This window comes from Lagopus leucura, unplaced genomic scaffold, assembly GCF_019238085.1.
Source record: "Lagopus leucura isolate 7727_CA_CO unplaced genomic scaffold, USGS_WTPT01 Super-Scaffold_100001, whole genome shotgun sequence".
Taxonomy (NCBI): Eukaryota; Metazoa; Chordata; class Aves; order Galliformes; family Phasianidae; genus Lagopus; species Lagopus leucura.
The window spans coordinates 56979088-57041137 of record NW_024962262.1 but is presented as its reverse complement, the minus strand read 5'-3'; the positions used below and the strand labels follow the sequence as shown (position 1 = coordinate 57041137).

At 38.7% G+C, this 62050-nt stretch overlaps 1 protein-coding gene across 1 annotated transcript; it reads right to left on the bottom strand.

Annotated features, from left to right (window-relative positions):
• Positions 1–1745: 1745 nt before the first annotated feature.
• Positions 1746–36232, bottom strand: EGFL6 (EGF like domain multiple 6). Its single transcript, XM_042866797.1, has 11 exons — positions 36022–36232; positions 33804–33896; positions 30786–30905; positions 26933–27052; positions 23959–24093; positions 22116–22238; positions 14717–15046; positions 7468–7548; positions 5438–5524; positions 3519–3784; positions 1746–2329 (listed from the first exon to the last, which is right to left on the bottom strand). The coding sequence occupies exons 1-11, from the start codon at positions 36230–36232 to the stop codon at positions 2234–2236; spliced, it is 1662 nt and encodes a 553-aa protein (XP_042722731.1). The 3' UTR covers positions 1746–2233.
• Between the last annotated feature and the right edge of the window lie 25818 nt (positions 36233–62050).

Below are 62050 nucleotides of genomic sequence, written 5' to 3'. Positions count from 1 at the left end.
GAAGGAGAAGGAGAAGGAGAAGGAGAAGGAGAAGGAGAAGGAGAAGGCGAGGTGAGGGAAGACGAGGCGAAGAGAAGCGAAGCGAAGTGAAGCAAAGAGAAGCAAAGCGAAGAGAGAAGCAAAGCGAAGAGGGAAGGGAAGGGAGGGGAAGGGAAGAGCTAAAAAAAATTGTATCATTTATTAAAATTCAATAAATGCCAGAATCCTGGCTAAGATGTGAAAAGAGTATTTCTTTACCAAGTCTTCCTATTAATAGCTGCTGTCTCTTCTCCATACCAACGGCAGAATCACAGAATCACCAAACGACAGGGATTAGAGGGAACCTGGGAAGCTCCTCTAGTCCAATCCCCTGCCTGAGCAAGAACTCCTAGATTAGGTCACACGGGAACACATGCAGGCAGGTTTTGAACAATGTCTCCAGAGAAGGAGACCCCACAACCTCTCTGGGCAACCTGTTCCAGTGCTCCATCACCCTTACCATAAACAAGTTCTTCTGCATGTTAGTACGAAGCTTCCTATGTACAAGGTTTAGGCCGTTACTCCTTGTGCTCTTGCTACACACCATCGAGAAGAGCCTGGCCTCACCCATTTGCCTCCCACCTTCCTTTAGATAGCTATAAATGTTTACCACATCCCCTCTCAGTGTCCTTTTCCCCAGGCTGAACGGAGCGCGGTTACTCAGCCTTTCCTCACATGGGAGGCCCCCAGTCATCCTTGTGGTCGTCCTCTGCTGGACTCTCCTCCGTCCCTGTCTTTTAACTTCACTTAATTGAGGTGCCCACAACTGGGCACAGCAGTGTAAATGTGGCCTCACCAGTGCAGAGCAGAGGGGGAGGATCACCTCCCTCGATGTGCTGGCCAAGCTCTTTTGATGCCAACATGCAGTTGGGCGATTCCACATGGGCCATTTTAACTTTCTGTCAGTTTCCAAGAAAATTGTTACAGAGACTGGTATTTTCAGGGACTGCCACTTGCTTGCATCCTGTGCAAGAAGGTGGTGTTAGTGCCTAATTCACCTAGGCAGCTAGACACAGAATTTGATTTTAATAAAACAGACCTTCAATCTTCTCAGTTTCAGGCACCCCGGTCTGCTTGAGATGCGGATGTCACACATTCTCCAAGGAGATCACAAAGGAGAAAATGGTCTTTTGCCCACGCTTCAATCATTCAGCTTTTCAGTACACGTGGAACCTGGATTCCAGAGCCTCCTTACACACATGTACCTGCAGAGGCATGTGTGGCAGAGAGTGGCAAGATATCAGCTTCTACTTTGTGCGAGAAGAGCCTGCTTCCTTCTCCGTTCCTGGGGAGGCGGGCAGCCTCTATCCATTTTGCTGAAGTCTGAAGAACATGAAGGGACTGGCAAAAAAGATTTATATTTCCCCATTGTGTAATGTAAGAATGAGCCTTACTGTGAGGCTACTAAACCGTCCTGTCTACTGGAAAACGAAAATGGTTGTTTCAAGGCTCTGCGCAGTAAAGAAGCGCTGTAACCCAGCAGGAACTTGTCTGCTTCTGAAGGTCAGTACAGAGCGTGAAAATTTCTTTACTTTTTTCATTACCAGTTGGTAATATCATCTCTATGTGATGCATATTAAATGCCTATGAAAAAAAAAAGTGGATCATTCCTAAACAGTGATTTGTGTGACTTAAAGACACTGATGACAAAGAGGATATTTTGCATATTGTATTAGCAATTAAAATATTCCTCAAAGATGTGACTCCACTTAAAATTTAGCTCCATGAAGACAGGAAAAAAACCTCCTCATTCTTCTAATTGTTTTTTTAATAAATTTACTATCTACATATTAAGTAAGAAGTTAAAATCACATCACCAGAAGCAGTAGCATCCTCTTCAACACTGCTTTGTGTTCTTGTGAAGTAGAAATGCAACAGACAACTTAAGAACAGCCTTGAAAAGGGCTTTAAGGAATGAAAGCATACAGAATTTGTAAAAAAGCTAGACACATATTTTAATGCCTCAGAAGCCCTAACCTTGAGTGTTAAAATATAGTAGTGCTGTATTCAAAGCACGTATTAGATCTAATTCATAAAAAAGTGTGCTCTGCATCTTGCACCTGTCAGTTGCCGTTTGCACTGCTGCACTAAGTTCAAGGTACAGGTTTTAAATTTATGTTTTCCTTTTTTTTATAATGAAAAGATTAAAAATACACTACTAGCAAGGCAAGAGTTGAAAATAGGGCTAAATCCAGAATACTCAAAATATCCATTCTCAGGTGTCTTCTGGGCATAGACCAGGAACTAATACAACATTGTCCACTCCAATTTCTCCAGTTTTGCCCTTTCCACGTTCTGATTCAAAGGTGATCTGTCACAAGAAAAGAGATGCATGAACAGTGAAAATGTAGTTTATCCAACCATTTAGTGACTCTTAAATAGTTTTAATGCTATATCTGAGGAATGTTTAATTGTAATTCATGAAAGACTTAATGACACAAATCCCTGCAGCTTTTAGAATGTTTATAGATTATTTAACTGGACTGATAATCCTCTGTACAGATTTACAATACCAAATGGATTCATTTAATAAGATTGCTTATTTTCACCGTACAAAGAAAATGCAAATGGAGTGAAATCCCATTATAATAATGTGGCATTATTACTTTATGAGACGTTAGTGCCCTCTTTTTCTTGGAGACATTACAATTGTTCATTTTCCACCTATTTGGACCCTTAGTATTAGGTTATATAGCCGGTAAATACATCTCTTTCAATCTGTATATATAGTAGGCTATCCATTATAATTGCAGTCACACACATAGTAAATTCATTTTTATCAGTAGAGTGTCTGGGGTTTTATTTTATAGACTGACTCTTATTTATGTAAGACTTCCTCCATGTCTTTCTGTCAGTGCAAAAAACTTCAAAAAGGACTTCAATTTCCTTTATGCTTCCAGTACTCCATTGTAAACATAACCCTTTGTCCTGCATTGAAAATATGCAGTCATATAAATGAAAATCAGGCTCTAGAATTTCAAGAAACTTGCTGAAGTCTTTTTTGAGGCAGTTTCCAGAGAAGTATCAGGGCACAGCGTTCTCTGCTGGCAAACATACCCTGTACCTACGGTGACTGCCCAACCTTGATTATAAATGAGGTCTCTTTTTGCACTAATAATCTGTGTGAGTATGGCTTGAGAGCATCATTTTCTATGAAACAGAGATGATTTTCATTTTTCCAAGCATACACTTATGCCTTCTGTTGCATGAAATAATAAACAGAGATTCTGGTAGTTTGTGATAATTAGAGATCTGACAAAGTTTTTACAAAATGATGGGATTATTTGGCATCAGTGTCCTAGCAAACTGGAGTAATTCAGTTATGAAATTACAATCATACAACTTCTCAGCCTTCTAAAATCTATACTCCTCCATTTCCAAACAGCCTTTCAGTTGCAAGCATACGATGCCTGTAAAAGAGCTGGTGGAACACTGGAGGATTAGGAAAAAACCTCTTGTGTTGGCTGTAGCAGTTAGGTTACACACTGCATTTGACTTACACTGTTAGTTGTTTCAGTACCCTGCCATATTTCCACTTTTCCAGTTCGCCACCTTTCATCTTTTCCCTTGTCCTGCTCCCAGACAGGAGCAGTTCTTTGGTTGGCCATGAACACTCGAAGTTTTCCCACTCTTTCGCCAGCGAGCCGATAACTGAAAATCAAGCAGTAGCTGCTCATTGGTTTGAGGTCGGTCAGGAGAAGTTTTAAGCGGCCCATATCCTTCTTGTGACCCACAAAGGCTGGAACAGCCATGTAGTATCCATCACCTTGTAACAACAAATGGAAAATGAAACTTGAATGGACTTGTACTACTTGTTAGTAAATTGAAAGCAATTTTGCTAGGAAAATAAGGAGAAGCTCTGTTACTTGAACAATTTAAAATCAGACTGGAGAAAAGCAGCAGGAAGTCTAATTTTCAAGGAATAAGCTTTCACTATTGGAAGTCAGATCCCTTTAGAAAGGAAATGAGTTCATATTTCACTGGCAATCACAGTCATTCTTCCTTGCGTTGCAATTTTCTGTATATTTCAAAAGCAAAATCATCTCAAATGCAATAGCCTGAAACATGGTGCTGTGCCTCTCTGGTCAGACCATTTCCAACATTTGATCTAGCTCAATACGCTCTGCAATCTCCTCTGCAGTGATGACAGAGGATAGCAGTGATGATAAAGGAACCAGCAGTTTATTCCTTAAATCCTGGAGGAACAACAAAATGAGAGTTGACACACAAAGGTATGAAGGAATAGAAGAAGTGAGTCCATAAATAGACATAATTAGCAGACCTTTGGTTGTGAACATGAAGTAAGGACATGGAAAGGGCTTCCTGAAAGCTGCAGGAAAGAGAAAGGTACTGGGAAAGGAAATACAAGGAGCAGGAGAGGAAGGATTAGCAAAGAAAGACTGAGATGGAAAGACTCTGAAAGAAGAGAGAGAGAATGTGCATGTCGGGACTGGAACAAGTGCTCTACATTATCCACTGGGTCTACTGGAACATTTTCTGCAATGTTTCCTCACAAAGGAAGATCATAGAATCACAGAATGGTTTGGCTTGGAAGAGACCATTGGAGATCCTTTAGTTCCAACCTCCATACCATGGGAAAGACACCTTTTACTACATCAGCTGTGGATGGGGCATCCACACCTTCTCTGGGCAGCCTGTGCCAGTGCCTCACCAACTCATCATGAAAAATGTCTTCCTTAGATCCAATCTAAACATTTCAGTTTAAATTCACTGTGCCTTGTCCTATCACTATACTCCCTGATAAGAAGGCCTCCTCATCTTTTTTGAAGTCCCCCTTCCAAGTCCTGAAAGGCTGCCATGAAATCTCCCCACAGCCTTCTCCAGGCTGAACAACTTGTTACAGTTTCCATTTGGACACTGAAGTGCTGTCTGCAACTCTTCAGACACAGGCATACAGCCAATTCTTCGTCCATCTAACAGCCCATCTATCAAACTTACATCCCTCCAATTGACTGGTAGGAATGTTGTCAGGGACTGTGTCAAAGGCCAAGCAGGAGTAGATGACATCACCACTCCATTGTAGAAGGCCAGGCACAGTTATCACAGTGCTATGTCTAAACCCTGTGAGCGACAACATTCCTGCACCCATCTAAATGGTAGATGTGCTTAAATATCCTACCAGCCTTGGAGAGACACAATATGTAACTAATAAGGTTTCAATTGTTTTGCAACTTGTAATTCTTAACAGTTACATTCAAATCCTTCTGCTCACCTTTCGATTCATTTGTACTCAAATATACTGCTAACTAGCACTTGCCACTGGAAAAGCAACTTCCACTCTCAGCCTTCTCTGCTGCCTTAATTCATTCTTGATCCTATTTTCTTCTTCACTTTCCCCTTTTTTTGGAGAGGATAAGACATCACAGCTGAGCGAGGGGATAGGTATTGAAATAAATACCTCTGTCTCGATCAGCAGGATTCCAGTCAAAGTCATCATTAGTATCTTGTTTCCAGTCGCAGACTCCTCGACTGAAACTGCAGTCAACTAGGAAACAAATTGGCAATAGAAACACACAGATAAGAGAAGCGTTGCATCTTAAGTACTGATACAAACAATTTGCTCTTTATTCACCTACTTGTAAGTGTATAGATCGTGCTAAAACTATCCACAATTTCAATTCCGACAGCGTTGACCTGGATTAATTTCCAAAAGAAGCAAAACATCCCAATTTATTTAGCAATTCTTTCCTTAGCTCACAGCAAAACCTATTGTGTCTTTTTACTGCCAGTCTCCCATGTGCGCATGATTTTATATGCTATGACTTCTGCCTCCTGCGTGCCTGCTGGTTTCCAGGTGCAGTTTGAGATGTTGGTTTTTAATTTGAACATCATAAATTGTTTGGGGACTGCAAATGTTCAAGCTCTGCTCTTCTCCACATGTGCAACTACACTGCTGTAGCTGCATCAGCTCAGATGCTCAAGCTTTCCTTCTTGCCATTAAAAAAAAGAAGCTGACTTTCCATGAGAGGAATCTGTTGCCTCACACTGAATACTCATACTATATGGAGCTGGGAGCAACCCAAATATGTTGACTTTTAGAGCACACTGCAAAAAAAAGCGTCATCCAGAGCATAGCACAGCCTTCATGGCTGTGTAATGAAAATGTAAATACAATTATGCATAAACAAAAAAAAGAAGAACCGAGCAATGTTAGCATGACAGATCAGATTAATATGTCAGCCATCTGAATTTCCTTAGAAAGAATAATTCCTTTTGGTTCTTCGTGTGGATTTTATCATGAGACAGAGAAGTGTGGTATACAGCATTGAAAGAGCATTTTTATATAAACCCAAGTCTTGTTTCCAAACCTACTGCTCTCTGAATTGGAGAAGAAAAAACATCATTTCACATGGAATGTCAGCCATCATATTTGCATTTTTGTTAAAGTCTAGGAAGCACTTCCCCATTGCTTTCAATTGAAACCAACCTTGTCCTAAAATGAATCTCAGATACAGTGAATCCCAACGTTTCATGCCCTGCTCACTTAGCTGTTAACTCCACAGAAGAACGCTGCTGTCCTGTAAGTGCATTAGCTCACCGTTTCCCCTCTAGGATTCTGCTTTTTTCTTTGGCTCTCATGATTCCCCAAAGCCATTTTTGAGCTTCTTGCTATCTTTGCCCATCTCATAAAGGCCGCACAACTTAAAATCAAGTTGCATCACAGAGAAACTTGTTTCCCACCAGCAGAGAGGGTGAAAGTGCCCCCTGATCTGCTCACACACTCTGCTTTGACCTGAGATACGCTGCGGTTTGTCACAGTTACCAGAAGGCAGTGTAGTTTTCTGTGTGGAAATGTATGAAGTGGTTTCATAGGTCATGGCCAAAGTTTAACTTGTATGCATAAATTGACCAGTTTTGAGCCTTGTATGCTGACAACTGATTTTGCAACAATTTTAATGTTAGAAAAGAAAGAATCATCTTACTTTGATATCCACAGAATTTACTGATGAACTGGGAGCTATCATGAATTTATAGACAGGTTGTTAAAGGATAAATATTTATTCAGTTATTTTCAAGGGAAACTGAAATTAGGACAAGACCCAATAAAAATGGCTGAAGGGCACTGGGATATGGTTGCATGCTATACAACATTTCTCTAAAATGGTTTAATTTTATAGATGACCAATATGAGCTCATTTTTTCCTGAAAAAAATATGTGAAATTCACTTGCAAATTACATTTCCATGTGGGGAAAGAGCTAACATATGTTAGCTCACATATGTTTTGAAAAGAACACAAAAAAGAACACAAAACACAAAACGAAGGTTCTCACATTCGAACTGGCGAAATGATTTGGCCATATGCCATCTCACCAAACTTCTGTTGTATGTTAAAGACCTTTAACTGCTTCAGCTAAGGCTGATACAGGTTCTCAATAAAACACACAATATGAGATAAAATAAATATTACAGAATAAAAAGAATCTACCTTCATGTTCTTGTCTTGTCATCGCAACTTTTCTTTGTGCCAGGAGAGGGCCAAAGGCAGCTGCTTCTTTACCCTGGGAAACTGGTGAAAACAACTTGTCAAGGGCCAAATCATAACAAGAACAGAAAGCAGAACTTTATTTCTCTATACCAATTACAATCATTCATTTAAGTAATTCAATGTATGTGTTTTTCAAATTTCCATCAAATTTACTTTCCTAACCCTGGCTAGAGACTAATTCTGAATAGTAGAACTTCATTCAAATTGTGAATTCCCTCAGCACTGTGCCTTCTAAGATGTAGGCAATTCAGCTGCAACGTTCACAAAATCAAAGAACTTTGCATGTGCTCTTTCTTCACCACGACGATCTGTTCTCTTGCTTACAAAATTTCAGCTACCAGTTGAAGTACTTCAACTGCAAGAGATGATGAAGGCAATGATGTGAACACTTGGCAGCAAACAGGAAACTCAAAACATGGATAATGTGTGAGGTTTTGTAAAAGCCATAAATCTGGGGAATTAGAGGCCCATAAACTGCTGTAATGAGAGCTCCAGGAGATTATTTTTCTGAAGTTGTACTTTTTTCTAAGGCATATGCAGGCCTCATCAGCTCATGCAGGCACACGCAGACTTCATCAGCTCATCTTCCTGTTGGGAAGGAAAGGCACGGCAATCGCTCTGCTCTTCCTCACCCTCCTTGCCACAGCTGGCAAGCACAGCCTGACAATTCAATCATCAGGCTTGGCAGAAACTCTGCAGAAAGCTCTTTTGTAAAAAATAGTTGACTTGTCCTGTGCCAAACCGGAAGAGTCAGTGAATCAGCAATAAATGTCAGGTGCATTCTCTACAGTATTGGCCTAAAGAAGTATTGGCTTATGCAAAAAGTGCTATTTTTTAGCAACAGCGTGAGAGAGAAAGGCAAAATGTCTTAGGTCTGACAAACTCTTATTTTCCATGGACTGTCAGCCGGCGGACTAAGTACTTTTGAAGTTCTGTGGTTAAGCTTCTTTTGTATTACTCTAAGTGACAACTAGTGAAGTGCACACTAGAAAAACCAGTGGTCTCAAATTCTTTGTGTGGTGTCTGTGTAATTAACTAATCACAAACAAGGTGATGGCCAGAGATGCTTTCACTGGCAGAGGGATCTATCCTTTGCAAATGCATATGCAGATACCTTCAATATATACATATATATCTATGAAAAAGGAAGAGCTAAAATGCCCCATTTTAGAGGAGAGAGGGAGGATCCTTTGGATTACTGCTTACAAAAAGCGCTTACAAAAGCCCAGCATAAGGAAGTTCACTTTTCAGACACACCACGTGGACAGCAGCACCAAGAAAAGCTCAGGTTTCCTCAGCAGTGCCAGGTGATAGGAGCTACGGAAATCAAAATTACATTTCCCTACTCAGTGCCGTATTAGTCATGCCTTAGGAAGTTGCAGATGCCAAGTATTTTAAAAGTCATGAACTTCATATGTATGCTTCTTGTTTTCTTTCTCAGAGTTCAGAATCCAGTTTGTTCCACGAGTTCCACTTACCTACAGATTCTCATCAAAATACTTCAACATGCTTGAATTTGTAAGTACATGATCAATATTATGAACATGTTTACAACCCACTGCAAACCAGTCTCCTCGTACCATAAAGAATATGCCATTTCTTAACTTTTCTTCTCCCTCAAAACTGTCAAAAAATTGTTCTTTATGTACACCAGACAAAACATGCAGCAATGAAGAGACCCTGGAGGCTGCTCCAAAGGGGCCAGCTGAGCCAAGAAAGGAGACTCCTGCGATCTTACAAGCTTTCTGATGAACTGCCAGGAGCTTGTTCCCTCTTGTTGCCCTTGCAGCTTATTCCTCCTCACCCAGAACACTACTTACATCACCTAGATAATATTCTTACTTAAGGCAAAGACTAATATATCTTTCTCCAAATTAATCTATGTCTACATGTGTACTTTTAGGAACAGGCACATAGGGTTTAGTCGTTACATTTAATATCATGCCATAAACTTGGCCTCGTATTTTGTGAAAGAGGCTCAGGCTACGAAAACCCTTGCCAAAATGAAGAAAGCTATTAAAATGTGAAAAGTTCTGGAAAGTGTGGAGAAATTTAATAGAAGATAGCAGCTGCCAGGAAGATTTGTTTACAGAGTTACTGAATTATACTTGAGGGATACACATGCAGGTGTAACTATGCTGCAAATGCTTCCAGTGAATTACCATCATATACATAAAAAGGTCAAATTTTGTATCCAAATCTATTTTTTGCTTTCAGTGTCAGACATTACAGCCAGGTTCTCCACTTACTGGAAGATATCACTAGTGAATCATGAGAAACTCTATGCTTCAGCTTACAGAAAGGCTTCCAAGAGCCCTTATTTCTTGGAAGGTGCCTATGTTTGACAGAACCATCACTCCATCACTGGACATAACCAGAATCCAGAGTCTGTCCCCTCCTAAGTATTAGGCAGGAGTCAGGCTTGTTCTTTTCATCTGTTCTCCTATCCAGTGGTGCTTGCAGAAATACAGGCCTTCCTCAAAAGTCTTAATATCTTGATCCCTGAGAATACAGTCTCCAACAAAAGCTCACATAAGGCCCACTTCTGGTACATCAGAGTTCACCCCTTATTTCTGCAGTATTGGCATCTACAAACCTACGTATCTGCAGCACTAGCTGTTATATTATCTGCAGTTATATATAAAATTCTTTGCTTCAGGGTACTACACATTCTTAAGGGCTGGTGCCATCAGTGTAGTCTTATGAGGTAAGATGTGCTTACCTTATAGGCAGAAATTAGTGACAAAGAGAACTAATACCCTAGTCTTCCGAGGTACCTACGTAACCAAACACAACCAATTCACCAGTTCACCAACTTGGACTACACGGCTTCTTGTTTGGAGCTGGCTTGCACTCAGATCGGTTGGAGTGAGCACAGGTCCACCTGCAAAGTATCATTTATATAGATTCTCAAGTCAGTCTACAAGTTAAATAAGGGATAAAGAGATCACAAACGCAACAGGAAGTCTGCAGGAGCACATCTGAAAAAGATACAATACTAAAAGACTCAAAGTTTAAAAAAAAAACAAAAAACCCACAAACCCAATGAGTAGAATAGATCTGTGGAGTATCATTTTATGGGCATGCCTCAGAAGAAGAACACCATTGGTAAGTGAATCGTGTGGTAAAGGACCTTACTAAAAACCCTGATAGATTTTCCTTTATGTGCACTTGATTTCATCTTTCTGCTTTGCCAGCTACTGCATTTAAAATTACATAAACTGCATTTTAAACTCCTGGAAATAGCATTTTGTTTGAAAAAATACTGTTTGGTTTATAGCTTGAAAGTTATTTTCTAGTTGTCTGCAGTAATCAAGTGCTATCCTTAAAGCTTTAATTTCTTTTTGCATTCCTGTTAGTGGGTCTGTATTTCTTATAAATCACCAGCAGCAACAGAATGAGCTCTTCCTGAGACAACAGTATTGGAGGAACAGATAAATAGCAGAATACAGGCACCCACACATGTTAAGGAGTTAACTGTGGGGACTGTGGTGTATTTTTGTTTCTTGTTATGACTGTTCAGATTTTCCAATCCCTGGAAAATGCCTATGCTTGTTTTTGCCTAAGTAGTCTAATTATTCTACATACAGAAATAGCATTAGATCTGGGAGAAGCAACTCACTGTCAGTAATTCTCACACATACAATCCCAAAGTGTCTAAAACTGCAGCATGTAGGAACTCTCAGAAAAAACGTTTTTGCTGTCAATCTGACACTGCTCTCTGATGGGCAGAGCTCAATGAAAACTGTGAACAAACAAACAAAAACTCTAAAAAACAACTCCAAAACCACTTCCACTCCCAAAACTAGAGTGAGCACTGTAAAAGAAATCTATCAGTACATAAGAGATAGTAAAATGTAGAGTGGTTTCCTGTACACACCGTAGATCACTGCCAGACTGAAAGGAACATGCAACATTTCTGCTACCCATCCTCCTCTGAAAGAATTACATCTGCCAGATGCCCGACATCTTTGGAGCCTTTTATCTATAGCTTTGGACTGAGCTGCAGCCTGAGCATTATTTGCTCACACAATGGTCTAATTATCAGAAAAGAATGATATTAAAAGCAAACAACTTGATTAACGGAGAGTTCTCTTGTTCAGAATTAAGAGTCAAGAATGCATAAGGAAAGCAGCCCACTTATATCACTGCTGAAGCCAAAACCTTACCATTGTTGGTGCTGTCAAAAGAAGGAGCTTGGTAGTTAACACAGCTGGCTAGATTACATGTTTGGGCTTTACAAATATTAATGTACTAATTTTCATGTGACTTTTAGTGACTCCAGTAGTTGTTTTGTTCACACATCATGGTGTGCATATCCAGAATGATACCTGGGTCTTGACATTTCAATGCCTATTGCACTTCATATCATTGTATAAAAGCAGTTCCTACTGAGTCAATAGCTGTAGTTGAGGGTGTTTATCATTTCTGGAAATCAGACCTTAGGATCCCATATCACACAGAAAATAAGGAAAGGAACAAACACAACTCAGAAGCTGAAATGACAATTTTTTCCCCCCTTCCCTGCAGTTCCTGCCTCTTTTTCTGCGCAACTGCAACTGCTCTGATCAATAACACACAGCTATGTATATTGAACCACCCCTTGCACTGCAACAGATACTTCCTTCACACTGAACAAGGCAAAGACCTCATGGAAAACACTCATTAAAATCCATTAAAGAATGTATCACAAAGTATAAGAAGAAGAAAAAGTAAGTTTTCACAACTAACAATAATTTTGACATTTCTTCAATGTTAGGGCTTTATTTTTGCTATCTTTAACTACTACATTTAAAAAAAAAACAAACTGTGATGAGTAGTTTTCATAAACAACCTATTTTACGTGGCCTCTTTTAATAATTTAGATCTTCACATATTAATTCTTTTTTCCCTTCAGCAGTTTTCTGCAGCTGCCCATATGTTTCATGAATCCACATGTTAGTACAGTAATGAGGATCAAGAGGCTCAAGGAAATTTAAAAGGGAAGGAAACAGTTAATAAGCACAGCCCAACTTGAAAGAAAAATGCAAATGGAACAACACGTTAAGTCATGCGCATGGTTGGGATCAAAACAGAAAGTCATAAGTAAAACAAAGTTCATACACTTAATGAAACTACTTCTAGGACACAGTATGTCCCTGTACAAAGAAGCACATCGATCTCCTTCCAGAGCTCCCTGGCAGAATAACATCTCACCGGCATGTTCAGCAAACAAATCCCTTATATCTCTAATGTCAAATTCCAGCCAAATATGACTAGAACAAAAGAATAGAGGAACAAAATCAGATAAATCACAATGGCCAGTATTTTCAAGCAATAACAGTAAAGCCACCACTGTCAATTGTAACGAATATTTCATAGAAAAAACTGTTTCAAATATCCTGGCTTGGTTGAAAAAAACCTCAAGAAGGAACCCCACCAAACACCATGACAGAATTCTCTTGTGCATTATTTTGATTTCGATTTTGCTGTGGACAAAGGATTTTCCTGATGTGCCTTTAGTGACATTGACAACTTGCAACTGAATCCATTCCATATAGTGTGGCAGTGAGTATTCCAAAAATACTTAGAAAAAAATATCCAACCATACTCAGGTTTTCAATATCTGGCAATATTTCCTGGACTTTCCAAGCATGTTACATCTGAGTTACTTTCCTCCGCCCACCAATCCATCTATCACAGAAAGGCAGAAAGAGATCCGAGAGCTGACTTTATGATATTTTCATCAGGCTGCATTGCCTCAGGAAATGAAATAACCTGCAGTCCTTTATGGTACCAAGTTCTGAATAAAAGTATCAGTAACTTATAACAATGTTACTTATTCATATTTAGTTAATTTAGTTAAGACCTGGGCTTTATTGCTTCTTGTGAGACAATGGAGGTAAATCATCTAATTCTTTTGTCTGAGACTCTCACATGTATTCGGCAGTACCAGTATGGATGAGCCAGGTTCAAGGGTAGCTTGCCATCCAGTGAAAACGTCAGCCCCAACTTGACTTCATCTTCTGCCCCTGCTACCTTTTTCAGGGAAATTACTTAAGAGATCCTTAGAAGCTGGACAGAAAGCTGCATAAGCTTATCAAGAGTGGAAGGCTGGGTAAAGAGGTAGGGCGTATCTGGTGTGGCTGGCCAGAGCAAGAGTGGAGCCCCGGGTATAGGATCATCAGATTTGGAGTCATGGAACCATCAGCCAGAAACCTTTCACAAAACATGGAGTTGAGTACAGCCTGGCGATTAGGATGCAGGTCTAATCACACTGGATAGCAATATTTTTGGTACTACATTGAAATGCTATGTTGAAAGAACAGAAAAAATCATAGAATTATATAGGCTGACCTGCTGATCAGGAGATTATCTGAGGCCCATCTATCAAATTATGAGTATCTCCAAGGATTCATATTTCACCTGTATTCCTGCACCAAATTTTGGCCGGCTTTGTGGTAATAAAGTATTTTCCTTCTATCATAAAGAGAATATTTTACAAGATATCAATTAAAAGGAAACATATGAAATCCAACTGAGAAAATTAGTCAATCTTCCTGATAAATGACTAGTGTCAGATATTAAGAGAGATACTTGAGATGCATGCTCAAATACCATCAAATGTTTTAAGAGTGAGAGAGTCCATTCAGATAAACTCTCACATCTAAACAAAAGAGAGAAAAACCCTCTGTGATTCACAACATTATCTTTTTGGTGGAATGACACAAAAAAACAATGGCATCTATTGTATGCTTTATATTATTTGAAACACAAAGGCACCAAAGTGTATGTTTTCCGTATGAATAATACACACTATTTGAGTGATGAATATGTCTATCACAAATCAAAGATAGTTCTTGTCTTAACCATAATGAAACAGCAAAATATCCTGTTTTGTTGGAGCTTCTGCGAAGAAAATGGGAAAAAGCTATATGTAAGCTGGTGTAGCTCCTTTCCAACCTTGTGATTCTGTGATTCCAACAGCTGGAAGAGTGCCTCCCAGGATAACACACTCTTTTCTGTCAACATTGACTGCAGATAGTTTCCTCTAAAAGGGAGAATCACTAGCTCTAATCCCACAGAAGGTCTATTAGCTTGATTTTCAGTTTCTACAAGTAAATTAGGATAGAGCAGCTATAATGTCTGGTGACTATTTTGTTCATATATATACTTAAATTAAAACTAGCATAAAAATTGAGAAACTTACAGAAGACATCTCCTCTAAGGCTTTGCTCATGGTCAATCTGATTCTCATAATCTTCCTTCTCCTCCTCATCTGTCTCATCAACTTCCTCTTCTATGGTGACTTCAGTTCTTTTCTCTCCCACAGTGTAACTCCCACCAAGATCAAAACCGCCTTCATAGTCCAGTGACTGCAAGTGGGTTTTAGAAGCTGGCGTCATGGCTGCTTCTGGGATCACATTTTTGATTGCTTTATGCTTTGCCACGCTGTTTTTATGTGCAAGAAGTTTCTTTATTGTGTCCTTAGCTGTTCCAGGGATTCTTGGAATTTCCTTCACTGATTTTTCAGGGATAGCTAGAAACCAGAAGAAAGTAGTAAATATTCACCTAATGAATCATTCAGCAAACACGTTTATAAATGGCACCACATTGTCCTTGATAATACCCAGACACTCATACAGCTAAATTCTCTACCATGACATTTAAGTTCACCTCTGCACTGTACTTTGTATGCATTTACCTCTGTTGTACAGACAGCTCTCTGATTCAAAATCATAGAAGCACCAAATGGTGTGGGTTGATAAAGAGCTTTAAAGACCATTTAGTTCCAGCTCCCATGATCCATTAGGCTGGGTTGCTCATAGCCCCATCCAACCTGGCCTTGAGCACCACCAGGGATGGGGCACAGCAGCTTCCCTGGGCAGCTGCACTAGCACCTCACCGCTCTCATAGTAAAGAATTTACGATGAGTTACAGTGAAAACACAAAAGTGAGCCTCTCTTACAACATCACTTGGCCTCTTGTGTAACACAGGCTACACAGCTCCTTATAGTCTATATTTATATACAAGAGCTTGGAGGAAAAAAATAACTCCTCGTTTGGTGGACTACTAAAAATTGTCCACAGACATGATTCCCTAAAACAAATGTCAGCCTACTAGCAGTGAGAATTTTTTTTAGAGATCTTCTGTGAAGTCCTCAGCCCTTTCACTACAGGCTGAAAAACACTGAAATAAAGCATATTTTGAGGGGAGATATATCAAAATGATACATCATATTTCATTTAGTTCTAAAGGATAAAGCACTAAAACTTCAGAGAGGCATCCAAGAATTCCAAATTACTATCTTGAAACTGCAAGTTGGGCTAGAACGTAGATATACAATTTCATAAGATTTTTACTATTTTATGATTCCTCTTGACTGACAAATACTAAAAGAATATCCAGCCCTGTAGTATTTGCAACTTCTGATCCTGTTCAGAAACACATAGGTGAGAACTGTAAAACTTAGAGTGGAGTAAAAGTCAACAAAGATTGTTCAAATCTGTAAAATAAAAGACATAAATCGGAATGTGTGGGTTTTCCCCCTTTTTGTTCCATAATACAGCATAATGAAGTCAAATATCCTCTACACCCAGACAGAAAACTTCAAAACACTTAGTGATAAGAGGGTATTTTTTAATTTACTTAGCAGCCATGATTTTCATATTATGCTTTTCTTCTCTATACACTGCGTCTCAAGAGAAAAACATTTTGTTTCTTTTCAAATCCAATTATTCTCTCTACGATCATCAAACTATGTTGGGATGCTTGAATGAGGGACTATTTTTGCAGAATCCCATTTGAAGATACAATTCCATCGATGCAGGGAGCCAGAACTGATTTTCCAGCAGTGATGAAACCCAGAAGCAGTGCAAAGGGCTCCTTTTGGGTGGTCCTGTGTGGAGCCAGTAGTTGAACTCAATGATCACTGTGGGTTTCTTCCAGTTTGGGATATTCTATGATTCACCAATATTTTTTTTCCGTATGTTTCTTTTCACATAAGCAAAGACAAACAGAAGAGAAAACACCACTTAATGAAACAAAGCTGCAGCCTAGTAGGAAAAGACAAAAAATCCCAGAATTTATATTAATTCCTGGATAATATAATCCTGATAAAAGTTAATTGGTCAGATTTTATTTAAAGGAAATGCAGCTACATTTTCTACTTAGTATCCCAGTACAATTTGACTCTTGGTTAATTCACTGGATTGTTCAGAGTTTCTGAGATTCTCTGAAATTGCAGTTGGAGGCATAAAACAAATAATTGACAATAAAACATGAAATAAACAAAAACTGAAATTTTTGTTTTTCTTGTTCTTTGAATAAAACTCATAGCCTTGCTTGCCAGATACTTGCAAGTTAATGATACTCCACAAAGCGAGCCTTTACTCTGGAGGATGATATTCTCAAGGTTATATGTGATTTAACTGCTGTGGTTTTCTGAGTCTAACCTCAGAATGCAGCAATAAAAATTATCAGGAAGAACTCATTCCAAACAAATTTCCTCTTGACAATCAGTAACAAGAAGCTGCAGGCTGTTGATAAACATGCTGTGGAAGTTTTCACGCCAGCCCAACTGCTTGGCAACCTGAACACCTGCTTTTAGTTCCTACTTTGAAGTCTTCCCAGTGAAATGAAAAATTCTTACAGCTTAACATAATCTCTGTGATGTCAGAAAACCAATCTTCTTGTACATGCAAAACTAAGCAGTGAAGAAAATCAACTGACAGGTGTGACAAAATATAGGGACAAAAGCGCGTAATCCCCACATGCTTGCAGACTCCAGTTTGCTGGAAATAAGAAAATCTTCATGTTCATATTTTATATCCTGGACAATGAGGGACCAGACACCAAGCATAGTTCAGGATATATTGCGGGTATCATAATCTGTATTCAGCTAAAGAACAGCCTGAGGTGTGGATTTAAGGCTTTTTATGTCTACCCATAAATTGCAGTAAGAACAGAACAGACTAAGAATAGGACACATAAAACTCTGTCTGTCCTGCAGAAACCACAGCACTTGCAGGTTGCTGAGATAACACTAGCTGAGCAAGTATCTCAAGATCCTTTGTGCCACTTATTTACATAAATAGACAGGTATTTCTCACAGACATTTGCACATTTATGCATCTCTGTGACTGCACAGAGAATTTAGAAACTGAAAAGAAATGTAATGCATTTCATCCCAGCTCCTCTTTATGCACCTTCTGATGGGAAGCATGCAGACCAAGACCTCCTGTTCCTATACAGTCTATAAATACAGACTGTATGAAAAATATCTCAGTTTCCAAAGGTATTTCATTTCTTTGAATCAGAAGGAATTACAGTAAGAGGTGGAAAAACAAAGGCAAATGGTGGCTGAGGGCTGGAAATAAATCTTCTAACATCTATTGCTGCGGAGGACTATAAGACCACAGATAGATGGTATGTCTATGACTAAGTAGTGAAAGCTTAGCTTGAAAAAATATGGAGAACAGATGCCAACCTCCTGCCTCCGTGCTGTATTGTGTGAAGGGAAATGCTCTGGGGATGGTACAGGAGAGGGTCAGGCAGTAATCTGTTTTCCTCACACACACTTTGTGACTGCAACTGATGTTGAACAGGGCTCTGAGTGCAGGAGGGCTGCAACAGGAGATGGCTTACTCTGCCCACACAGACACTGCACTGCTTTCACCTTGCACCTAGCAACAGATTTGAAAACCTAGTAAGTGATAAGCCTTGAGACTGCCTTTCAAGTTCTTTTGTAGCTGTAGCTTCTGTATATAGAAGTGGGAGAGGGGATGAGCAATACAGACAACCATTTACAGCATTTAGGGGTCTGTGGATGTGATTACAGATTAAATCAACAGTTTCAGAATTCACTCTAAAAAGTTCTAGAGCTCATAGTGAAGGATATCTCTTTCAGAGAAACCTAAGACATTCTTAAAGTTTTAACACATAATTTAATACAGAGGTTCTAGACTGTTATGGTCTTCTAAGCACCATCATCTTAAGTATTACACATCAAGGGATGGCAGCAGTATTTGAGTCTATATTGAATTGAATCATAAGGACCTGACAAGTGATATGACTAGAATGGCTTTTTAAGCTTTGAAATTGTATGATGCCAACCCAAACCTTTCTCAATACAGGCAAGTTAATAGGAAAACAAAATATTGTATAGGTTTACCCTGTGAGCAAAACTGGAACTTGAGTAACATAAAAGGGACAAAGAGAGTTGTCGTGGTTTTGTATTGCCATTTAGATATCCAGCAAAGCAAAGCATAATGAAGAACAGAAACCTCTGTCTGCAGCAGGGCATTAAAAAGAGTGCCACTGTCAACATTTTAAGAGCAATGCCTGAAGGATGGAGGCTTTAAGATAGTTCTGCATTTTCCTGTTATTCTGTAGCTTCCTGTAAGTAAAGTGAACTAAAGATAGGATCGTGTTTCCCCAGGAATCTTAATTGCTTATGGAACCTTCTGGGACCCTAATCTTAAATAAAAGCTGGAATACACATTGAAGCATATGGTGAGGGAAATGTGGTTTTTCAATTCACAATAGGAAATCAGGAAACATATGAACCTGAGCAAAGCAACAGATTGCAGCAAGATAGAGGCCAAATGTGGAAATGGCTAGGACCCTTTTAGGGAGCATTGGAAAACTTACACTTCTATAAATTGTTAAATGAAATGTGTGCTACAGATAGTTCAGAAATAGAGTCCAACATTTCATACTGGATGGATAAAAGGAACAACCTTGGGTCATATTCAAACAAGCAGCACTGACTGCAGCTTGATGTCTCAGCAGCTTTCTGCTAAGTTGGCATATTGATATATAAATTGCATAAACCCCCAACTTCTGTACAAAGATGAATCTCACATCATCTCACTTATTATGTTATTTGGTAGCAGGAGAAGATACTGTCATAGAAGTTTCATTATAAACAATGTGCTTAGCTCCTCTCATTTCATAGTCTGAAAACTAAGCTATATATTAAAATGTTTTTCATTTGTTATATGCTGCTGCCATGGTAACCAGTTCATTACATACTTCAGACAATTGCTATGAAGAATTGATGGTTCCTTGTGGAAATGGGACTGTAACCCTATGGGAGTAATTATATACAGTACTGAGGGCATATTTGAGAAGCCCTTCTTTTATCTGCAGCAGAACCCCAGGCACATCTGCTGGGAGCTGGAATTGGCTGCAGAAGCTGCAGTCACTGCCACAGCCTCAATCCCCCACATTCTGAGGACAGTGTTCTCAGTCTATCAAATCCAATAGCAAAATCTCCTCTGACTTCAGAGAAGCCAAAGATTTTCCACAAATGTCTTAAAACATGGAGAAAACTTTGCATTTCAGTGTATACTGCTATATCTAATTGGTGTTTCTGCCATTGCTTGAATAAACATTTGCCCAAATAAAACTCATCTGGCCCCCCTTTGTTACATTGCTTTTTTTTTTTGACAATTTGAGTATAAATCAACCATTGAAACATTCAAAGTTAGCTTTCTCCCTCAAAGAAAGGCAGTATTTGTGTGGGAAGTACCACGTGAGAATCCAGTCTCTTTTTAGCACTGCTGCTTTTCACGTGTATATACCTCTGATTTTTTTTTTTTTCTATTACTGTATTCTTCTTTGTAGTTGGTCCCTTGCTTTTCGACCTTCTGCCAATGGCTCTCATTGCTGTGTCTTATTCCTCTATCCTCTCCTGCATTACATTTATTTTCTGTTTAGCATGTTCTAAGTTCACAGCTTCTTCCTCTTCTAAACAACAAATGGAATACAGTAATTAGAAATAGGACATGAGGAAGTGTGCAGAGAGTGAACAATTTAATAGAAATGCTAGTGGAAAAAAAGAAACTGTCCATCTTCAGCATTTTTTTTTAATAGGGCCAGACATTAAAAACTGTGTGATAGCCTTTCCATAAGCAAAATATTTCCTTTGTTCACATTTAAGCAAGCATTCCTCTTGCATTGTTTCTGCTTGAGGAAAGAATAACTAGGGCAAAATGAAATTTTCCTTCAAAAATTTCAGCTTCTCATTAAAAAGGAAAACCAGAATAATGCAAAGATATATTTGCCCAGAGATATATTTGATCAACACTTATTGACGATGTACTTTGTTTTAACAGAACCACGTTAAGATGTGTATTATCAATTTGTCCTGATGTTCACCCAGCTCTCAAGACTCATTGTGTCTTTCTTTCCTAGTCACTTGCAGTGGTAAATCACAAGGGATGCAGTCTAGCAAGCAAACTGGCACATAACTGGAATTTGAGAATGGCAATCCTTCCAAACAACTTTGCTGAGGTCCAAATCAAGCCTTTCATTATCAGCCAAGTTTTTGTGTATTTAGTTCTCCTCGTCAAAAGTCAACATTTTTCACTGGAAGTAGAAATTTAACAGAAAATTAACTTAGGAGTTAAACTTCGTGTTTTTCTTATTTTCCCAAATACAGTTTTAGCCCTACTAAGGCAACTGCTTGCTTTGTGTTTAATACATGTTAACATGCTTCAATTTTACAGTGATAGGTGCTAAAATAACTTCAGATACTAATAACAGATAGAACCCTCTTCACTGGGCTTATTGCTCCCTTTACTTTTCATTGGAGTTGTAACCATTGATTTCATACCAATGCCCATACACAGTGAGTGTATTTTAAAATTAAAAGCAGAAAGGATTAGGATTGATAAACTCTCATGCAGATAAAGTGTATTCCAAATGCTGCAAGTGTCAACACTGACGCAATACTGGAGGTTTCAACTACCATTATGATGAGAGTAGGAACATGAGTAATAGAGAGACTCATAGGACACCAGAGTTAATGGATAATAATAATACATATCTGATCATGGATTACTTGGGGGGAAAAAAAAAAAAGAGGAAAGAAAAGGTTTATATATCGTGTAGACTTCATTTTCTATAGAAAAGAGCTTTAAAATTATTTGCACATCTTTTATTAAAAAAATTTGAATATCTCCTGAGGAAAACATCTCTAATAACACTGTGAATAAAATCTCTGCTAATTCTAGTAAAGATAAGTAGAGTAAGTAAGTAAAGAGATTTATTTAAACATAAAGGGCAGCCTTTTCCATCTTTCTTCTTGAAGGGTCACATGCAGTTAGAAACAGACAATGATATTTTTAAAGAAAGTCTTCAATATTCAGTAGACAAAGGGGAAATTATAAGTGGAAATAATTTAGCAGAGGAGTCATGGCTTTCCTCCTTTCTCTCATTTTTTTTCTAAGTTACCTTGAATCTCTTCTGGAAGAAATTTAGTAGCCCTCCAAAAGGCTAGTTGTAAAAAATTAAAAAAATAGTAATTGTTTAAAGCTATTTTCCCTGTTTCTTCATAATTATATAATAAATAAATAAATAAATAAATCTACTTGACACTTCAAGTGATACTATGGGGAAGGCAAAGTTCATAGGCAAAGTTCATTTGAGCTAATAATACTTGAACTAACTACACAATGACATATCATAAATAAATGATAATGTGTGGAGATTTGCTTTGGTGGATATTATAGTACTTTTCAGCTTGGTCTTTCCTAGAAAAGTCCTTGTAACCAAAAATTATTGCAGAAAAGGAAGATAGTACTGTTCCCAAGGTACTCACCAGCACAATCAAATCCCTTTCCTTGGTAGCCCTGATTACATTTGCATTTGAAGGATCCCTCTGTGTTGAGGCACTCTGCATGGAGGTTACACCTGTGTGTGGTTGTCACACATTCATTTACATCTAGGGAAAGACAGAAATGCCTTAGTGAGAACTGGGCTGATAATTCATGCTTCATGATAACCTGCTTGTAGCTGTACTGTAAGCACTAGAGTTACTAGTGCTAAGATGGTCCAGAGGTCATTGGAGGCAGAAGAACTAACATTAAGAGAATATGCTTAGTTTCAGCTCTAGCCATACAGCTATAGGCTTAGGCAAAGCATCCCAGAAGAGTGCTACTGTCTTCTGAATGAGAACAGGATTCAAACTGTAGGTTGTGCACTGTATTCTGCTAACAAAAGCCATCGCAAAATGTGTAATGTCAAATACAGTCAAATACTTGGTGAAAATAATTCACCAAGTCTTCCCCACTCTTTCATTCACTCTAGAAATGAAACTGAAACTAACAAAGGACAGGATCTTGAGATCTTCTCTCTACCTCTAATGTTCGAGGCATACATATGATGCTGCATGAAAAAGGTACAATTAGACTTTCAGTAGAAAATTCTATGTTTAGCTGACAACAAAAGGTACAAACACAAAGAGTAACAGATTTCGTTCTCCTTTATCACTATTTTGCTACATCACAAACACGTTTCTGACTTCTCCCACATGAGGGAGTCAAGTGACTGTACAAATATTTGAACCATTAGCATTTTACCCAGATTGTTTCATTTTTAGCAGCTGATAGATTCCAGGCAGGTCAAGTAGGACACAAGTAGCAGGAAGACTGACTCAAAAAAACAGAATTTCTGAGACCAAGATCCGGGTTTCCAGATAAAGTGATAAAATCCTGACAACTGAGACCTCTCAATCTTTCCCCCATACACACATACTGTATAAAAATTTAAGCACTTTTTCCTCTTTAACACTGGAGCTACTTACAATACAAAGCTCTAATTCCAATACCCAGTATCCAAAACCTGCTTTGAGATCTCCCTCCCACCCTTAAGTGCCAATCTCGAGCAAAAAAAAATAAATCAGAAAACATGAATTTGCTTTTGAATGTGTTGTTGTTCTAACTCTTGCTGGCTCTCAGTTAGTGAACTGCAGTGCCCAATGCAGAACCTTACCCTTTGCCATTCTTTCACCATTCGCTAATGGTCTGAAACAGAAATAAAGGTCTTTTGATGTTTGTTTAACTGGGTAAATCAAGATAACAACTTTTTCTCTATTTCTGTTTGTGAGAAACGCCGACATGCAAAAAAGACCTGAAAAGTAATTAAGACCTACTATTTTATACTTTTTTTTTTTTTTAGGTTCTGTACTATCCATCCAAACAACTATTTCTACTGTTGAGAACTGTCTTGGTTCACACTGCTCATTAACTACACACAGAAAATAAAATAGAAAAAGATTGTGAGACTGTTTAATCATCAAAGGTTGAAAGTCAAAAGAACAATCTCTTTAACTACAGCTATACCAAAACTAGCGCTTTCTTGGAGTTCATCAATTGTTGTTAACATACAACACCATTTTGTACATCATTTGCAAAAGCTTAAAGATGACTTGGTACAAGGAGGCAATGTAATTTCCAAGTACCAGTGATCAAGTTTTTAATAAGGCCACAGAGAAAACCGAGAACAAAAGCTCCAAAAGTCATAAAAAATATTCTTAGTGACATTTCTAAGGTAGCAACTCTAGACAAGGCCAATGTACTTCAGACAATGATGGGAAAGTTGCATTATGTGGGAACAAAAAAAAGATAAAAATGGAGAAATAAATTACATGGGCTAAGTCTTACCTACACAGTCATAATGGCCACTGATGTATTTCAGTTCATAACCAAGCTGGCACTTGCAGTAGTAGCTTCCAAATGTGTTGACACATCTGCGATTGAAAGAGCAGACAGCTCTGCCAGTGGAGCATTCATCAATATCTAGAGCAGGAATAGGGATGCTGGTCAGATCCAAAAGAAAACGGTCAAGCGGGATCTTGTTTGGTCTTGGCTATCACACAGCATTCAATAAATAAGTCCTATAATGAATACACTTGGGAATGGCTTTTCCATGTCTAAACATGAATGAAACAGCAAAACGTCCACTAACTTAATGGAAGATTTTGAGACCTGACAAGCAAAAGCCATACTGACTGTATGGGCTCTCCACTGAGGTCAACGATTTCCCATAAGGTCACAAAACAGGAGAGGGAGGGACTCCTGAAACATCAGAGAATAGTTTAAGAGAGGGCCTCAGAAACAGGAAACAGAGCAGCAAGGAGTGGGGGCAGCAGCTCTTTCAGCTGAATCTTTGCACCGTCCCTTGCTGGGCCAAGTCAAGGCAGAGACTGCAGACTGCAAGTACTCTGCCCAGCAGGAGGTAACAGTGGCAGATGTTTTGGACTAATAGGGCAGCTTGGTATGGGAGAAAAAGAACACTGTTAAATAGTCTCTGTAATTAAGTGTTATCAATTTAATTCATGAATAATGCAGCTTCTTAGGAGGATTAAGCTAAGACAAATAGCCATGGATCTTCAAACATTTACCTATTTATAACATTTCTGTAACTAATACTCAAGTATTAAGAGTATCTTAGAATCTTTTTCACACCCAGTATGCTATACAGCAGGAAGTCGCTATCTCATTTTAGAGATACAGAACACGTGATAGAAAAGAGCGACCTAACACAAGTTGTATAGCAAGAAGGGATATGCTATTTCTAACCACTGGATACACCTTTTTGTGTGTTTTACATTCTATCAATATGTACCAGCAATCTTCCAAATCCATTTGGGCAAGCAAGGTAAATGCAAATAGACTCAATACAAGAAAATAAAAATAACTGCCTGAATAATTCAGGAAGAGAACCACTTCTTGATTCTATTTAATAACATATGTCAACAGTGTTCACCTTCAAGTAGCTCTTAAACAATTCAAACAAAAATTAACTTGCTTGCTGGTAGTCAGAGAGCCTTGCTGATTCTTCAAAGCTGAATATTTTCAATTACAAATTCATTTCACTTGAAAGAGAGAAATAATGTTCTCATGTTGGAGTGCTTACAGTTTAGAAATTAAGCAAAATATCCATATGGGCTTACTCTATAATTCCTAAAAATGAAAAAATAGCCTCACGCTATATGACATTCATACTTGACTTGATACTATAGCTGTACATTAAGGAGAATAATTCATATACTAACTGTCCTTGTATGCAGCACTGCCTCTTGGATGATGCATTAATTTGTTTTTTGAAATGTTAAGCATAATATTGTTTTGGCCATTAGAGCTGAAATTCATTTCTATATCTGACACGTCAAACTCTTCAACATTTAACACATTTTTTAGCATGGAAATACCATTGGAGATTACCAATACAGTAGGAGATACCACTGGAGATTACCAATACATTGTTAGAGAAATACCATACTGCAATGTGAAATCAGGTATGTTGTTAAAGACATTGTACTAACCAGAACTCACTGCAAAAACTTGTTTATATGTCGGGCAACTCTAGAAAATGAAACATTTCCCAGCTACAATTTTCAATTTTCTATTAAATTTAAAACAATTTAGCAGAGAGCATACAATCTGAAAAATAAATGCTTCCATAGCCTTTCAGGTTTGTTTGTGATGACCAACAACAGCAATATTCCAGCTTTGGAAATGTTTCTGTGCTGCTCCTGCACATACTGACAGGTCTCACACACTTGAACCAACCTCATCATAGATTTCCACCCAACCATGGACTGAGGAGTCCCATTTCAGCTCCTGGGCCTTGAATTCCTGCACAAATGTGCTGCAATCACGTCGATTTCCAGTCCTGTCCCTGCATGGACCTCAGGACTACTCTGTTGGTAGTTTTACTGCAGATCCATCTCCTGGATGGACTCCTTACATTAAAGCTTTATTTCCCATCTTGTATTCCTCCTGTTGACCAGACTCCTTGGACAGACACTGGACCTGATTTATCACCTGACCTTGTCACTTGCCCTGTTATAAGCACTGGTCAGCCAGTGTGATCAAATTCTGTGGGAGAGGACACTGGTCAATGCAGACATAACACTGCTAGTGGTGGGGTCACCTGTGGCTCTCAGCTTATCCCCTTCAGGGAACAAGCCTGCTACTGCTGCTCCCTGACATGCACTTCACTGCCTCTTCTTCTCCATCTTGGGCTGGTCCATGCTTTGGAGGGTTCATTTCATGTCCACTGATGTTTTGATGCTAGCTTAGTTTCAGTATTGAAATGGGTACCATTTCAGCACCAGATTGCAATACTGCAATCCTGCCTTTTCAGATAGCAGTGTAAAACTGTTGTCACTAAACAGTACCAAGTGTTACGAAGCAATGCTACCTTATCACAGGAAATCCCTACATAAAATGATGTCGAGTTTTCTGTAGAAAAATATAGAAGTTCCTATTGTGGGTCATCACAATACAGGAAAAAACAACCAAACATGACTCCCAAATCCTATAACGCATTATGTCACCGGGACATATACGTCCTATATTGCACGTAGCAATTTCAGAGAAACAGAAAATCTCTTAATGACTACAGTATATGTCAAAACATTTGATTCTTTATTGTGGAAGGAACTAGTCCAAAGAATTTTATTATAAGAATTATTATTTAAAAAGCATGCACATTTTGCATCACTGTAAATAACAAGAAGCATTAGAAAAGCTAGTGAGGAGGGATAAATACTTATTAGTCATTCCCCAAACTCTTGAGTTTTTGGGGATCCTATAAAAAAGAAGCTGAGAGTGAGCTCTCTAACCATACCAATGCATGTCCTCCCACTTGGTCCCAAACGGAGGCCAGCTGATGGACAAAGACAGTGTACCTCCTCTTTGACTTCCTCACAACCATACTGGCAATTCGCAATGGCACAGGTCCTAGAGCCTGAAAACAGTTTTTAAAATAACAAAAAGAGCAAAAATCTAGGCTGGTAACACACACTTCATTATTAATTTAGATCTGAATGAGTGTAGAAAAATAATGAGGACAACAAAATCTCATTCATCATTAGTCAAATTGTCTATACATTAACATATTAACAATACAATTCATGAGATAGATCTTTTGTCCCCTCTCCCCTTCATTTTGTTGTTTTCCTGTCTGCTCTTATTCCTCATTTTTTCTCCATTATCCGTTCTGATTTGCTATTATCTTTTAAATACAGACAAAACTGCTCAAACTAGAAAAAAGGCTTTTTAAATTTTCCATCACTTCAGCTTTTTATCATGCAGTACAGTAGAGAGATGTTTTCATTTCTTAACATTTAACATGCTTTTATACAGACCTTGATTCCTAAAATTACTTAAAAATTACTTAGCCTGATGGACTTCGAAAGTGCAATTTATTTTGATCCTTTACAGAACAGATACTTGAATCTAAAGAGGCACTAGTCAGTACATAAGTCTTGTTTGTCCAGGATTGGCTAGGAGTGTGAATTACTGGAAATTATTTTGATCAGCCTTTAAACAGAAAAATGTGTTTAGATCTTGTCTGAGAGTGCATTATGAGAGGCTAGAAAAGCAGACCAAATGTAGTAGGTATATAAGAAGTTAAGTCTAAAATCCTGAAAATATCCTGCATGCATTAGTACTACAATGCCAGGAAGACAAGCAGCATTTGGAAGTGTTTACTAGAAGAGTTGGAGGTGTATGCTAAGGTATTTTTTTCTACTACATCACTTTTACTGCATTCAGGGAAACACAGCTTTATATAGGTTCTTTCTAACTGGGAGATCTGGAGTAGTTGCGAAGTAATCTGAGACAAAACCAACTGCGTGACTGGCGCATCACTTAAGTGGAAAAAGATACTAATTTTATTTTAAAATGCAACTTGTTCATTGGTGGAGGCACAAGAAGGTTCAAAATGTGTTCAATGAAGTGCATAGAAAAGCCACTGATGTGTGCAGGTGAACCTATAGCTACTGCCACATAGTATTAATAGAATGCATATATTAAATTGATGCTAAATTATTTTTCTTAAGCTGGTTTGCTTAGGCTCTGTGCATAAGTGATAAAATTGACAATATTTGAAATAGGGTTTTATTTTAGTATTGATGAAGATAGTAGCAGTAGGTAAGATTAAAAAACATGGATATACTTTTGTCACAGTTATCTACCTCCTAAGTGACAATAAAGAAACTTACTAAGTATTCTTCTTTAATTGGTCATTCTGATTCCTTGCTCTTTTGTTTGAAGTTCCTATTGTTTGCCAAGTTAAGACAGAATATTAGCTTAGACAAACTACTGCTATGATTTAGCACAGTAATTCCTGCAGAATTCAGATGATTTTGTGTTAGGCATTAACCTACTCTATGCATGAGGAAGTGGTTCCCTGTAGTCAAAACCCAAACACTTCTGATACCCTTCTACATCTGGCTCCACAGTACTTGGTATGGTTCCCCCCATCAGCCTGAATGCTCAGACTAAGTGTACTTCTGTTAAGGAGATTAACATCATGGAGGCTTTGATTTAAAAGGAACAACATTTGCTCAAAATGTTTGCCTGAATAAAATTATAATAAATAAAATTATAATAAAACATTATTAATAATAATACAATAAAAAGTAAGTAAGCTAGTTGAGTAGTGAGTTAAACCAGCATTTCATAAGAGTACAATCTTAAGTTAGCATCAAGTGAGATGGGAGTCAAGTAGAGTTAAGCAAGAATAACTTCTAGTTGAATAAACAGTTTATTATTTCATTTCATATTCATAGTTTCTGCTTTAAAAAAATACAAAATCTCTTTGGAAGTGGAAGATGGATTAAATTAAAGAAGCTCAGGATGGATGAACACACAGGTCTTTCTCTCCTCAATTATGTTTGTCTCCTGAAGTCATGAAGACTTCTTGTCCATTGAAAAATCACTTTTTTTCCTGGAAATTTAGTTTCATTCTGCATCAGTATTTTCCAGGTTCCACTGTTCTGTTTGGAAAATAATGTTTATGTGCCAAAATGAAATACAAGCTTCTGGGCTCACAGCTGTTCAGGCAGTTTTTTCATATATACTCTGAACTGGACACTGTTGCTGAGAAATTCAGTGTTTTGTACTGGCTTAAGTAAGGGACAGCATATCTCTCATTTCTGTACAAATTTGGTACAAACATGGTTTCCTAAATCATGAAACCCATCCAGAACTAAGACTTAAAACTAATTCAGCAAAAATGTCTAGTTACAATCTGGATCTAGTTTTCTGACTTGGTTCAGTCAAGCAGCTGTACAGAGCATTCATGCTCAGAGTAGTGAAACTGAGGAATGGATGGCACAAAATAGGATCAAGTACCCTCTGGGTTCAAAGGGAAGTGGGCTCAAAGGATAGGTTGCTTTTGACAGTACTTCTAGCTTCTGAAGTTCAGCTGTCCGTAATACAGTGGCCTTGCTGAAAACAGCTCACTATATGATGTCAGCAAATACATAGATTATCTTGGAAGAAACAGAAGAAATATATATCCATTTCTTAGAGATCTCAAAAAATCCACAGCAGCTATCTGCTGGTAAGATGCACCAATCACTGCAGGGAAGGGGAAGCCTCCAAAAGCTCTGGCCCCAGACACATTCTGCTGCAGTTTCAGTCTTCCTGCCATAACAAAGACAGAAACCAGGAGATCCTACTTTTCTGTCTGCCCCAGACCTGCAGGACCCTGCAGTCCTGCTTTCACCAAGGCTGCATATTTTTCTAATTATCTCAAGATTGACAGCAAACTCACCAGATGGACACTCTGTCTGGTGAATAGCTGTCTACAAAGTTTGGAGATTAAATCTTTTCAGAGTTTAGGGTTGTCTCTCTTATCCACAGGAATGACTGTGCAACACCTGATGCAGCCAGGTTCATTGGTTGAGGACAGATCTCTCAAACAGGTTATTCAATTGCTGAGATCAACTTGCTTTCTTGTCTCACTGATGTATCTGCTTCAGTCCAACAGACTCTAAAAAGGCCCCTGTGCTACCTTGAGTTTTGTGAAATTCAAAGCAAAACTACCTGCATGGAGTGGTTTTGCTAAGGTGGAAAAAGAAAGTATTGTTCAGAAACAAAACAGTATCACTGAAAAATAAGAAGTCTGAAAATTAGGCTAGCTGACAATGCAGAATACTTGTTCAGCCACAAAGACAATAGGCAGAAATTCAGTTCAGATAAGACTTAGCACAGCAGACAAATGTTAGCAAAAAGCCAGCAGCAACTGTGGGAAGCATATCAGCACTCATAGAAAATAAATTATTCAGGGCATGCAGAAATTTAAAACAAAGAGTAACGGCATGAAGTTCAGCACAGTAAACTATACTGAGTATTAATGCACTGTTTGGATTGCTTCATTCATTCATTCAATAGATGAAACAGCAAGGCTGTGAACCAAGCTTATGTAATGACTTTCATTTGAGCTAGCACTATCAAATATTTTCACTTCTAAAAGGACAAAAATTCCTCTGGATCCCAGAAATACAGTTATGACCTAATTTACTTGGTCAAACTGAAAGCCTCTGTCAGCTGCTTACATTATCAAAATTGCTGAGGCAAAAATCCCATCCTAAATGAGCAAAATCCTTTTATCACAAAATGAAATTTTGCTGGAGTCCAATGTGATTAGGTGATCTTGGTGTGCCTATCCTGTCAGCTCTGTTACTTACTTGCACATGTGCCATCTGGCATGAGCATGTACCCGTTCAGACAATAGCACTTGTAGCTGCCATGTGTATTCATGCATCTGTGTTCACAGGGACGTGGTTTCAGTCCACATTCATTCAGATCTGCAGAAGTCATTGAAATGAAGTGAGTGTTGAGTATGTATAAGTATATATTAATGTGTATAGGCTTATAATATTGCTTAATGCTTTTAATTCCCCACAGCAAAAGAGCCTAGATTGAGAATGAGCCAGCCCCTTGCAAAATGAGAATGTAGCAAACCATCTGTCTGGAAGAATGCTTGGAAAACTATCACATATAGACTTCTGCGCATAAACTTCTACACCTGAAAAACTAATGCAACTCTGGTCACATCTGGCAGCCCATTAGAAAGAGGTGAAAGGGTCAGGAGAAAGGCAGTTGCTATGTTTTCTGGGAGTTATTCCGCCAGGCTTCTCTGATTCTAGCTGGAGATTTTAGCTCTCCAAATGACCTCTGTACTAGAAGAGCTAAAACATTAGACTAAGAACTGCAAATCAGCTTCAGATAAAGTGAAACAAAGAAACAAAGATTTCCTTTTTTTTCCCCTGAGTGCATGTGTCGGCACCAAGGTTTTCGGGGCAGGGATGTATAGTCAAGATGAAACTCAGTACATAAAAAGAATCACATGATGTTAAGAATAAAAGTACAAGAAATCTCAGTTTCTCAAAATCCAGAGAATAAAAGCATCCCGACAGCTTCTCACAATCTGCAATTTAAAAGATTCTGCAATTTAAAAGATACGTGCTGTCAGTGCTACCGGTCCTAGAACAAAGGAACAACATCTGTGCTTGTGATTTCTGTGAACTGACACCTTTGTCTCTAATATTTTGACACATGGTTTGCAACCAGACAGAACTTATAGCAGAACACATCAGCATATACAGCTCATTCAGCAGGCACTTAACAGCACAAATGACCAACCGTGTAACTTCAATAGAGATGTTACTCTCCAAGCACTGAGACTGTGCAGCTCCAGATCTAATAGGAGAAGCAGCTGTTCTCACATCTATGCACCATACAGATCAGAGAAAATGAACTCCAGACCACTCATAAACTTTGTGATACCTATATATGCACAGAACTATTTGTTACAGCTTAGATCAGGGAAGAAAAAGAGCAGTGTACTGTTTTTTAAACATAGGGTCTGTTTGAAAAACCACAACCTATCAGCTTGGAAATCACATTGGACTTCTGATGCTACTTTAGTTCCACTAACAAACCAAGACCTCATAACAAAAAAACCAGAAGGGAATAGAAGTTATTCCACTTCAACCATACATTTTCAAAAGTGCTTAGCTGCACCTGTGTTGTACAGTGCACAGTAAAGCAGAGGTAGTGTGCACAGCTCTAAAAGAGAAACTGAGATAAGGTAATTTTAGCTCAGACTCAGAGGCAGACTAATAGAGGCCCCTATCTCTTATTTAAGTTAGTTCATAATGAACTTGCTCAGTGGGACACTGCACTGTAAGGACAGATCAAGGCTACATTTGCCTGTACATTGAGTGTCTCTGAGTATTCCTGGCTACTGGGACACAAACATCTCTGAGGTTTGCAACAAGTGAAACAGCTCTGAGGCATTTCTAGCCTCCACTTCCCTAAAAATTTCCTGGCCATGAAGATAGGACAGTCCAGGGAAATAACAGGCAATTTGCACATGTGGGTGTATACATTACTTCCATAAAGTTTCAGACTCTGAACCTACTGCAAGTGAAGTAGTACTGCAAGTGCAGTTGATGCAATAGAAGGTAGGGGAAGCCATCCAGAGGGACCTGGACATGCCTGAGAAGTATGCACACAGTAATCTAATGAAGTTTAAGATGACCAAGTGCAAGGTGTTGTAGCTGGGTTGTGGCAATCCCCACAGAAATACAGACTGGGACAAGAACTCAGTGAGAGTAGCCTTGCAGAGAAGGACTTGGGGGTACTGATAGGTGAAAAGCAGGACATGAGCCAGCAGTGCGCTCTTGCAGCCTGGAAGGCCAACACTGTCCTGGACTGCAACAAAAGAGAGGTGGCAGCAGGGAGCAGGAGGGGATCGTACCCCTCTGCTCTGCCATTGTGAGAACCCATCTGCAGAACTCTGTCTACATCTGGGGCCCCCAAAACAGAAAAGATGAAAAGCTTTTGGAATAAGCCCAGAAGAGGGCCATGAAGATGCTCAGAAGGCTGGAGCACCTCTCCTATGAAGAAAGGTTGAGTGAGATGGGCTTGTTCAGCCTGGAGAAGAGAAGGCTCTGGGGAGACCTCACTGTGGCCTTCCAGTACTTGAGGAGAGCTTATAAACAGGAAGGGGGCTGACTTTTTACATGTTCTGATAGTGACAGGACAAGGGGTATACCTTAAAATTAAAAGAGGGTAATTTAGGTTAGATTTTAAGCACCTGCAGGTGCTTAGGAAGGCAGCATGCATAGACCCCATCTGTTTCTGGTCCTTATGCCATGCTTCACTCATCAGCAGTGCAGTAGAATGGCTTCTCCATACACAATGACTCACTCCTTTCATCTGATCACATTCACGGGTTTCAAATATTCCAACAGTAACAACAAAGAAGCAGAGTTATCACCAATATGGCATCTGAAATTTGGCTGAGAAATAACACATCTAGCATGTAATTGCATGTTTTTTTCTGAGGAAGTTAGTTAAGAAAATAGCATGGCTTCTGGATTTGACTTTCAGTTCTTCTTGTTTTCTGTATCATCTCTCGATTCCTTAATCCTCTGAGACAGTTTGCCCTTGCTACCAGCCTGAAGGAAATAAACGATATGGGTTCAAACTCCTGTTTGCTGAAGGAGGCTTAGAGCTTGCATCTCCAGCACCCCTCTTGAGGTAAGAGCCTCAAACTAGTCTAAACTCTGCTATATAAATAAGGAAAGGTCTCATTTTAAAAGTTTGGAAAGTGGCAATCCATATTAAAAAAAAAAAAAAAAAGGACAGAAAATTATCAGTCTGTTTTCCGGAGTAAAATCCCCATGTGCACAAACCTTGATTACAGGTTTTTCCTGTAAATCCAGGGAAACATTTGCATTTGTTTGGTCCCATGCATTCACCATACTTGCAGCCATGTCCACAGATAGCTGAGGGGATCAGGCAGAGAAAGGAGAGAAAAAGAAAAAATTAGAAATATTCTAATTGAGAACTCCTCCTCTGCTTAATTGTCCAGACATTTATTATGGAAATTCAGCATCCTCCAGACCTCTCCCTCTAGTTTGGACATCATAGCTTCCAATCAATGCTTTATTTCAGTTGGAGAACAGGGATGCTGGCACAGCTTGCATGAGTGAATTTTCTCAGTTCGTAAATACCTGGAAAAGAAGGGGCTCCTTTTAGCACCCTCTCCAATGCTCCTTTCTGCCATACTTCTGACGCACATTTTCATACTTTGTACATACTCTGCTCTTTTCCCATTTCCTATTCTGGGAAGTCACCTGTGGGAAGCAGCTAGCCAGGAGCTCCATTTGCTACATTTGGCTGCTGGAGCAGGCAAGAGGCAGGAGCAGTCTCCTGCAGCCAGAAAATCAGTCAATTGATGCTAGAGTGGCTCTGGGATCTCCTCACTTACATCTGAGAACATGTCTATCCCACAGAGGAATATCCAGAGCACATCTGTCAAATGATCAAACATCTGTCCTTACCACACATACCAATATTCACAATTTCATCAAGTTTGTATGAGAGGGCTGGACTTACTCTGGATGTGTTAAAGAGCAAAAATTTTCTCAGCCTCATAATCAGCCAGAAATTCAATGCTGGTTTTTGTAAGGCTTAAGGCTAGACTTTCTAAAGTCAGTGTAATGATCAAAATGAGTGTTCTTTAGGAAAAGCAATCCAATGTATTTAAATCAGCACTAGCTCTAGCAAAAATCAGCAAACAAGTATGCACCAGGTTGTGCATCCAGCCACTTTCTATAATTACTCTGCTAGCTGAAATATAGGAAACAGTAAAATCACAATGTAAGTTGCTGTATAGATAAAATTCACAATTCATAATTCAAACTCACAAAATTCATCTTGCTTAATTCAAGCACCTTCCCTACATTTAAAGGTTCATTCACAAGTACTGAAGCACTATGTCTGAAGGATAGACATATTTTGACATCGTCCCTGGAAAACAAATGTGGATCAGTTGAATATTTGGCTCTGAATCAGAGAACAACATTATGTTTTGATTTACAGTGCAGGAGCACACTACAGCTTTTCAAAGAAATCTGACAAAGAATCACCTTAAAAACTTATGAAATCTGGATTCTAGTACGAAAGTAACTTATTGCTTTAAAACAGAACAGCTTACTCCACTGGCTCCTCAAAGTTACATTTGCGAGTTGTCCCTCCATTCATTCATTTGCACCAAGCCTAAGCTGCTATTAAACAATACGGTAATATTAATAAGTGCATCTGTCACTTTTTTTATCAACTGACATGCTATACAGAGAAGAGACTTTGGGACACCTTTCCCTTTAAAACATCAGGATGTTGATTTTTAGCAGTGACTAATTCTAAGCCTATGTTCAAAATCACTAGATATATAACGTCAAACTGGTGCAAAGATGCAACATCTGAGATTCCTCCAACACGTATTTTAAGATTTTTTTGTGTTTTGCTTAAGTAGAGCTAGGAGAGTCCACATTAACTTCCTCTTGGGACTTGTAACAGGTTAGAAAAGTCTACTCATTGCCTCTCCATTAAGCCAACAATCCACAGATCAGAACACTGGTTGCCTACCCAAGATCAAATCAGGTGCACCTACTGCTTAGGTTACATTTATATTTCCAGAAAGTTAAGCTTCCTGGTTCTCAGAGGCTGTGTACTTCTGAAGAAAAAAGGGAATCAATTGATTTCACGCATCCATATGTAGCACCAGAAGATGTTGCATGTTTAGCATTTATTTGACAGCTGTAATAGCAGAGGCATTGAATGTTTCCAATCTTTCAGTCTGAGTATGCAGGAGGTTACAACAGATGTTCCCTTCTGGACTTGAGAATTTTTGAATCTATATTTTACTGCCTGGTGCCATTTACCTAAAGCTCTGCTTTTTTAAGGAGATAAAATCTCACACATTTTTTTCACTCTCCCAAATAATCAATATATTCAATCCCACACAAGCTTTCCTTCTCTGACTTCTGGAAGCCCTACATGAAACCCCTTTATTAATACTAAGTACACAGCCATGGAGAAGAAACAAGCATAAAGTGCTCATATTACCTTCACAGTGGCCCTTGCTGTTCTTTTTCCAGCCATAACAGCAATCCAGCCTAGAACCATAGCGACACACTCCTGGCTGGCTCACAGTCACCAGCTGTCCACGAGCTCTTGAGCTGCATGAGGAAGGATAAAGATGAGCTCCAGCAGGCAAATACACTTTAGTCCATTCTGCCCTACAGTCCTTTGTGCGTTTCCCTAGTGTTTTATCCATTGTCAGGCATTTTCATCTCACCAAACCTTGGAGCATTTAATTGCGTTTCTTGACAAGACTGTGAAATTGCACTCAGTTGGAGAAAGGGGCAAAGGGAGCATCTCACCTGCAATAAATCAGCTGCACAACATAAATCTCTTCTAATGAGAAACATGGCAAAGGCAAAAAAGTAGGCCCAGGTCCCCTGCTAGAATGAGTCTTTTTTAATCTCAGTGAAGTCAGCGGGGCTATTCCAGCTTGCATCAGAAGATCAATGATGCTGTTTTGCTCCAGATGACAAACTACTGATTCTACAGCAAAGCACCTTCCCAAACATCCAGTCAGCCCCGTAAATTCAGTGCCCTGCAGGCTCACAGCCAATGCATATGTGCTCCTTGATTACAGAAACGCAGAGAGTACTGTGTGCTCTGGGTGCACACAACTCCCTGCCCATACAGCCATTTTAGTCATTCAGTACTTCAGTGTGGCCCAAAATTGCTCTTCAGATCAAGTGCTGCAATGTTAGCTGTCAAAATTATAAGTCTGATGGAAATATGCAGCAGCCTAAGGTGTAATCTATGCTGCAAGGTGTGTGATGATCCCAGTTTTCTTATCTCCCCAGTTGCTGATGCTTAACTTGTATATACCACATGCATGTCCCCCTTATAAAATTCTCTTCTTTAACCCAAATCCTCTATCTCTGTTGCTTTTTCCAGGCAGTAACTCAAAATGTACTTTCTGCAGAGTCCAAAGTGCTGTTTCTGACACAGTAAATACCTTCCCTGTGAGGGTTTTATATCAGGTGATTTGGGGGTGCTGAGAGGGCAACATATAGCAACACCATGTCGCACAGTAAACAAAAAATCAACAATCCAGAAATTTTTGCTTTTTTTTTTTTTAATCTAATGCACAGTGATGGCATTGCTGGTGATAACACCTAACAGTAGAACTTCACACATATCCTACTGCACTTATCTGTAAGAGTTGCACTCTTACTGGGAGAGTTACTGCAAACATCATTAATACAAACTATTAAAAACAGTGAATATATACACACACTTCAAACCACACAGCCTTCACGATCAGCCCCATGGTTACATGACTACCTATAACCCATTTTGAGGCAGGAGAAAAGGTGTATGTAAAAGCTACAACTCCTGTACAGGTATCTGTTAGAAATCAGCACTCTGCCTTTAGATATACTGACAGTAAAAGAATCCTTTTTCTTTTTATTCGTCCAAACGCTGCTGGCTTACATCACTTGTGAGTATGCAAGTTAACTATCATGTTCTGCTTACAGGCTAGAAAGCTCCCCTGAACTTTATCTGTAATAGTAAAAGTGTTCTGCTTTCATTCCCAAGCCACCTCTGAATTCAAGTGGATAGTGCTTTTACTCCTCTGGAAAGTTAAACTGCCTGAAGCATGGAGGAAATTGAATCTTATTACTTTCCAGAAGATGCTCATTTCCACAGGAAGACAGACTCACTCAGGAACTTTTTATTTAATAATTCAGTTCAGAAGCAGATAAATAAAAACGCCTTTACAAAGTATATAATATCCACAGAACTTCAGTATGAACTTCTGTTAAAACTGGGAAATCTTCCATAATACTGCAAATAAAAAAAATGCAGCTGAATTTTATTAGATACTGCTCTGGACAAGGCCTTTGACTTGCTCCAACTTCCACAAGAAGCACCAAGTTAAAGCCAGCCTTTGGCAGTGGGAAAGGTAAATTGAATCACCCAGATCTCAAAAATCTGTGAGCAAAAACAGTTTTGCCAGGTTAGTCCATCCATAAAAAAACATCACTCATCAGTTCAGCTACTGCTGTCAGGAGTTCAGCATTTTGTACAAATGAAAGAAATAGATCCTGGTAGCGAGAACATCACTTTGACTTTTCCAGACATCGTTGGGAGAAGTAATACAAACCAGAGATGTCCAATCCCTTCCTAAACGATATTTCTGTATGATTTCATAAAGAGCACTGAGAGGTCTAAATGAGATAGCTGTACTTGGCACTGTCCACTTGATGTAAGAACAATGCCTGGCCTTGAATAACTTGCAGTTTAAATATGTGAGTGAAGACAAATTGTGCAGATCATCTGGCAAAATCAGTCTCCACATCTCTGCTGAAGTATTCTGTCCTCAGACTCAGTACCGTACAGCACTGGGACAGTTTGGCCATACAAGGCCAAAACTGCAGCAAACTGGTATTATGGGACTGTGACTTTGCTGACACTAGTAAGATGGCATCTAGTAAAGTACATTTAAGATGGATTATAAGAACTTTTACAGTTAGGGCCTCACTAGTTGAGGTGACAGAAAAGGAGCTGGCCATTTTGTCTAGCAGAATATCACTGTGAGCCACTAGCACAGCTCTAAGAAGAGAGATGGGAATCTTAGGTATATCAGATGACATTCCAGTAGCGATAGAAAAGTTTAACTGCTGCTTTATCAGGTTATATTATGTATACTTCTTTACATTCATGTCCAAGAAATGTGAGTTACATATGGTGTGCATGGTGATAAAAGCTACAAAGAATGAAAACTTCAGAGGAGATAAGAAGAACTTGGCCTCAGTCGAACATTCCAAAAGCTTAGACAGGATCTGACAGCTTCCTTCAAAGCACTGAGCATTGTGTGCCTGGAGGTGTTCAAGAAACATGTAGATGCGGCACTGAGGGACATGGTTAGTGAGGCTGAGTTGGGTTGGACTTCATGATCTTGGAGGTTTTTTCCAACCTATGATTCTATGGTTCAGAAAGTTTATTTGCTCCACAGATCAGGATGCTAACAGCAACTCTGATCTAGTAACAGCAGACAAGGAAAAGGCTGAGGTACTCAGTAACTTTTTTGCTTCAGTCTTCACTAGCAAATAGGGTTGTGAAGAAACAGACTTCCCAGAGAGGTGGTGGATGTCTGGTCCCTGGAGACATTCAAGGTCAGGCTGGATGGGGCTCTGAGCACCCTGATCCAGCTCTAGAGAGAGCTAGCTCCTTCTTCACTGCAGGGAGTTGTACCAGATAACCTTTGGTGGTCCCTTCTAACACCAGCCATTCCATGATTCTGTGACTCTAACGTCAGTTGATCTGGATTAGTTGATACACTGGGACTAATATCCTCAATATTGTGGTGTGACACTGGAACAGGTTGCCCAGAGAGGTTGTGAATGCCCTCTCCCTGGAAGAATTTAAGGCCACGCTGGATGGGGCTTTGAGCAACCTGGTCTAGTGGGAGGTGTTCCTGCCTATAGCAGGGAGTTGGAATTAGGTGATTTTAAAGGTCCCTTCCAATCCAAAACATTCTATTATTCTATGATAGTAACTGGGCTAATTGCTGTGTTGGACTCTAATTCTCATTAGCAGCTATTATAATAGTAACAATTAAAGTAAATGGAAGTAAAAATCTCAAAAATGGAAAAAGTTTCTTGTCATGTTTTCCTGACCAGCATTAATGAGGGATCTATTCCATCTGAACAAAATTATATGGCAGCAACAGCTGCAGATGAAAAGAGAGCAAGTCTTTAAAACACTGATATAACAGTCAGTTGTGGTTTGAGCTAAAATAGAGTTGTTTGTTTTCAGCCATTATTAATCTTGTCTTTTACTAACATTTTCTGTGGAGAGGAACATTTATGAGCTTTTACTTTTTTTTTTCTTTTCTCTCCAAGACATCTGCTGAATAGATTTAGTGTACTATTTCCATAAGATATCTACAGGATACTTTTTTCCAGCTCTCGCACACACAATAGTTGCCCACTGTTGATGGGAAAAAAAGTCTGTTATATTATTAGCAGTTTCCAGTTAACTTTAAAGACAGGATATTACCCATTTCTTTAATTTTGCTTCTGAAAGATTCTGAATATTGCTGCTAGCGAACAATTAGCATCAAACCTAACATTTTGACCAGTAAGTTTATTCAGGACCAAAAGATGTTCTCCTACAAGTTAGGAATTTGTAAAAAAATTCTTAAAAACTCTCTTATGAGTTCACATCATACATTCTGCCAGATGACAGAACATTTTGTTTGCTTGTTTTGTTTGTTTTTATTATTTTTTTTTTGAAGGGTGACTTCCTTCTAGAATAAAAAGTTTGCCTACAGTTTCTTTTTTTTAAGTAAAACTAAAATGCACCCTATTATCTTTTAATGGCTACCTTTGAAATCCCTTTGGGCAGTTTCAGGCACTCCACATGACATTTCTGGGAGTCCCTCCCAAAGTATAAAAAAAAAAAACAAACGCTCAGCTTAGGCTCACAGAAGTTCCTGTAAGTCTTCATGTGATCACCACATTCCTTAAAGGAAGTGCTCAAAGCAGGAAAGTGAATACCCCAGATGTGAAAGGCACTCTTCTAAGAAACAGAAATAAGCATAATTAATTCATTTTTTTCCAAACCAATTCTGATTTCTACTATTTCCTGTTCCTTCTTCCTAGCTATTTAGAGTGAATATAATTTCTTTGTTCACTTATATTAGAATTTTCTGTCGTCCAAGACTTCTATCAAGATGTTTCAAATGCTCTCTCTTTCCCCTTCCTTCCAGTACAAAAAGGGGAACGACAGTCTTAACAGAAGATGGAGGTATCTGCACAGAGAGGTTGCAAAGTTTCCTGTTCTGGATATACGCAAGATCTGATGCTTTTTCCTTTGTGATAGACAGTAAGGAACAAGCTTTAGCAGGGAGCTGGACTTGATGATCTCCAGAAGTCCCTTCCAACTCTTTCAGTTTTGTGATTCTGTGATCACACAGCACCACCGTGGCCAAAACAGGCTGTGGAGCAAACTTACGCAGGGTTTCCTGTAGGATTTTCCAACTTAGTGCGAAAAGCTTATGTTTTCTTACAATAGAAGACACAGCATTTTTTTTTACATGTTCCAGTATGTTTGAAATGCAAATACACAACATCTCAAGAAATAATCAACGTGAACATTTGAGAGTTTTCACCGTAAGGAGCAAACATACTTTCTACAGAAGCAGGTTTGGAATTCCTGAAGAGTGGACAACTTACTGGCCTCAAAGATGCTAGAACAGCACATTTCCACTTGATTATAAACCTCGATGCTAAGCAAAGAAGCCACACAGCATCCTGAAAACTGCTGCTGTAGTTGCTATCAATCCTCCTCTTACTGGCTGCTCATTCGCTGTTGTATTTGTGGGTTTTTATTTGGTTTATCTACACTGCAAGGTGAAAGTTTGGAACAGCTTCATCAGGAGTAGAGTTTTGTATATCCCTTCTCACTGAACCACAGAACCATAGCAAATCCCGAGTTGGAAGGGACCCACAAGGACCACTGAGTCCAACCCGTGGCTCCACACGGCACCACCCAAAATCAAACCCTGTGTCTGAGAGCATTAATTCCAGCACTGGGGGCCGTGCCCACTGCCCTGGGCAGGCTGTTCCACGCCCACCGCCCTGTGGTGCAGACCCTTTCCCTGACTCCCAGCTGCCCCAGTGCCACTCTAGTTCTGGCGCGTACCTGTCACCGCGGAATACAACAAACACCTGCCCTGTCAGCCTTGTCAAGTACCTGCTTACACAAGCAAAGCAAAGACTTGAACAGCTCACACCTTTCTACACTTGGGGTAATTGTCTCTGTCCTCAAGAGTGTCTTGAAACTATCGCTTCTCCCGAAGGAAGAGACACAGCTTTGGTGTCACCGTGCCTTCACCGTGCCCGGAGCCCCCCGATCCGACCCCCGCGGGGCCGCCAGCTCCTCGCCGAGCCCCTTCCGTCCCCGCACCCCGCGCCGACCGGTCACCCGTCCCCGCTCACCTGCCCGCGGCGGCCAGCGCTGCGGCGAGGAAGGCGGCGAGCAGGGTTCCCGCGGGCGCCGGCACCATGGCCCGGCCGCGGCCGGTGAGGCGGCAGACGCGGCGGGCGAAGGCTCTGCTAGCGGTAAGGTGGCGGGCGGCGAGCCGGAGCCGATCAACCTGGCGTGGAGGGGCGGGCCCGCCTCCGCTTTGGCGCGGCCCACACGGCCCGGGACGGGGCGGGCGGCGACCCCCGGGCGGGACGAGGGGAGCCGGGGGAAGGAGGAGGCCGGGGAGCGGCCCCGGGACGGGCGCGGAGCTGCGGGTGTGTGCCCTCGGTTAAATCCTTCCAACCCGTGTGTTCCCTAGGATAATCCTTGCATTTGCAGGGTGCTGGGTTTCAGATGAGATAGAACTTATTTTTATTTTTCCCCCCCATATTAATAGTATCCCTCGATGCTTTCCTTGTACTATAAAAGCATTCAGCAGGAGGAGATGTTTTTTTGTGATAGCAGCGTTCACACTAATCTACTTGCTAAACACTTTCTGATGGTCAAGAATATCGTGTCAAAATATTGTGCCATTGAGGACCTGCAGTGTGTCTACAGAAAGGCAACAGAGCTGTGAGGGGTCTGCAGCACAAGTCTTATAGCGAGTGGCTAAGGAAACTTGGATTGTTCAGTCTGGATAAGAGGAGACTCAGGGGAGCCCTTATCACTCTCTAAGGCTCCATGAAAGGAGGCTGTGGTGAGCCGGGGGTCAGCCTTTTCTCCCAGGTAACACCGATAGGATGAGAGGGAATGGCCTCAAGTTACACCAGGGGAGGTTCAGTTTGGATATTAGGAAAACTTTATTCCCTGAAAGAGTGGTGAGGCACAAGCTGCCCAGAGACGTGATAGTTTCACCATCCATGGGGTTTTCAAGAAATGAGTAGATGTGGCACTGGGGGACATGGTTAGTGGGCATGGTGTAATGGGTTGGTGGTTGGACTAGATATTAGAGATCTTTTCCAACCTTAAAGATTCTATGATTCTCAAGTATTGATGCCAGTCCCAATTCCCAAAAGTACTTAAAACCATTTTCCAAATCCTGAGGTTTGGATAATTGTTCCTTCTGAAAGCAACACCTCAGCAGAGGTAAAGCTGTGGAGTGAGTGACTTATCAAGTATCACCCAGGAAATTGTGACAAATGCAGGGAAACAAAACAGCTCCTCTAGCCTAGTCACGTGGGTTATCCTATTCAGTTCTGAGGATATCAACATGCACTCCTCTGCAGATGAAGCTGGGATGGTTGACAGTCAGTGCTGCCAGCTGTCTTCTGTCCCAGGGATTACCTGGAATGCTGAGGGAGAGTATTAAAGGGTAGATGTGGTGCCAAGGGACATGTTTTAGAGGGCATGGTGGTGATGGGTGGATGGTCGGACTAGATTATCTTAGTGGTCTTTTCCAACTTTAATAACTGTATGACTTGTAAGCTAGCAATTTAGTTTTTTAAGCACAAGTCTTTGGCCACCTTTTTCTTCTATCATCCTTACCATGGGATTATCAAGAAAGGGGATAACAACTCTTTGCCAGAATTTTAGAATCTAGAATCTCTTTCTAGAATCATAGAATCATAGAATCCTTAGACTTAAAAGGGACTTTCAAAGATCATCATTTAGTCCAACTTCCCTGCAATGAACAGGGACACCACAGCTAGTCTGCCCAGGGCTTGATCCAGCCTCTCTTTGAAAGTCTCCAGGAACAAGGTATCAATCACATCTCTAGGCAACTTGTTCCAGTGCTTGAATGATCCAAAATGACATTTTCCCATGTTGCCCATCCACTACTGGTTTTGAGTGTGTGTCAAACTGTCATCTACCATGGATTTCTTCAGACTCCTGAAAGTACACATGTCCTCCCTGAAGGAATTTAGATCATTTTTGAGAGTGGAGCAGTAGAAAACTGGAACTACTAAAAGAAGGGATTCAAAATATTTGTAATTAAAAAACAAACAATCAAACACAAAAACACTAAACCCAACAACCAAACAATAATGTGTGCTATGCTGATCATATGCTGTAAAGGATGGCCCAGGCATTTCTTCCTCTGGCTGCTGGGCAGAAAATCCACTCTTCAGCTATTCTGCTGACTTTCTGAAACACTGTAGTACCTTCAGACTTCTCTTCATTAGATTTGCCTTCCTGTATTTTAGTTAAATCAGCATTCCGATTCTTACGTCTGTATTCAAAGACACATGGTTTTCCTTATGCACATTTATTCCAAATGGATATGAATGTGTTGTTTGATGCTGGACTTGCCACTCAAGAATTGCTGGTACTCAAGGCAAGTTTTACTGCTCAGAAGAAAGTTCAGTTATGTACATTATTACTTGTATTCTGTTAAGAGCTATAATTATCTCCTTAACATCTTTCTTTTTCACAAAGAGTGACTTTGGATAGATAATAAAACGATGAACTGAAGCTGTGTTTAGAATAATAATTGCAGAAGAAAATAGAACAATGTATTTCATAAAGAATGTTTGTATTTGCTGGGATATTCATATATAATTGGCACGGGCTGCCCAGAGAGGCGGTGGAGTCACCATCTCTGGAGGTGTTCAAGAAATGTGTAGATGTGGCCCTGAGGGTCATGATTATTAGGTGTGTGATGGGTTGGTGATTGGACTAGATGAACTTAGAGGCATTTAATGATTCTATGATTTTATGATTCTATGTCTGTATTCTTTAGCCTTTGCAGTCTGCAAGATTCTGAGCTTTCCCAAGATTCACTGTCATGTGGCATTTTGCTGTATGAGAAGTCCTCATCATAGGTCATGATCCATTCCTGAAAAGAGGGAACAGAGTGAAATAGGCCATGGATACTATTCACATTCCAATTCTTTTTGCCTTAATGATTAAAAAATGTACAAGCATCTTTGCCACAGAAGATGTAAAGTCTCCAACTACACTTGCACTTGCTCCTGGCACAGCCTCCACATTCAGCTTCTATTCAGATGAAGATCCAGAGCTTGCTATAGAAATCACATGTGTATACATATATATATATATATATATATAAAACTATAATAGCCATTCTGATTATGTATTTTTATAGGTTACTGCTATTTTCATTTGTTTTGCCAAGTAACTTCAGATCAAATCATTGCAGAGTTCTTGTGCAGTGTAATGAATAAACTGAATAGACAGAAAATAGAGGAAATCATTCATTTATTGTTCACGTGTCTTTACAAACACAAAAGTCATGAATGAAATTTCTGAAATGGATTAGAATCATGGCTATGAAATGATTTGCGAATCGTTTTTTTGTTTTGCCTGTTTAAGTCTCAGAAATAATTAGTATTGCTGGAGGCTATCTGGATTATAAAAATTAATATGTGAATGCTGAAATTCTTGTAATTGTTTAACTAAGATCTGAGGCCTTTAGGAAAACAGTAAAAAACCCAGAGATTTATGTGACCTGGTAATGCTGCTTCACTGACACTGTGTGTTTGAGGAAAAGCTGATAGATAGGTAGAGCACAAGTATAAACGAATCTCTGCCGCTAGTAATGTTTAGTTGGAACTACTTCAACCTTCTTTTCTGGGTGAAATTATAAAATAGCCTCAATAGCGGAGTGTTTGTGCTATTCTGATATTTGATAACGTTTCTTGTGATTGTATGATAGTTAAATTCAACACAGTAGTTCATGGGGCAACACCTGCTGACTTTTGTGAAGCAGAGGATTTGAATCTATTGGTACAGTCACCATGAATCTCAGATAACCCTAAGAAGGGATCAGTGCATTTAGTTAATTCTGGTTTCTATGAAGGAATCTTTATTTCTGGTCAAGGTAGTGGATGACATAAAAGCTTAGTGTTTAAGAAGTGCTTTGCATTTTGTTATATTTAAATAATTAAAGATCATGCATTCAAGATGGTGGGTGGCCTGATACAACAATAACAACGTACTGTTGAAAAGAAATAATTGGGTAGTAGTATACTTTTCTAAACATTTAAGTAAGAGGTTTCACATGTTAGATGTACATACCACAGTATGGATTTCCAAGTGGGGTTAGAAAGGTATTTGGCAGAAGTGACTGAACTGGAGGATATACATAGATGCATATTTGATGGCTTATGCAAGAGAACCCGAAAAAGAATTCAGTGAAAGCTGAGAAATATTTTGCAAGAGAAGGAAAGGAAGACAGTAAAAATAAAAATGTGCATGGAAATGTCTATTCAGTGTTTTCTTTTCTCTGGTACAAAAGTTATTCACTGGTTTGGTTGCATTAGGTGTGCTTTTGGAGTGCATGTTAACATTTCAGCTAAAACCCATGGAGTCTATTTCACAAGGTTTGTGTGAACCCAAGTATTCTAATTACACTCAATCAGGAGATTTTCTTTAAAAGTGCAGTTTTGCTTTAAAGAAAATGCAGACCTCGACACACTGTCTTTGCATTATGCACTATGGACAGTACTGATATATATAACAAATAACTTGCTTTTTGAAGAACATCTTTCCAATGGAATTCCTCAGTTGTTTTTTTAACCTGGCTCTCTACCCTTATCTTTTTGTGACTCCTATTATAAACTATTTCCTATTCTCTAGACTTTCATTTTTTTATGCTCAGAAAGTTATCTATCATTGTATTTCTGAAAAACAGAAAACAAATGAACAAAAAAACCCCAAAACCCCAGAACTCTTTACTGATCTCTTTTCCTAAATGAACCATATTGTGAATTTCCATGTGTGTGGAAATTGTATTTTAGTTCTGGAAAGCCTGTAAATGATCCCTTTAGTCTATTTCCACTCTGTCTTTCAGAAAATGAAGAGTACACCGTTGGTTTTTCTGGGTGACAAGTAACTCGGTATCTTGTTTTGGTTGCTTCCTTTATCAGTCTACATAACCTTGATATAGCTTTCATTGTTAATGATCAATCAACATGATTTATGCTTCTGATCACTATACTTACAATATTAATATCCCACTTCCGCAAACAAAATGCTTGTAATTTTTTCCTTCTTTTTTTTTTGTTTGTTTGTTTTGTTTTGTTTTTCCTTGCTGATATCACTGAAGCCATCCCAAACATCTGGTCAAAAGATGACTGCGAGATGATTTTGCTGCATTTCTCAGACTGGTGCTCAGTTCTTTGTTCCTGTTTCTTGTAGGCAGAACAGAAGACAATGTTTGATACATGCTTTCTCCTTCTGGTAAGACTAAGCAAGACGAAAGAAATTATACCTCCTAATTTTCTGGGCTTCTAGGGGCTTCTGCAAAGATTTTTCTCAGCCTCTGAGTACTGCAACTGTAATATTTCAATTACAACATACTTTGGGATCTTTCTTGTGCCATTTTCTGATGCTTTAAAAGCTGGCTGTAATATAACCAACATTTTCTGCATTGTCTATAAATTATGAGATAGAAAAAAAAAAAATGCATGCGAACATTTCCTGATGAAAATTGTACTTGGAATGGAAGAAGCTTACATGAATTTTATTGCTCTTACTGCACTGATTGCCACACAGAAATCATTCAGGACTCTAGAGTCTAGTAGGATAAGACACTGAAATGTTAAGTAACAGTTCTGGAGGAAGTGTTCTTACTATTCACATGAATTTTCTGAATTCCCTCAATATTTGTCAGTGCCCTTTACCTCTTTGTCATAAATGCTCTGACTTCTCCCCATATACAAATCTTAGTAAGATCTAGGGAATATCCAACAAAGACAAGCAATGCAGAACTAAGTTGAATGAAAAAAAGATCTATAAACAAAACATTATATAAAACTTAGTTTTTCATTAATGACTATTCACATGAACATTCTGTTGACGCTGCTTTATATTTACTAGTGAACACTTTTCATTCTTCGTTGTGTCAATGCTCTTGATACTGTTATCACTGGGTTTGGTCCCAGCCTGAGATCTAAGTATAACTGAGAGTTCAGTGATTACTTAATGTAGAATCAAAGCTATTTACCTTACATTGATCTACTATCTTTTTTCTTTTCTTTTCTTTCTTTTCTTTTTTTTCCACAGTGCTTGAAATGCCAGGCTTTTGAAATTGAAAACTATTTATTTCTACTGGTAAGATAGAGACCTTTTATTGCTCCACACTGTTGTAGTATGTAAACATCTATGTCCTTGTTCTTAACCAGTCTATCTTGGAACTTTTTCCTCCGACATGTATCCCTCTACTTTAAATCATGTATGTGAGCCAATTATTTCTTAAATATATATCTGGGGATATAATATGGATATTTTTACAACAAACATCTGTTTAACATCTATCTGTTGCTAATATGTAGCATATAAAGCTAAGTGTATGCCTTAATTCTCTCCTACAAAATATTTTTGCTGCATTTTGTGGCTTCTCTTTTTCTTAATGTAAATAGAATTGGATTCTGAAGCCACAGCGTTCATGTTCTACTGCATTTCTCACCCATCGTTCCTCTCCCTTCATTCAAGGTGGAGGTTTGGAAACATCTGCTTTTGATTACTCTGTTAAACAGAAAACAATTACAGTGCTCATTAAGAAGTTTCCATGCTTAATCTTTGCATGGCAACTGTCAGAGCAAAAGGACCTCCCAGCCTTTTTGTGAATAGCATTGTTATTTTCTCACCATAAACTCTCAAAAAAGCTTTCAGTGCTTTTCCGTGAGACTTATTTGCTTGTCTGGAGGCTCAATATTCTGAAATATCTCATTCACATACTCTTCAGGCTTCAAGTCACATTGGGTGCTTCAGTTAGAAGAATAGCTGTTGTTTTAACTTACAATAGTTCAGGCTTTTGTTGTTCACGCCACCACCAAGCAGTTCATTCCTATGAATGGATAGTATCATTCTAAGTGAAGTTTGTAAGCAATCAGTCATTCTGCCTGTTTCATAGCTGTTCTTTCACTTGATCTACAATTTTGTGTGGTCTGAGTTCAGGAAGAAGGAAAAGCTCTGTTCCTTGTCATTGGCCAAGAACTGTTGAGGAATATATGTTATAGGAAAAATTCCTCAGTGGAAAGAGAAGTTAATGAGATTGTATTGATGAGTTGTAATTTCACGGAAGCACAGTGATTCTTATGATACTTGTGGAATTACAGCTGTGCAAGGCTCAAGCATTTTGAGTAACTGGTTCTTCTCCCCATAGGGGAGACTGGAGTTGTACATGGTTTGTTCTGAGAATACATTGTGGCAAACTTCATCTCAGAAAGCTGCTTAACTCTAACGCTTGTGGGAAAGCAGAAGAGAACCCAAACCCACATCAACTTATTGATATGTGAAAAAATACAGTAGTGTGAACACAAAATTTAACAAGGAGAAGTCATGTGTCTCATTAAAATACTACCAGATCATGAGTGATAATGCTAGGACAAAGAAAAGTTTCGACTTTGAGCTTGAGGATTATCTTTCTTTTGAGCAGAATAAGAACGATATCATTATCCCTGAACACAATGAAAACAAAACAAAACCATTTTCAGCACTAGCCTGCTTTGGAGTTTTTATTCAGTGCGGGAAAAAAAAACTTGATTTATTCATCTGTTGAGATGCTTCCCCTCTGGTTTCATTTTTGTCCCTTGACAAGAAACAGTGGGACTGTGACACCATTGTGTTTGCGGAAATGGAGATCCCATTCCAAAGGCTGGAAGAAAGCAGACATTGCAGATTAACAGTAGACACTCCTAGCTGATAGTAAGAATGAACAGACAGCTGTATACTTTGTTTTATGATAGTGTCCCTCACTGGTATCTGCTGTTCTCAACTATGTGTTCAGTTTTTCTGTTCTTCCACAGATTTCCCTCTTCCTGAGAAGGAATTGTTCCATTTTGAAATCTAAAGTGCTTCTCCATTGCAAGCATTTAATATCCAGCCCTTCTATAATCCAATACAAATGGATTCATACACTGCCTGGCTTCCCCCCCTTTCCCCCCCCAGGTGGAGGTGGATAAGTATACATGCAGACAGAATGACAGAATAGGGGCTAGATATAGAAGAAATCTGCATGATGCTGTCAGCAGGGCTCAGCAGTGCTGTCAACAAAACCAGACTCACAGCCCTTGTATCAGCAGTTACAACCAGTGCCACAGTGGGGTGTTATGGGGCACTGTGCTTTTCAAGCATCACCATTCTTGATCAGACACAGTGATTTCAGATTTGCTTTTGGAGCAGCACCAATATTTCTTACAAGGAAAATCCATACCCTAGGTTTCAATCTATTTTGTAGAAGAATGTAATTAAATAACACTCCTAAGGGATTTATTTTTTACTTCTTCAATTATAACCAATCTCCTGAATACTCTCCATTTTTCATAGAATACATTGCAAGACATGAACCAGAGCATGGAGAGAAATCCTAAAACTGCATTGCTGCATGTTTAATAGTTGAAAGGATTGCAATAAAACTATTACTAACTTTATACAAAAGAAAACAAAAAGAATTATCAGAATCATTTAACTTAATTCTTGATTATTGCCATATCTGGTAAGATACTTTCTAGGTTACCTTTACAGTTATGTTGAAGTCCTTTTCCAGCAAAGCATTCAGGCCTTGGCAAATGGATGGAGTCATCACCCTGTGATAAAAGTTGTGTACCCAACCCCAGAAGCTTTTTCACTACTTAATGTTCATTGACTTCAGTGAAGGTCACTCCATTATCACAGCATGCTTTCACTCTGCTCACACAAAGCCATCTTATTAGGGTTAAATTGCATTTCTCTAGCAAGAGGAGAGAAATGTATATGAACCTTTATGTCCACTTTATACAGTCCAGAGATGTTTGTTCAACCCACAGTTGCAGTCAAACTGCATAATTTATAAATGTATGTTGGGGCAATGCTAAAATGAGCATAGCTGTACAGCTGCAGGCATACGTTGTATTTTGACTCCTCATCATTCTGAGTAAAAATGTATTCTACTGTAGGCAGTAATGTTCACATGTTATGCGTTTGGGGAATCTGCCTATAGCACCTTCAAATGTCACACGATGCACAATTTTAACATTGAAAAAATTAAACGATATACTAAGGGGTATTTTATGTATCACACTGTGATTTTCACATCTTTATTTAAATGTAGGCCGTGGAATCTTCATTTTATTGAAGTAGTACACAGTGCAAGAAAATCTGCAGAAACAATGCTTGCAAAACAATTCCTCTCGTTCTTTAACATGCGCACGTTCTTCTGTCCTTTCCATAGATCTGCTTTGAGTTCTGTGACTTACCACAGTGGGTTTCCTTTTGCCAAATGAAGTCAAGCAAAGCGACTTTTTCATCTGTTATAAAAAAAACAGTTAATTTTCTGATGTAAATATGTATTAGAAGTTTTGCCATTTTATCTATATGGAAGCTTCTTACTGCTTACAGTGATATAGCAGATATTGGGATTTTTGGTTTTTTTTTTTTTTTTTTTTTTTTAATAAGATTTTTGTCTTTAAGAATTAAAAAACTTATGTGTCTTCATTTTTAAACCTTAAATAAATAATTAATAAGATTAAGTACAACTGTAGACTTTAATACTGCATACAGGAGTTTCAAAAATGTAAAAATATGATTTTATTTTTAATGTTATGATGATTATAGCATTGGGGTAATCTAAATATTGTTTAGCATTATTGCTATAACCTCCAGGATTGTTTGAGATTATGCAGGGAATGGAAGTATTTGGTAAGGGCATCTATGCAACTTGTAAAGTAAATATTTGTACTTAGTTCTGTGTATCTACATACACACGCACCATTTTTCTACATATGAAATTGTTCTTTTTGCTCTTTTCAGTGCTGTGGTCATACACCATGTAGCAGAAATGCTGAGCCATGGCTTGAACCAGTGATTGAGCACCTGTTGGGAAGGCAGGGCCAGCTCAGGGGAGCAATGTGACGGAGAGACCAGGTGCATCCTGGCTCCACCCCTTCCCAGACCTCATCTAAGAGCTGGCAGTACAGAGAGGACTATCTCACTGGAGATCTCTGCTTACCTGAGGCCTTTCAAGGGTAAGCAGATTTATTTCTTTGTTTCTGCAGTCATAACTTTTCCATTAAGCGTATCCTCACTTGCTATCTAGGACTTGGTTATTCCACTATCACTGCAGTGGTTTACATTGCTTTCCATTGCATTATGGCATTATGCACCAGTATTGCACTTTCTGTCTAAGCAGTCTGACTATATGAAGGAAAATTAAAACAGAATCACAGAATCACAGAATTGTAGGGGTTGGAAGGGACCTCCAGAGATCATCGAGTCCAACCCCCCTGCCAAAGCAGGTTCCCTACAGCAGGTCGCACAGGTAGGCATCCAGGCAGGTCTTGAACATCTCCAGAGAAGGAGACTCCACCACCTCCCTGGGCAGCCTGTTCCAGTGCTCCGTCACCTCACTGTAAAGAAGTTCTTGCGCACATTTGTGCGGAACTTCCTATGCTGCAGTTTCCAGCCGTTTCCCCTTGTCCTGTCTCCGCTCACCACTGAAAAAAACAAAAACAATATTATTTATGGGTTTATGCTATTCCATTAATCAGAAAACTTTTGTAAGTAGAAGAGCCCTATAAATGTTTATGATAGAATTTCAGAATACAGGATTTGAGAAACATGATGAAAACCCTTTGTTTATTCAGAGTAGCATAGGTGTCAGGATATCTTGACTTTTCAGAGAAGGCTAATATAGAACTAATACAGAAACAAAGAGTTTCTTTATTTAGTAGGTAGGTCTTATTTTGCTAGAGGAAATGGGGATTCATGTGCTTGCAGGAATTATCATGATAGTGTACAATGTTACAGAGATACAGTAAAATGAAGAATACACTTAAATCACATACCATGAAAATTCATCAACTACAAGAGTGGATGATATTTAAAGGGATGGGATAGGAAACATAATTGAGGGGCAAGTAGAGAGAAAAATCTTCTTGCTGCATGCTGGTATTGTGTGAGAGAGCCAAGCTGCAGAACATAGTGTTCCACTGTATAGCTTTGACAGCCTCTTCCAATACAGGTGTGGAATAGGATCAGGAGAAGCACAGTTTTGCAGCAGCAAGCTGAAATGATTTATCAATTTCTACTATACTATATATATATCTTATGAAATGGGTAATAGTTTGTTTTACTAACATACTAGCACTACAGTATTGTTTCTTGACAATTGTCACATCAAGAAACAGTAACTTTTTATTCTTTTTTTGAAATGAAAAAGTGAAGAAATTCTAGTATTTGCCTACAAAATGAAACTGTGGGTAAGGAAAAAGTTTGAGAAGAATGGTTTGAAGTGAAACAAACTTAATAGTAAACCCAGTCACAAAAATCAAAGCTTAAAAATTGAATGTATCTTTGAATTTTTACTGACTTAATAATCTACATTTAGCCATAATCAGCTTACAAACACTTGTATACTGCCTTGGTTCACGAAAGAGCACTACTGTCACGTATTGAGTTGTGTAAGATAGACTTTTTTGCTTGCTTGCTTGTCTGTCTGATTCTACAGCTAAGATCATCTGAAAAGAACAAGGACAGGAAAGTTCTATTAGCTGTAAGAGATTACAGCACCACCCAGTGCTTCCTTTTACATTACTGAATAAACACACATTTTGAAAACCTTCTCTCCTTCTTTCTTAGAGGAAATATCAAAATAGAAAAGCAAAACATAAAATAAAAACAAACAAAAAAAAAAACCCTGTCTCTTCACACCCCTCCCCCCACTTTCTCCTTCAACCTGACCTTACTCAAAATATCCCAACAGCCCTAATAAAAGAGCCTCTAATTAAGGCCCTATTTACAGAGCAACACAACTGTCTCAAAAAAGATGCTGAAAGAACTGATAGAAAACACCTGGTTCAGCAGCTGAGTCTATTACCTATGCCATAAATAGTGGGAGCCTTGGCAGCCTCCCTGATAGTATTGGTAGCTAGGTTGCTGGGAGTGGTGTTTTTTTTTTTTTTTTTTTTTTTTTTTTTTTTTTTTTTTTTTTTTTTTGTTTTTTTTTTTTTTTTTTTTTTTTTTTTTTTTTTTTTTTTTTTTTTAATAAAATCTTCGTTTAGGTCACTGATGAGGGTGTTGAGCAGGACGAGGCCTAGTACCACTCCCTGGGAAACAGTCTAGTTACAAATCCACTGATAGCATTTTGATGATAGGGGAATGACAGGAGATTGAAAAGGAAAGCGGCTTGTTTCCAGAAAGCAATATCAGTCATCTTGTTTGCTTGATAAATTGGAATTTAAGTTCTTTATCATTAATTTAAATCAGCAAACTGAAGAAAGAGATTATTTTTTACTAGAATACGATATTACAATGCTGGAAATTGGACTAGAAGCTGGTAAACCCTTCCTTGCCTGTATAATTCTGAGGCTTCAGAAACTCTTTGACATTTTACAGCAGTCTTCTATTTCCAATACTATTGTCAGTAAAAAGTATGTGGTGTTAAGCTAAATGATAATATTATATGCTGCATATTTATAAGGAAAATCTGGCTTATGGGAGACTTTGTGTCCCATTCATTTTTCTGAAAGGGGATTATAATACTGAATAAATGCCAGCATCTGTAAGGACTTTAGTGTGCATGTCTGTGCTGGTTCTATTTATTTAACTGAAATTTATTTACAGGTGTGCTGCTAATTAATAAAGTAATCCCATGTGAGGGGAAAAAATGACAGGGAACAAAGTGGAGAAATCCCAGCCATCCCACCACAAAACCTATGTTCTTTTGTCCATTCTTCTTGTTTGATAACTGTATGTACTTTATTTGTTTAGAATTAAACCAAAACCCACTGAATTAAACTGATTATGAGCTCTTATTGCTCAGTTTGGAAGTTTGGTAACTAAGGAGTGTCAGCTGTGCTGAGTGTAGCGCAGATGCAGGTGATCAGTGTGGGGACTAGATGGCAGAAAGGGATGAAGTCAACTTGAAGTTATCATTTTCTGGGGCAATTACAGCATGTGAAGGCTTCTATAGTCAGACCAGCAACATAAATTCTACCATTGAATTCTAAATTCAGTATAAACTACTCAGCCATAGCATTTTGCTTCTTGCATAATCTTGGAATTTGATGTGAAACTGGCAGCACCAAGCTAAGGTAAGTCTTTCTCCAAAAAATAAGAAATAGATGAAGGCATAGTTTTGGAAACGCACAGTTCTTCGTGATGATACATAGCTTGTGTGCAGACTGGATTCCACCCTGGGGATTATTCTCACTGCTAGAAATTTGTAGATATTCTGTGTAGGAATGGCAGCATAATCTTCTACATATACTCTGTGTTCTTTGTTAACTTGCTTATGAGATAATGTGTGGATTTTCACCAGCAGGTCCTGCTTATAGCCCCATCAAAGACAGCTGGGGAGCTGTCTGTTGCATTCAGTGGACAACTTCACCCAAACTTTCTGGTCCTCATGATACCAATCTCTGTCTCTGTTTCACACTGACTAGTGGCATTCTTTAAGCATGCAGTGATTAGTTTGGAAGTGGCATTCGTTTGATGTCTTAATGTTACTGTGCCTTTTGTCCTCTAATCTGTCATAGCAGAAATTTCTCAGCATGATTTGCAAAGGCTTTTGGTCTTTTCCTGCTGCAGCAGTAATGCATTAGTGACTTGAGCAGCAGAAAAACTTTGTTCTGGTAATTTAGGGAAAGTCTCCACAGGGCATAAAAGCAGTTGACTTAATTTTTGAATTTATTTCTCTTAAGGATGGCATGGTATACAGAACAGTGCATAAATGCTTTAAACTAAACTCATATAAAAATCAATGTGAATGAATAACTTGAAACAAAGAAATCACTCGTCTTTTGGTTACCCCATAGCCTAGCAGAATGTCAGTTCAAATAGACTGAAGATGGTAAGTTCTACCAGTAACTGATAGGCCAAGTCGCATAGTCAAACAATACCATCCAGCCAGGTGTGGAGTCTTAAATGCACAGTAAAGGAAGAACTCAAAATCTTCAGATACTGAAGACTTTTCCACTGGTGGGAAGGTCTGGGTTATTATTTCCCTTGCCTCATTTTTTTTATGAGAGGCAAGTCAACAGGTATCAATGATTTGTCTTCCTGTAGCACTCTACTGATTATTTACGTGAACAATAAATGATTATTTTCAAGTATTTGCAGTAACCTCTTCTGAGGGAGGGAAGGAAAAGATACTTAAAAGGGGATCCTAGGGAGCAGCTGAACATCACTTTTCTGTATTTTTGGAGACTCGTTATTTGCAGTCATGTTAAAAATCCTCAGCTATTATTCTGGAAGAATAATACTACTTCATACTCCATCCATCTTCAGACTTAGGATATAAATTGTGTGCATGTGCACATTATTAGTATTTAGACAGGTACATGGACTGAATAAAAATAAGCTAGTTTGGAAGTGATCTCTGTAGGTTACCTGTTCCATTCCCCTGCTCAAACCATCTTTGATTTGATAAGGTCATTGAGTGCAGTTTCCTGCCAGTTCTTGAACCTCTCCAAGGATGAATATCCCTCTACTTCCCTGGACACATGTTCCAGTATTTAACCACTGTCACTGAAAAATATACATATATCCCTTAGATCTTATTGGAATTTCCCATGATCCAAGTTGTCTGTTGCCTGTTGTCTTATTCCAATGTACCTCTGAGAAAAAAGTCTGACTCTTTGTATCTTCCAGTCAGGTAATTGGAAGTCATGAAGAAGGCTTTCATTTTATTTCCTCCTATGAAGGCTGAGAAACCTTAGTTCTCTGTCTTATCATATGTGTGATGTGCTCCAGCTGCCTGATCAGCTGAACTTGTTCCAATATATTAGTCTTTCTCACACTGAGGTGTGCAGAGGTGGATGCGCCACTCCAGATATCATCTCACAAGTGTAAGTGGACTTACAGAAAGGTCTGCTGGTGTATGATGTGCCCAATACAGGGCCTGGCTGTATCTGTAGTCTTCAGAGAAAGAGAGCACTTTGGCACTCTTCATTCCTAGGCCATAAAGAAATCCAGAGTCTAGAGTTAGATGTTAGCTCATTAAATCAGAGAAACAGGGAAGGTAAATCATATTCTCTTTCCAATTTGATTGCATTCATGGGGCAAGATTTCAAAATGTCCTAAATGCTAGCCATAGTCTCTTGAGGCTTGTGGGAGGCTTCTATTTTTTAATGCACTTTTGAAGAGTAATTTCACATATGTTTCTCTGTCAGAAGTTTTGCATTAATCATTTTCTATCTTCATCTGCTAATTCTTGTCCACGGTGTCACTCTGTTGGGCCATTATAGTTGTTCTGTGAATATCTGACCTTTTTCCCCATCTATATTGAACTGCATAGAGATTCAGGTCTCAACTCAATAGGGATTTGTTTTCAAGTTTCCTTCTCGAAGGCATTTATATTAAAGCAGCCAGCCAAAGGAACATCTGCATTTGTTTATTTTGAATTGAGACTTTCAGCTTTGTTACTAAAAGATGCAGGGAAAACTACCAGAAGTGCAAGGAAAACTGTGTTTTACACTTAAAAGGTTTCCCTAATAACAGCATGGAAGATTCTTACACTATAGAAAAATGTAAGGCCTTAATTAACTATCACTACAGCTTTAATTTTGTCATACTAGTTTTGTCATAACATGCTAGTTTATCTAGCAAAATGGTGGACATCTATTTATTAACTTTGCTTTTGTGTTTTTGATAGACTCCAAGTAGATACGTCTTTCTCATTATTTCACTTTGGAGAGACACTGGAGACTGTCACTAAGATGTGAGTGAGAATAAGCAGAGATGGAAGGCTATGTTCCCTTTATTGCTAAAGGGGGAATTATGGTCTAATACCTTCCATGTCACTCTCAAAATGCATTTTTTAAGGTTTTTGTTAAAGTATTATCTATAAATAAATTCTCTTGAAATTTGAGAGATACTAAGCTGAAAGCATTTCTTTTAAAATGTTCTGCTCAAGTTAACAATAAAAGGAATAAACAGTGTTGAAAATTACCATTAAATCTGCCAAGAGGATTATTACAACTACAGAGCAATCACTTTCAAAATGAGTTTATATAATAAATGTTGCTTTAGTAAAATTGGAGACATTTCATAACAGCAAAATTATAACATTAAAATTGTCAAAATGAGATGATCTTTCCATCAGGACATTACATATTGAATATGTGCTCCGCCTTCTAGTAGAATTTTGTAAACCTGCTCTTAGATTATTGCTTATCTATGTGTGGATTATCTCTGAGAGAGTTATAGGGCTGTACCAAGTAAACAAAGGCTGGAAGCTGTTGAATTTTATAGGTCAACAGATTATCCCCAAGGTACAGAGACCTTTTAGCCTTTTCTACAAACTAGGGTTACTTGCCATAGAAGAGCTGATTGTATGCTATTGTGTTATGTTCTCAAATCAAAATCCTAAGATCGTGAAAATGGATCTTGTATATGCTCTGAATGAAAGGGTATTCAGACTCATGTATATTTTAGAAAAAGGTTTGCTAAAGCTCTTGAACAGAATCTCAGAATTCTTGTGGTTTTAGAACCCGGCTCTGCCAATTTTTTTCTGTTATAATGCTGGTAAAACCACATGAGGAAATTCCTCCTTACGTGGAGGAAACAGAAATTTCTGTGTGGGGAAAAAGAAATGTAAGGATAGTGCTTGTGTTATACTTAGTTCAGGAATAATACATGTGGCGAAGTTCATAATTTAAGAAATGAACAGTCTGTTTTTTTGATTCAAGAGTTGATGATTACATGGTTACACTAAAAACTTTCATTGTCTAAATTCTACATAGACTGTGTACACTCTTCTTGTTCCCTTCTCAGAGCTAAAATAATGTTGGTTCCAATTCAAGAAAGGGAGAGAGAAAACTAGCCTTATGAATGTAAATTATAATTTAAAAAAATACAATAATTCTATGAACAGAAATGTTGTCCTTTTTAACATCTGAAGTATTTTATAGTAAGTGTGTACTAAAGTTAATGAATGGTGAATTGTGTCCATAAACTTCAAAAATTGAGGTTGCACCAAAACTTGAGATTCCTTTTTCTGTGTGAATGAGAAGAGAGATTTTATAGATTATTTTAATATTTGCCAATAAAATGTGTTGAACATAATAGTTATGAGGACTGCAAAGCTGTCAGTTTTCTTCAAATCATATTCCCCAGTCAAAACCAAATAAGTTGGTATTTCAGGTTTGAAGTCATATCCTTTCCTTTAGGATACATGGCAGCAGCATATCCAAAATAAGGCTGAAATTGCTGTGGATGATAAACAAAATAAGGTCCTGTATTCTCCTCTTTGCTGTGACAGATTGTGGATGTTTGACCATAGTGCCTGTGTATTATCGAGTGACACATTTCACATCAAATCTGAGCCAAGTTGTTGTAGTTGTTAGTTGTAGTCAGAATCATTTTATACATGCTGAGTTGCCTGAGGAGAATGCCACTGTGAAGCAACCTGCCATCCTATAGGTAAAATAGGACATGTGGCTATGTTCTTTCCTTTCCCTCCCCTGTTGAAGAGTAACTCTGCTGCAATCAGGGTTTGCCAGAGTTCTTAATAAATCTTGTGAACAAAGTCTTTAAACAGAGGGGAAAGGGGAATGCTGTATTCCTCAGCTATAAGGAAACCGTGTTTCATGGTAATTACAAACACATTAGCCTAGGTGTAAAACAGCAAATGTCTGTAATTCTGTGTCTCTGTGGTAAAATACAGCTCTCGAGGTAATGCTTAAGCACAAGGACAGGAAGGAGTGTGTTCATACTATTATTGAGTTGGGAATATAGAAATGCATGAAGATTAGTTCAGTGCATTTGTACAATGCTTACTACTTGTAATATTATACTATGCTGGTGAAGGGTGTCTCTGCATTTGTATTTCTCTGTGCTTGCTTCACCAAATCGGGGTTAATTCATATTAGCCTTTATTAGTCTGGCATGTAAGTAGAAAACTGACAAAATAGCAAAGGGTGTTCTGGTTATAGTTGACCCAATAATAACTGCCATGAGACTGGAGAACAGAGAAGGATCACATCTTAGGCTGATATGTTGCTGTTTGCCTTCTCAGGGGGAAATAGATGTGTGTGTGCAAGGGAATAATTTGGCCTTGCCGCAAGGTTTTCAGACCTGGCTCTGTGACTGTCCTCCTGAGATGAACTCATAAACTGCTGTTCCTGCTGTGGGACTATTCTTGGAAAACAAAACGTGTTTCTCTCTCCTCATCTGTGCAATAATCTGTTCTCTAACTTTGTGAAAGGGCTTTAGACATTTCTTCTTCTCTTCCTTCCAAAGCTTTTCTGTCTCCATACTATCTAGGTTTCTTCTTTTCTGTTCTGGAAAATAAAATCATGTTTCTTACAGTTCTTGGAAACTTTGGTAACTTTTCCTGTGTGTGTCTTAGTTTGGTATACCAGAAATGTTAGTGAGACTTGCATAATTAATACACTGTTAAAAGAAACATAACAGACAGGTCCTTCTTCCTTTAAAGTATTGAATTTATACATGTGATACACAGCAGTTACACTGAACGGAAGAACTTGTACAGAGGCAGCCCAGTACTACTGCATTGTGCCAGCAGACTGGTAGTAGCTTTTCTGGAGATAAATGACTAAGATTTGCTACCTGTTACTTGGTTTTACTTGGGAGTGGCTCCACATGTTGTAGGATGCAGGTTTGGCCCTATTAGATTTGTGTTAACTTAAGGCATTTAGCTGTGGCTTAATCCGTCATCTTTCCTGGGCACTGAGTCAATACTGTATTTGCTTGGAAGCTTAGTCGGTGCGGAAGATAAATTTCTACTGAGAGTGTAAAATTACATACAAAAACCGTGTCTTTGAATTTCAAATCAAATGCTTAGAGATGTCAGTAACACTCAACATTTTTAGAAAGGAAAATATGACGTTTAGAATGTGTTGGAAAAAGTCTGGCTATTGTTGCCCACTGTCAGCATAAAATGTACCTCTAAAAAATGGAGAATGTATTTTCAGCACTGTACTTGCCAGCATGCTTCAGCTGCGAACCGTCCCGATATGCGAAATGCTTCTTTGATTCAGCTCAGCATTTAAAAAAAAAATAAAGAAAAAAACCTAACAAGCTTTGATAAAATCTTTTGCATAGTTTAGGAAATAGCTGGCTATATTTAACTTGCTTGTCTGAACAACAGATCTTAGTTCTGAAGGTACCTTACTGGTGTGAGATTTGTAATTGCTCATACACCTCTTCTGGACAGAACAGTTTCTTCCTATTAGCCTTCCCCATTGGCTTGCTGAGCTAGTGCATACATGAATATTATCAAGAAACTTGTGTTTTAGGCCTGTTTACAGTTTAAATGCAGCAGTCTGATTTCAGATATGACATTCAAGTAATCAGATAAGGCTGAATGTGTCCATTTCAAGCTACTGTTATCTGACCAACTGTTAGAAAGGACTGCACTTTACAACATATACCACTTTATGTGAAATTGTAAGGAGACAAAAATTTTGCTGCAGCTCTAGTCATAAGAGCCAGTATGTTGGTGTATTAGTTTTTCTATCATACACCTCCGTTTTAGCGTTGTTTTTTAAGGTCAGGATTAGGAAAGTTAAAACATTTATGGAAAGAAATATCATCATAAAATTTGATAATAAATAAGTTTTAATTAACAGCACAAAATAGTTGAGATTTTGTTATTAATCCTTATTATGGTGGTCCTTGAGATCAACCACATTTGGGACTCTTCCATGTGAAAACAAAGCTGAAAAAGATTCTTTTCTTTTTGAATTTTGCATCTGCAGGTTGTCACCACACCTGAAGAGCTGTTGATGAGTTGAACTTTTTAAAGGATTGTTCACAGAATGATGGCATGGCTGAGGTTGGCAGGGACCTCTGAGTTTGTATTGTCCAAATCCTGCCCCATCATAGACACCGAAAGCAGGGGGGCTCAGGCCCAGGTCCCTGCAACTCTTGCAGATCTCCAAGGAGGAGACTCCGCAACTTCTCTGGGCAGCCTGTTCCTTACCAAAGTTCATTAAAATCAAGAGAATGACTCCTATGTACATTTAGTTGATTTTTGGCATAAGTTTATGATGAAACTATGGCTTTGATATTCATGCTCTGAGTTGAAAGGTGCACGCATTTTTACTGTATTGCATGTCTTCTCCCAGCCTCTTCCACATTGCTCTTTTTTGTCTTTAGGCACTTCTGGAATAGCTCATAGCTATTCTGTATTCTG

Bases quoted from the DNA above. Each gene is read 5' to 3' on its own strand.
- EGFL6 (XM_042866797.1), bottom strand. From the start codon at position 36,232: ATGGATAAAACACTAGGGAAACGCACAAAGGACTGTAGGGCAGAATGG. The intron at 27,053-30,785 runs GTAAGTAACAGA...AACTGTTTTCAG, and splicing joins GCCAGATGGCACATGTGCAA to GCTCTAGGACCTGTGCCATT. The intron at 24,094-26,932 runs GTATGGTTAGAG...TTCCTGCTCTAG, and splicing joins AAGTGGGAGGACATGCATTG to ATATTGATGAATGCTCCACT.